Source organism: Procambarus clarkii, chromosome 15, assembly GCF_040958095.1.
Source record: "Procambarus clarkii isolate CNS0578487 chromosome 15, FALCON_Pclarkii_2.0, whole genome shotgun sequence".
NCBI classification, from domain to species: domain Eukaryota; kingdom Metazoa; phylum Arthropoda; class Malacostraca; order Decapoda; family Cambaridae; genus Procambarus; species Procambarus clarkii.
Genome location: NC_091164.1, coordinates 13,730,837 through 13,793,652, shown reverse-complemented (window position 1 = coordinate 13,793,652; position 62,816 = coordinate 13,730,837). Strand labels below are relative to the sequence as shown.

Sequence of the window (62,816 nt, the reverse complement as noted above, 5' to 3'; positions counted from 1 at the left end):
TATAAGCCAGTGTTTTGGGCATCCCTTAGTGTTTGTGTTGTGACTAGGGTACCACGTGGGGCTTAGCTCCCTCAGGCTGCTTCAAGCCTTTCATGTGTCTCTCTTTAAGTAGACGTACCTACCTTACCTTGAAGTTACCTTGAGGTGCTTCCGGGGCTTAGCGTCCCCGCTGCCCGGTCGTCGACCAGGCCTCCTGGTTGCTGGACTGATCAACCAGGCGGTTAGACGCGGCTGCTCGCAGCCTGACGTATGAGTCACAGTCTGGTTGATCAGAAATCCTTTGGAGGTGCTTATCCAGTTCTCTCTTGAACACTGTGAGGGGTCGGCCAATTATGCCCCTTATGTGTAGTGGAAGCGTGTTGAACAGTCTCGGGCCTCTGACGTTGATAGAGTTCTCTCTCAGAGTACTTGTTGCACCCCTGCTTTTCAACAGGGGTATTCTGCACATCCTGCCATGTCTTCTGGTCTCATGTGATGTTATTTCTGTGTACAGTTTTGGGACCAGCCCCTCAAATATTTTCCACGTATTAATTATTATGTATCTCTCCCGCCTGCGCTCAAGGGAGTACAGATTTAGGCTCTTTAGTCGGTCCCAGTAATTTAGATGTTTTACTGAGTGGATTCTAGCAGTAAAGGATCTCTGCACGCTCTTCATGTCAGCAATTTCTCCAGCTTTGAAAGGTGCTGTCATTGTGCAGCAGTACTCCACTCTAGAGAGCACAAGCGTTTTGAAAAGTATCATCATCGGTATAGCATCTCTAGTGTGAAAAGTTCTTGTTATCCAACCTGTCATTTTTCTTGCAGTTGTGACGGCTACTTTATTGTGTTCTTTAAAGGTAAGGTCTTCCGACATGAGTACACCCAGATCCTTTACATTGCCTTTTCGTTCTATGTTATGATTTGCCTGAGTTTTGTACGTGGTTTCCGTTTTTATATTTTAAATTTTTCCGTAGCGCATGAGCTGGAACTTATCCTCGTTAAACACCATATTATTTTCTGTAGCCCATAGAAGGACCTGATCCACATCTGATTAGAGGTTTGCCGTGTCCTCTATGTTGCCAACTCTCATGAAAATCCTAGTGTCATCTGCAAAGGATGATAAAGTGCTATAGGTTGTGTTCTTGCCTATGTCCGATATGAGGATGAGAAAAAGTACTGGAGCAAGCACAGTACCCTGGGGGGACTGAGCTCTTCACGGTTGATGGGGTGGATTTTATTTTGTTGACTATTACACATTGGGTTCTGTTAGTCAGGAAATTGTAGATCCATCTGCCTATTTTCCTGGTAATTCCTTTTGAACGCATTTTATGTGCAATAACACCATGGTCACATTTATCAAAAGCTTTTGCGAAATCTGTGTAAATTACATCAGCGTTTTGTTTGTCTTCCATAGCATCTAATGCCATATCATAGTGGTCCAGCAACTGCGACAGGCAAGAGCGCCCTGTTCTGAAACCATGTTGTCCGGGTTATGGAGATGCTGTGATTCCATGTATTTTGTGATCTTACTTCTTAGCACTCTCTCAAAAATTTTTATGATGGGCGATGTTAGTGCTATCGGTCTGTAATTTTTTGCCTCTGCCTTATTTCCTCCTTTATGGAGTGGAGGTATCTCTGCTGTTTTTAGTATGTCAGGGATAACGCCAGTATCTAGGCTTTGTCTCCACAGAATGTGAAGGGCCTGCGAGAGTGTTTTTTTTACTGTTCTTGATGAATATGGAGTTCCAAGAATCCGGGCCTGGTGCAGAGTGCATAGGCATATTGTTTATGGCTTCTTTAAAATCTAGTGGGGATAGGGCGACGTCTGATATATGATTTGATGTTGGTATCATACCCTTGAAAAACTCATTTGGGTTATCAATCTTTAGTGTGTTTAATGGCTCGCTGAAAACAGAGTCGTACTGCTTCCTCAGTAACTCGCTCATTTCTTTGTTGTCATTGGTGAAAGTTCCATCTCCCTTTCGCATGGGCCCGATACTGGATGTGGTTTTTGATCTTCATTTTGCCTAGGAGAAAAAATATTTCGAATTTCTCTCTATTTCACTGATGGCCTTTTGCTCTCTTTGCCTCTCCTGGGTTTTGTATGATTCTTGTAGCTTGAGTTCAATTTTTTCTATTTCTCTACCTAACCTTCTTCGCCGTTCTTGAGATAGGGTGCGACTCTCTAGTTGTTCCGCGATTCGTTTTCTTCGCCTATATAGGGAACGACGTTCCCGTTCCAATCTGCATCTCTTTCTCTTTTTTCTTAAGGGTGTGCGGTTTGAACATATTTCTATTGCTACTGAGCTTATTTTTTCCAGGCATTGGTTCAGGTTTGCATTTTCTAGCTGTTCTTCCCAGTTTATTTCTGTGAAGTCCTGGTTTATTTGCTCCCTGTTTATCTGTTTATTATTGAAGTTGAATTTGCTGAAATCTCCTCCACAGGGAATCTGGACTGGTTTTGAAGGTCCATTCCCCATGGTTGTCAGAACTTCAATTAAGTTGTGATCTGAGTAACAGGTATTTGTAATCATTATGTTCCCGATCAATTCATCATTATTAGTGAAAATGAGGTCCAGCGTGTTCTCCTTCCTAGTTGGTTCTACTATTTGCTGGTTTAAGGCAAACCTATCGCACATCCGCAGCAGGTCATTTGCATACAGTCTCCGTGGTGTAGTGGTAAGACACTCGTCTGGCGTTCCGCGAGCGCTATGTCATGGGTTCGTATCCTGGCCGGGGAGGATTTACTGGGCGCAATTCCTTAACTGTAGCCTCTGTTTAACGCAACAGTAAAATGTGTACTTGGATGAAAAAACGATTCTTCGCGGCAGGGGATCGTATTCCAGGGACCATAGGATTAAGGACCTGCCCGAAACGCTACGCGTACTAGTGGCTGTACAAGAATGTAACAACTCTTGTATATATCTCAAAAAAAAAAAAAAAAAAAAATGTGCCTGTTCATTTAGGCTACTTCCTGGTATTCTTTCTGATATTACTGAATTAGTCAGGTGCTTCCATTTCAGGTGTCGTAGGTTGAAGTCCCCAAACAGGATGATGTTCGGAGCTGGATTTGTGAGGTTTTCCAAGCAGTGTTCTATTTTCATTAGTTGGTCTTTAAACTGCTGAGGGTTTGCCTCCGGTGACTTATATACAAGGACAACAACTACATTTAGGATCTCTATTTTGACTATCAGCACTTCCACCATATCATTTGAGATGTTTAGCAGCTCAGTACAGATGAGTGTGTCTTTGATGTAGAGGCTGACCCCACCCTGAAGCCGGTGTTTCCTATCACATCTGAAAAGATTGTACTCTGAGATCCATATTTCACCATCAAGGTAGTCCTTTGTGTGAGTTTCCGTTAGGGCTGCAAACACTGCATTTGCCTCATGAAGGAGACCATCTGTAAAGTGAACTTTGTTGGATTTGCGTGTTTTTATACCCTGGATGTTGGCAAATATAAATGATGTTATCGTGTTAGTGGAAGTGCTGGATGTTTTACTTGGTGTTAATATCAGAGGCTCTGGTAAGGAGGCCACTGTGTTTGCGTCCTCTCTAGCATTTGACCGAGTTGGTGGTAGAGTCTGTTAATTTTTAGCCATTCTTCTCCTCCTCCTCTTGCTAAAAATATATCCCGGTCGATGGAGTAGTGGTTGTTTTCATAGTGGTAGTCTGTCGGTTTTATTCGCCTGGTACCTCTTATATGAAAAGCTGGACATTCAGCATTGAAGCACTCTTTCCTGTCCAAAGAGTTCTTGCAAATTTCTGGGTGAAAGAATTCACAGCTTTTGGTAGATTTACCTGTACTGAGGAGGTTTCTGCACTTTCTAGGGTGATCGTATTTACATGTTCCATTTGTTCTTCCCGATTTCCCATGCTTACAGGTAGCCCATTTGTAATACCAACAGATTTTGGGGCCTTGTTTTAAACCTTGGTAAAGTGTTGTTATTATAGTAATGTATATGGGGGTTGTTAAGAGGGTTTAATAAATAAGTTAGTTTTTGAGGAGTCTCCATTGATCCTGTTGCAGTGGTGTAGATGATTGTATACTAGACAGCAGATCTGTTTCTAAAACCTTGAAGCATTAACATGAAACTATGTTCCTTGGAGGCCGGGCCTATCTATTCCACTATTTTTGATACATCTTGATTTTAGCTATTGACCCTTCTCATTAATACTCAATACCCCCCATAGCAAGTAACAAAATTCATAACAGTCTTCAACATAAAGCCTCTCAGGAAGCCATAACTACGAATCTGCAAATCCTTCTGCATGTCTTCCAGACTCATCTTTGTCGTAACCAACACCATCTGTCACACCAACTGAGGAAACGCTCATCAGTTCAAATACAACACCCAGTGTGACTTCCACTCCTGCCAATTTAGACACCCTGAGAGACAAACACTCACCCAGAGCTCCACGTGACGACGTGGAGCTCCGACGTGTTCTATTAGTCGGTGTCTGCAGAGCAGAACCCCTGTGTGTGCTCGAATCCGTGGTGCATAAACAAGCTTTATCCTTCCCACCAGGGTCAGTAGTCGGGTTCTCAGGACTAAGACCCAACCGCATCAAACAAATGCTCGACCCTGCTCTGGGAGACATTGCACAAGGCCTCCTGGTGGAACTAAAACTATATTCTCCAACATGTCTAGCTGGCAACGTACCAGAGACCGTACGGCCTCTCTTTTTTTGGCGCTACCCTCTGTGCCTTGAAGAAAAAGGGTAGAGGAATCAGACCGATAGCTTTAGGCAATTCACTCAGGCGTGTCGTCACTAAGGCTGTTGCTAAAACAGTTAGCCAGGCAGCAGCAGACATACTGAAGCCAAAACAGCTTGGGCTTGACAGTTCCCAAGGGGTGTGAGGCAGCGGCTCATGCAGCTGAAGGCTACATTGCCAACAACACAGATGAAAAAAGCCCTGATAAAACTGGATTACAAAAATGTTTTTAATCTGGTAAAAAGGGATGCAGTACTCAGTGCGGTTCATCGCTTTTTTCCTTCCCTCTACCCGTTTGTAAACTCATGTTACTGCAAGAATCTAACTCTGTTATTCGGGAACATGAAATTTAATCACAAGGAGGTGTCCAACAGGGTGACCCCCTTGCTCCTTTTCTTTTCTGCCTAGTCATCAAGGAAGTCACCGATAACCTGTCCAGTGAGCTCAACATTTGGTTTTTGGACAATGGTACTCTAGCTGGCTCCCCAGACTCCCTCCTGGATGACACAAGAATAATTCAGGAGCCAGGAGCAACTCTAGGACTCATCCTGAACTCTTCCAAGTGCGAAATAACCTCCACCAACAAGCACATAGTAGAGCGAATAAAGGGTATTTTCTCTGATATTCATATAATGAACCTTGAGGACAGCACACTCCTAGGAGCTCCCCTTGGATGGAGTGCCATCGAAGAGGTCCTTGGTAAGAAGATCACTGACCTGAAGAGGATGAATGAGAGGATTGAAGACATCGATGCTCATGATGGAGATTTGATTTACCTCTTCACCAGATGCTTATCCCTTCCCAGGTTGACATACTTTCTTAGATGTTCGTCATCTTTCAATAATATTCAATTAAAAGAGTACGACAGCCTGCTGAAATCAGTGCTTGAAAAAGCCCTCAACATTTATCTCAGCGACTCACAGTGGAAAAAGGCCTTCCTTCCTGTCAGGCTTGGTGGCCTCGGCGTTTGCACAGCAACACAAATTGCTGTATCAGTATTCCTGTCCTCTTCAGTGGCATCTAACAACCTGTTGACGGAAATCCTACCCTAAGTACCTAGTTCAACAGTACATTATCCCAGCTTTACAGATTGCACCACGAAATGGGTTTTTCTTGCAGGACCAGCACCCCAACCATCACCATCTGGAGCCCATAAGCAATCCAGCTGGGATTGCCCCATTGCCCACCAAGAAGCTGCGACAACACCACATGGCACTGCCCGACCTAAAGCTGTAGCAGCTCTCCATGTCGGTGATTTCCTATTAGCAACCTCAATGTCCGCAACCGGCACACGTCTCACACCGCAGGCCCTCTGAATTGCTGTGGTTCTCCGCTTTGCTGCCCCAATCCACACCGAATATAGGTGTATTTGCAGAAAGGCAGTGGCCGACAGGTACGGACTTTCTCTGCCAAATGAGAGGATGATGGCATGCAAGACACGTCGAGGGTAACATTATTAAGAGATGTTACTACAGCCGGTTTTCCAGCAGAGAGAGAGCTCCGTTACCTAATACCAACAACTCTGATGAGCCTGTCGGCCGCCCAGACGGGATCACGGTGAACCCCTGGAAGAATGATAGACACTTGTGTCTCAACTTTAGCCAACACCAGATGTCTTCAGTGCTGCAAAGGCAGGAGATGGTGCAAATCATCGGGAAATAGCCAAGTCGTGTAAATACAGGGATCTTGATCACCACTTCAATTTTGTCCCTTATTGCCTAAGAGACACTTGGTGCATGGAACAAAACTGCTGCTAGTCTTTTAATGAGCTTGGTTACAAGCTAACTGAAACAACTAGAGACCCTTGAGCTGCCAGTTTCCTCTTTCAGCGACTTAGTGTCGCAATTCAGAGAGGATATACTCATTGCATTCATTGTTCCTGCCCGCCATCTGAGGAGCTGCAGGAACCCTACAACCTGTAACAAGTAGCCTTGTACCCTGCATTTAACCAATGTAACCAATGTTGTAACCATTTTTGTGTAATGAAATTTTAAAATTAAGTGATATATATATATATATATATATATATATATATATATATATATATATATATATATATATATATATATATATATATATATATATATATATATATATATGTATATATATATATGACAATGTCAGACCACGGAGGAAAATGAAACAGGAATTTCCTTAAGTACTTTCGTATATTAAATACATCTTCAGAAGGAATGAAGATGATTCCTTCATCTTCATTCCTTCTGAAGATGTATTTAATATACGAAAGTACTTAAGGAAATTCCTGTTTCATTTTCCTCCGTGGTCTGACATTGTCACATTCTTAATCACGTGTTTATTTTCGTGATATACACACACACACACATATATATATATATATATATATATATATATATATATATATATATATATATATATATATATATATATATATATATATATAGACATGTGTTGTACCTAGTAGCCAGAACGTCATACTCGGCCTACTATGCAAGGCCCGATTGGCCTAATAAGCCAAATTTTCATGAATTTATGTATTTTTCTCATTTTTTTCTTATGAAATGATAAATCTCTCCATTTCATTATTTATAAGTTAATTTGTTGAAATTTGAGTTAAAACTACGTAGATATATGACCGAACCTAACCAACCTAACCTATACTCACACAACTAAGTCAATAATTTATGTTCCTAATATAATATAATAAATATAATTAAAAAAACTAATTGGAAACAATTTATTGAAAATAAAGTAAATCACTCGGCCTATTAGGCAAATCGGGGATTGCATAGTAGGGCAAGAAGTGCGTTCTGGCTACTAGGTATGACATATATATATATATATATATATATATATATATATATATATATATATATATATATATATATATATATATATATATATATATATATATATATATATATAACTGAAAACTCACACCCCAGAAGTGACTCGAACCCATACTCCCAGAAGCAACGCAACTGGTATGTACAAGACGCCTTAATCCACTTGACCATCACGACCGGACATAATGAGGTGATAGCCGAGGCTATTTGAACCACCCCACCGCCGGCACTCGGATAGTTATCTTGGGCATAGCATTTTACCAAATCACCTCATTCTTTGGGGCACACGTGAGGAACACAAATGCGAACAAGCCTGAATGGTCCCCAGGACAATATGCAACTGAAAACTCACACCCCAGAAGTGACTCGAACCCATACTCCCAGAAGCAACGCAACTGGTATGTACAAGACGCCTTAATCCACTTGACCATCACGACCGGACATAATGAGGTGATAGCCGAGGCTATTTGAACCACCCCACCGCCGGCACTCGGATAGTTATCTTGGGCATAGCATTTTACCAAATCACCTCATTCTTTGGGGCACACGTGAGGAACACAAATGCGAACAAGCCTGAATGGTCCCCAGGACAATATGCAACTGAAAACTCACACCCCAGAAGTGACTCGAACCCATACTCCCAGAAGCAACGCAACTGGTATGTACAAGACGCCTTAATCCACTTGACCATCACGACCGGACATAATGAGGTGATAGCCGAGGCTATTTGAACCACCCCACCGCCGGCACTCGGATAGTTATCTTGGGCATAGCATTTTACCAAATCACCTCATTCTTTGGGGCACACGTGAGGAACACAAATGCGAACAAGCCTGAATGGTCCCCAGGACAATATGCAACTGAAAACTCACACCCCAGAAGTGACTCGAACCCATACTCCCAGAAGCAACGCAACTGGTATGTACAAGACGCCTTAATCCACTTGACCATCACGACCGGACATAATGAGGTGATAGCCGAGGCTATTTGAACCACCCCACCGCCGGCACTCGGATAGTTATCTTGGGCATAGCATTTTACCAAATCACCTCATTCTTTGGGGCACACGTGAGGAACACAAATGCGAACAAGCCTGAATGGTCCCCAGGACAATATGCAACTGAAAACTCACACCCCAGAAGTGACTCGAACCCATACTCCCAGAAGCAACGCAACTGGTATGTACAAGACGCCTTAATCCACTTGACCATCACGACCGGACATAATGAGGTGATAGCCGAGGCTATTTGAACCACCCCACCGCCGGCACTCGGATAGTTATCTTGGGCATAGCATTTTACCAAATCACCTCATTCTTTGGGGCACACGTGAGGAACACAAATGCGAACAAGCCTGAATGGTCCCCAGGACAATATGCAACTGAAAACTCACACCCCAGAAGTGACTCGAACCCATACTCCCAGAAGCAACGCAACTGGTATGTACAAGACGCCTTAATCCACTTGACCATCACGACCGGACATAATGAGGTGATAGCCGAGGTGAGGTGATTTGGTAAAATGCTATGCCCAAGATAACTATCCGAGTGCCGGCGGTGGGGTGGTTCAAATAGCCTCGGCTATCACCTCATTATGTCCGGTCGTGATGGTCAAGTGGATTAAGGCGTCTTGTACATACCAGTTGCGTTGCTTCTGGGAGTATGGGTTCGAGTCACTTCTGGGGTGTGAGTTTTCAGTTGCATATTGTCCTGGGGACCATTCAGGCTTGTTCGCATTTGTGTTCCTCACGTGTGCCCCAAAGAATGAGGTGATTTGGTAAAATGCTATGCCCAAGATAACTATCCGAGTGCCGGCGGTGGGGTGGTTCAAATAGCCTCGGCTATCACCTCATTATGTCCGGTCGTGATGGTCAAGTGGATTAAGGCGTCTTGTACATACCAGTTGCGTTGCTTCTGGGAGTATGGGTTCGAGTCACTTCTGGGGTGTGAGTTTTCAGTTGCATATTGTCCTGGGGACCATTCAGGCTTGTTCGCATTTGTGTTCCTCACGTGTGCCCCAAAGAATGAGGTGATTTGGTAAAATGCTATGCCCAAGATAACTATCCGAGTGCCGGCGGTGGGGTGGTTCAAATAGCCTCGGCTATCACCTCATTATGTCCGGTCGTGATGGTCAAGTGGATTAAGGCGTCTTGTACATACCAGTTGCGTTGCTTCTGGGAGTATGGGTTCGAGTCACTTCTGGGGTGTGAGTTTTCAGTTGCATATTGTCCTGGGGACCATTCAGGCTTGTTCGCATTTGTGTTCCTCACGTGTGCCCCAAAGAATGAGGTGATTTGGTAAAATGCTATGCCCAAGATAACTATCCGAGTGCCGGCGGTGGGGTGGTTCAAATAGCCTCGGCTATCACCTCATTATGTCCGGTCGTGATGGTCAAGTGGATTAAGGCGTCTTGTACATACCAGTTGCGTTGCTTCTGGGAGTATGGGTTCGAGTCACTTCTGGGGTGTGAGTTTTCAGTTGCATATTGTCCTGGGGACCATTCAGGCTTGTTCGCATTTGTGTTCCTCACGTGTGCCCCAAAGAATGAGGTGATTTGGTAAAATGCTATGCCCAAGATAACTATCCGAGTGCCGGCGGTGGGGTGGTTCAAATAGCCTCGGCTATCACCTCATTATGTCCGGTCGTGATGGTCAAGTGGATTAAGGCGTCTTGTACATACCAGTTGCGTTGCTTCTGGGAGTATGGGTTCGAGTCACTTCTGGGGTGTGAGTTTTCAGTTGCATATTGTCCTGGGGACCATTCAGGCTTGTTCGCATTTGTGTTCCTCACGTGTGCCCCAAAGAATGAGGTGATTTGGTAAAATGCTATGCCCAAGATAACTATCCGAGTGCCGGCGGTGGGGTGGTTCAAATAGCCTCGGCTATCACCTCATTATGTCCGGTCGTGATGGTCAAGTGGATTAAGGCGTCTTGTACATACCAGTTGCGTTGCTTCTGGGAGTATGGGTTCGAGTCACTTCTGGGGTGTGAGTTTTCAGTTGCATATTGTCCTGGGGACCATTCAGGCTTGTTCGCATTTGTGTTCCTCACGTGTGCCCCAAAGAATGAGGTGATTTGGTAAAATGCTATGCCCAAGATAACTATCCGAGTGCCGGCGGTGGGGTGGTTCAAATAGCCTCGGCTATCACCTCATTATGTCCGGTCGTGATGGTCAAGTGGATTAAGGCGTCTTGTACATACCAGTTGCGTTGCTTCTGGGAGTATGGGTTCGAGTCACTTCTGGGGTGTGAGTTTTCAGTTGCATATTGTCCTGGGGACCATTCAGGCTTGTTCGCATTTGTGTTCCTCACGTGTGCCCCAAAGAATGAGGTGATTTGGTAAAATGCTATGCCCAAGATAACTATCCGAGTGCCGGCGGTGGGGTGGTTCAAATAGCCTCGGCTATCACCTCATTATGTCCGGTCGTGATGGTCAAGTGGATTAAGGCGTCTTGTACATACCAGTTGCGTTGCTTCTGGGAGTATGGGTTCGAGTCACTTCTGGGGTGTGAGTTTTCAGTTGCATATTGTCCTGGGGACCATTCAGGCTTGTTCGCATTTGTGTTCCTCACGTGTGCCCCAAAGAATGAGGTGATTTGGTAAAATGCTATGCCCAAGATAACTATCCGAGTGCCGGCGGTGGGGTGGTTCAAATAGCCTCGGCTATCACCTCATTATGTCCGGTCGTGATGGTCAAGTGGATTAAGGCGTCTTGTACATACCAGTTGCGTTGCTTCTGGGAGTATGGGTTCGAGTCACTTCTGGGGTGTGAGTTTTCAGTTGCATATTGTCCTGGGGACCATTCAGGCTTGTTCGCATATATATATATATATATATATATATATATATATATATATATATATATATATATATATATATATATATATATATATATATATATATATATATATATGAAATATATATATATATATATATATATATATATATATATATATATATATATATATATATATATATAACTGAAAACTCACACCCCAGAAGTGACTCGAACCCATACTCCCAGAAGCAACGCAACTGGTATGTACAAGACGCCTTAATCCACTTGACCATCACGACCGGACAAAATGAGGTGATAGCTGAAGCTATTTGAACCACCCCACCGCCGGCACTCGGATGGTAATCTTGGGCATAGCATTTTACCAAATCACCTCATTCTTTGGGGCACACGTGAGGAACACAAATGGGAACAAGCCTGAATGGTCCCCAGGACAATATGCAACTGAAAACTCACACCCCAGAAGTGACTCGAACCCATACTCCCAGAAGCAACGCAACTGGTATGTACAAGACGCCTTAATCCACTTGACCATCACGACCGGACAAAATGAGGTGATAGCTGAAGCTATTTGAACCACCCCACCGCCGGCACTCGGATGGTAATCTTGGGCATAGCATTTTACCAAATCACCTCATTCTTTGGGGCACACGTGAGGAACACAAATGCGAACAAGCCTGAATGGTGGGGTGGTTCAAATAGCTTCAGCTATCACCTCATTTTGTCCGGTCGTGATGGTCAAGTGGATTAAGGCGTCTTGTACATACCAGTTGCGTTGCTTCTGGGAGTATGGGTTCGAGTCACTTCTGGGGTGTGAGTTTTCAGTTGCATATTGTCCTGGGGACCATTCAGGCTTGTTCGCATTTGTGTTCCTCACGTGTGCCCCAAAGAATGAGGTGATTTGGTAAAATGCTATGCCCAAGATTACCATCCGAGTGCCGGCGGTGGGGTGGTTCAAATAGCTTCAGCTATCACCTCATTTTGTCCGGTCGTGATGGTCAAGTGGATTAAGGCGTCTTGTACATACCAGTTGCGTTGCTTCTGGGAGTATGGGTTCGAGTCACTTCTGGGGTGTGAGTTTTCAGTTGCATATTGTCCTGGGGACCATTCAGGCTTGTTCGCATTTGTGTTCCTCACGTGTGCCCCAAAGAATGAGGTGATTTGGTAAAATGCTATGCCCAAGATTACCATCCGAGTGCCGGCGGTGGGGTGGTTCAAATAGCTTCAGCTATCACCTCATTTTGTCCGGTCGTGATGGTCAAGTGGATTAAGGCGTCTTGTACATACCAGTTGCGTTGCTTCTGGGAGTATGGGTTCGAGTCACTTCTGGGGTGTGAGTTTTCAGTTGCATATTGTCCTGGGGACCATTCAGGCTTGTTCGCATTTGTGTTCCTCACGTGTGCCCCAAAGAATGAGGTGATTTGGTAAAATGCTATGCCCAAGATTACCATCCGAGTGCCGGCGGTGGGGTGGTTCAAATAGCTTCAGCTATCACCTCATTTTGTCCGGTCGTGATGGTCAAGTGGATTAAGGCGTCTTGTACATACCAGTTGCGTTGCTTCTGGGAGTATGGGTTCGAGTCACTTCTGGGGTGTGAGTTTTCAGTTGCATATTGTCCTGGGGACCATTCAGGCTTGTTCGCATATATATATATATATATATATATATATATATATATATATATATATATATATATATATATATATATATATATATATATATATATATATATATATATATATATATATATATATATATATATATATATATATATGTCGTACCTAGTAGCCAGAACGCACTTCTCTGCCTACTATGCAAGGCCTGATTTGCTAATAAGCCAAGTTTTCATGAATTAATTGTTTTTCGACTACCTAACCTACCTAACCTAACCTAACCTAACTTTTTCGGCTACCTAACCTAACCTAACCTATAAAGATAGGTTAGGTTAGGTTAGGTAGGGTTGGATAGGTTTCGTCATATATCTACGTTAATTTTAACTCCAATAAAAAAAAATTGACCTCATACATAATGAAATGGGTGGCTTTATCATTTCATAAGAAAAAAATTAGAGAAAATATATTAATTCAGGAAAACTTAGCTTATTAGGCAAATCGGGCCTTGCATAGTAGGCCGAGAAGTGCGTTCTGGCTACTAGGTACGATATATATATATATATATATATATATATATATATATATGTCGTACCTAGTAGCCAGAACTCACTTCTCAGCCTACTATTCAAGGCCCGATTTGCCTAATAAGCCAAGTTTTCCTAAATTAATATATTTACTATAATTTTTTTCTTATGAAATGATAAAGCAACCCTTTTCTCTATGTATGAGGTCAATTTTTTTTATTGGAGTTAAAATTAACGTAGATATATGACCGAACCTAACCAACCCTACCTAACCTAACCTAACCTATATTTATAGGTAAGGTTAGGTTAGGTAGCCAAAAAAAGCTAGGTTAGGTTAGGTTAGGTAGGTTAGGTAGACGAAAAAACATTAATTCATGAAAACTTGGCTTATTAGGCAAATCGGGCCTTGAATAGTAGGCTGAGAAGTGCGTTCTGGCTATTAGGTACGACATATATATATATATATATATATATATATATATATATATATATATATATATATATATATATATATATATATATATATATATATATACAGGGCGCAAAGCATGGGTAGGTAGATATGGAGGAGAAGCTGTTACCCATGCAGCAGGTCTCCCCCCCTCTCCACGTTGCTGAAATTATCCAATAGAAAAGCAAATGCCAATACACATAGTTCCAGCAACGTCGCAGGAGCTGCCAGAACGAAGTCGACATCAACAACGAACTGCCTTAGGGACTCCAACTCCGGATTTTTCGTCGAGGTTGACTCCTGAAGCCTTTCCCAAAAAAGGAGTATGGCCGCAAGGCAGCGGAGGTTTAAAATCAGGGTTTTCCTTCCCCTAGATGGCCTGCCTTCCTTCGAGTCCGATCTAGCCGGAGCAGCTGGTTTTAAGGCGCCAGAGGTACGCCCTCGCCCCTGCTCCTGTCGGTTAAAGCAGTTCCGCCGGACTTAAAAACTAAGCCACCCGTGCAGGTCAGGAGTTGGACTTGATTATTGGAGACGCATGCCGTATAGGAGCATTTTATAGGTCACCTATAAAATGCACCCTCCACACCTATATAGGTTATAGGTGCGGAGTCTTGAAGTGGGTAGAATATAGTTGTGCACAACTATATTCTACCCACTTCAAGACTCCGCACTAATATAGAAGCATCAAGAAATATGGGCCAATAGGCCCTTTGCAGTTACTTCCATTCTTCCCTTTAACTTACAAAATATTATACCCATTGTTTCGTGTTCTGTCTTGTGTTGAAAGTTTGTTTCCACCTCATCCAAAACTGTTGTAACATATCACCTCATCCCACATATCATATCAGCAGGTATAAAATCGAAGATGTTTAAGCTCTGTTCGAGTGTCACATCTGTGAAACTGAAGCAGAGGCGCCACTGTTGCACTATTTACTGGAATGTGAAGCTACTGAAACCCTGCGCATCAAACTCAACATTAATCCAACGACAGCAGCTGCATTAGATGCACATTCCACCGCGACTACAATGATTAGAAAAGCCGTTGAGGAACGGGACTCATTAGTGAGCATTCTGCATCTACATCCGCCACCAAGATAATGTTAATAAAACAAGATTAAAACCAGTGCACTAAAACAGAAGCGATAAATAAGCAGGGAAAAAGGAGAAATTCCCTCCTCCATTTTAAACTTAGACCCAAATATCACAGGAAAAAGGTTATCATGTATAACCAAACTCAATTACGGGCTCACCATAGCCCGTGCTACTTGGACACTTCGTCCTGAGAAGCTAAATCTTTAACAACAACAACAGCAAGCTCTGTTCAGTTATAAGTTGTGTGTGAGTAAACTAAAGTCTTTGAAAATGTAATAAGTTTTACGAAACGCGCTCAAGTGTCGCGTCAGACAAGAAATAAAAATGAATTTTGGAGAATTGATTTTTCAGTTACCATCAACAGTGAAGAAAAATATAAGAAAAATTTAGAAAATTCGTGTTAGAATTATTAATCTTACTTTTTCGGTCATATTTAATAATATATGTCTACAGGAAAGACTGCTACCAAAATACACTAATATTAATATATGTGTGTATATATATATATATATATATATATATATATATATATATATATATATATATATATATATATATATATATATATATATATAAGACACAACTCTCCTAAACACGAGAGTGAAGTATACAACTTTAGAACACTTTCCCACCAGGAGACTCGAACCCTAGCCAGCACAGAAGCCTTCTAGCAACTGGCATAACAGGTACGCCTTAACCCGCTCCACCACCTGCTCAGACCCTTAAAAGAGATGGTAATTTCGGAGTATTTATATACCCCAAAGATCACCACCTCCCAAGAGCACTAGAGCAAGTGAGGGGTCATTTATACGTTTATTTCATCAAGTCCCTGTTAATATGGGAAGACACAGTGTATATGCTTAAGGCACAACTCTCCTAAACACGAGAGTGAAGTATACAACTTTAGAACACTTTCCCACCAGGAGACTCGAACCCTAGCCAGCACAGAAGCCTTCCAGCAACTGGCATAACAGGTACGCCTTAACCCGCTACAGCCGAATTAAAAGCAAAGGTCAACAAACTGATCGAAACTGTGAGCGCCAAGAAATCCGTACTCCACCTGCCAAAGATCATTGGGGAATATAAACCTGGATATGCGTATGGAAATGTCAAGACGCACAAGCCTGGAAACCCACTTCGGCCAATCATTAGCCAGATACCCACACCCACGTACAGACTGGCGAAGCGACTCAACGGCCTGCTGACTCCTTATGTTCCTTGCGCCTTCAGCCTGAAGTCTCCAAAGGAATTTGTTGACTTACTGCGGGGCACACAGGCCACAGGGATAAGAGCCTCGTTGGATGTAGAATCGCTGTTTACCAACGTACCTGTGGACGAGACAATCGGAATGATAGCCGACAGAGTGTATCGTGATCCAGCCTGTACTCCTCTTGACATACCAGAAAATATTCTGAGGAAACTACTCCAAGCTTGTACTAAAGAGGCACCCTTCTTGAGCCCGGATGGGCACATGTATAAGCAAGTAGATGGGGTCGCCATGGGTTCTCCCCTAGGTGTCCTGTTTGCAAACTTCTACATGGGTACCATCGAGCAAAAAGTCTTAGTCGACATGAACTTGAAACCGGCCATATACTGCAGGTATGTTGACGACATTTTTACACAGGTACCTGATGTCAGACATCTGCAGGAGCTGAGGGAGGCATTTGAGCAGAGTTCCGTGCTGCGTTTCACTTACGAGATGGAAAAGGATGGGAAGCTGCCCTTTCTAGACGTAACAGTCATGGAAAAGGGCGGAGGTTTCCACACTGCAGTCTACACTAAGGAAACAAACATAGGAATGTGCCTAAATGCCAACAGCGACTGCCCAGACAGGTACAAGAGGAGTGTTGTTAACGCATATGTCGACCGTGCTCTCAGCCACAGCTCAGAATGGAAGCAAGTCGACGAAGAACTCTGTAGGGTAAGGCAGGTCCTAGTCAATAACGGCTTCTCCAATGGTTTCGTCGAAGACATAAGAAGGAAAGTGAAAAGCCATGCAACCTCTGAAGAGACAACTAACACAACACCTATACCCCCTACTAGACTATTTTACAGGAACTTCTTTTCCACAGCTCATAAAACGGAGGAAAGGGTCCTGAAAGATATTGTTAATAGAAACGTTATCCCTACAGACAAAAAACAGAGGATACAACTGACGATTTACTATAAAACCAGAAAAACGGCCAGCCTACTCATGAGAAACTCTCCAGACACAAAACAGAACGCTTTAAAAGAGACTAACGTCGTCTATGCCTTCAAATGCCCACTTGGGAACTGTAAGCTCCAAAAAACCCAGTATATAGGCAAGACAACAACATCTCTTTCTAGGCGTTTAACGATGCATAAGCAACAGGGCTCCATTAAGGAACATATAATCTCTTCCCACAACCAAACCATCGCCAGAGAAATCCTAGTAAACAACACAGAAATCATCGATAGATACAGCGATAGCAGGCGGCTTGACGTTTGCGAGGCACTACACATCAAGAAGTCAACACCAGCAATCAACAGCCAATTATTGCACAACTATATTCTACCCACCTCAAGACTCCGCTCCAATATAGAAGCATCAAGAAATATGGACCAATAGGCTTTCTACAAACACTTCTATTCAATATCCATTGTTTCGTGTTCTGTCTTGTGTTGATGAAATTAATACCCTATTAATACTCTTGTTCTGTCTTGTGTTGATGAAATTAATACCCTATTAATACCACATCTTGTTCTGTCTTGTGTTAATGCCACATCACCCCTTCCACCTCACTCAAATGTAGATATAATATCGGAGATGCGTAAGTTCTATTCAGTTGTGTATTTGTGAACTAAAGTCTTTGAAAATGTAATAAGTTTTACGAAAGGCGCTCGTGTCGCGTCAGACTAGAAATAAAAATGAATTTTGGAGAATTGATTTTTGATTTACCTCCAACAGTGAAACGAAATGTACGAAAGATTGAGAAAATTCGTGTTAGAATAATTAATCTTACTTTTTCAGTCATATTTAATAATATATATATATATATATATATATATATATATATATATATATATATATATATATATATATATATATATATGTATGACAATGTCAGACCACGGAGGAAAAATGAAACAGGAAATTTCCTTAAGTACTTTCGTATATTAAATACATCTTCAGAAGGTCATTTTACAGATCGAGTGATGGGTATAAATAGGCAGGAAGGAGTGGTGAAGTAAGGTGAGGTACAATACTTGGACAACGCAGAAGGCCCATTGGCCCATCTGATGCACCCAATTGGCACATCCGATGTAGCACAATGGCCCATCTGATACAGCAGACATACAAGCATAATATATAGGTAATTATAACATAAAGAAGTAAATATATACAATAAATTAGTGAGACAAATGTTTTTCAATGATTCTACTTAAATCGCCCTTTAGCTGATCTATTAGAAATGGATCTAAGTTATATAGACCACTGCTAATATTCAAATTACTTTCTTTGGTGATCTGTATCAAAGCAGATACATATATATGTATATATATATATAACTGAAAACTCACACCCCAGAAGTGACTCGAACCCATACTCCCAGAAGCAACGCAACTGGTATGTACAAGACGCCTTAATCCACTTGACCATCACGACCGGTCATAATGAGGTGATAGCCGAGGCTATTTGAACCACCCCACCGCCGGCACTCGGATAGTAATCTTGGGCATAGCATTTTACCAAATCACCTCATTCTTTGGGGCACACGTGAGGAACACAAATGCGAACAAGCCTGAATGGTGCCCAGGACAATATGCAACTGAAAACTCACACCCCAGAAGTGACTCGAACCCATGCACGTGTGCCCCAAAGAATGAGGTGATTTGGTAAAATGCTATGCCCAAGATTACTATCCGAGTGCCGGCGGTGGGGTGGTTCAAATAGCCTCGGCTATCACCTCATTATGTCCGGTCGTGATGGTCAAGTGGATTAAGGCGTCTTGTACATACCAGTTGCGTTGCTTCTGGGAGTATGGGTTCGAGTCACTTCTGGGGTGTGAGTTTTCAGTTGCATATTGTCCTGGGGACCATTCAGGCTTGTTCGCATATATATATATATATATATATATATATATATATATATATGAATGAAAACTCACACCCCAGAAGTGACTCGAACCCATACTCCCAGAAGCAACGCAACTGGTAACTACAGGGCGCCTTAATCCGCTTGACCATCACGGCCGTCAAAAGGAAGTGATAGCCGAGGCTATTTGAGCCACTTCCCCGACGGCAACTCGGATGGTAATCTTGGGCATAGCATTTCACCAAATCACCTCATTCTTTGGGGCACACGTGAGGAACACAACCCCAAAGAATGAGGTGATTTGGTGAAATGCTATGCCCAAGATTACCATCCGAGTTGCCGTCGGGGAAGTGGCTCAAATAGCCTCGGCTATCACTTCCTTTTGACGGCCGTGATGGTCAAGCGGATTAAGGCGCCCTGTAGTTACCAGTTGCGTTGCTTCTGGGAGTATGGGTTCGAGTCACTTCTGGGGTGTGAGTTTTCATTCGCATATAGTCCTGGGGACCATTCAGGCTTGTTCGCATATATATATATATATATATATATATATATATATATATATATATATATATATATATATATATATATATATATATATATATATATATATATATATATATATATATATATATATATATATATATGAATGAAAACTCACACCCCAGAAGTGACTCGAACACCCCAGAAGTGACTTTTCATTCGCATATAGTCCTGGGGACCATTCAGGCTTGTTCGCATATATATATATATATATATATATATATATATATATATCGGAGTCCCTAAGACAGTTTGCAGCTGTTTACAGCTACATTCTGGCTTCTCCTGCGACAACACTGGTTCTAAGCATATCGGTGCCTGCCCTTCCTTTGGATCACATTGGTGGCGTGGAGAGGGTGGATAAGCTGCATGGGCAACAACCGGTTCTCTATAATTACTGCCCAGAGCTGTGCTCTGGAGAGGACACTCCAGCATGGCCTAGGCGATGGCTCAAAAAGGGAAGCGACAGTTACTGGTGATAAGCCTACCACTCAATTGGCGTAGAGTGAGGCGCCAAGGGTTGCTACTGTTGGTAGGAGAAATCATCCGGTTTCATAAGACAGCTACCGCCCGCCTCAAACTGAGCAGCCTCCAGCCAATAAGGTGTTGTCCTGCCACACTCCGCCTGCTCCACTGGGTGCGTGGGACTTAGGCCACAATCCAATAAGCGGATCGTCAACCATGCACTAGGCAAAAGAAAACAAACAGAGCCACCCAGCTCTCAAACTGGGCACATGGAATGTAAGGACCATGACACCAGGTCTCTCAGCAGATCTACTGGAAGTGAACGACGCCCGCAAGACAGCTGTAATCAATAAGGAACTATACAGGCTTCAGATTGACATAGTCGCCCTGCAGAAGACACGTCTGCCCACGACCGACAGCATGCGGGAGAAGGACTTTACCTTCTTCTGGCAGGGCAAACCACCAGAACAGGTAAGGGAGCATGGCGTTGGCTTTGCCATAAGGAACAGGTTGTTAGGGTCTATAGTGCCACCCACGGAGGGTTCTGGAAGGATCATCAAACTTCAGCTTCATACAGCAGCAGGAATGGTCAGCTTCATCAACGCCTATGCACCAACACTGACCTCCTCTATGGAAGCGAAGGATGAGTTTTATGATGACCTCTGCCTAACTCTCAGAGGTATACCTCAACAAGCGCCAGTTTTCCTTCTAGGAGACTTTAATGCAAGAGTTGGTTGAGTTGGTTCTGATCACAGCTCTTGTCCTTCCTGCCTGGGCCAGTTTAGATTTGGGAAGATGAATGAGAGTGGGCAGCGCCTCCTGGAGTTCTGCTGTCGTCATGATCTCTACATCACCAGTTCCTTCTTCGACACCAAGCCCAGTATAAGGTTTTCTGGAGACATCCCAGGTCTAAGCATTGGCACCAACTCGACCTGGTGCTTATGGGGCGTCGCAATCTGAGAAACGTCAAACTGACCAGCAGCTTCCAGAACGCAGATTGTGACACCGACCACCCTCTCGTCGTTTGCAGAGTAAAGTTTCAGCCCCGCAAAATCCACAGAGCAAAGAAAGAGGGAAAGGCCACGCATTAACGTAAACAAGACCCACGACCTTAACAAGGTCGTGGGTCTTGTTTATCCAAGGATCCAAGGCCTGCTGGATCTGCACGGAAAGCTTGGAGACGAAACATGGTGAAATTAGCAAATAAAGGTACAACGAATATACTGTTGTGATATGGTGAATGTCAGAAACAGGACAACGTGGCAACTGGTACCTATCCTGTGGAATCGTTAACAATTAATGTTAATTTCAAGATGGTAAATGATTAATAAATCAAGATCGCAGGAAATCTTGTACCCGGTACTCAATGTAAGAGGATAAGGGCAAGAAAATCCTACTAAATAAGCGAAACTGAGTTTCTAAAACAAATGAAACATTTAATTGCCTCAAAAGTGAATTAGGTAGTCCAAGAATGTAGGTAGGGAGCCGGTCGGCCGAGCGGACAGCACGCTGGACTTGTGATCCTGTGGTCCTGGGTTCGATCCCAGGCGCCGGCGAGAAACATTGGGCAGAGTTTCTTTCACCCTATGCCCCTGTTACCTAGCAGTAAAATAGGTACCTGGGTGTTAGTCAGCTGTCACGGGATGCTTCCTGGGGGTGGAGGCCTGGTCGAGGACCGGGCCGCGGGGACACTAAATAGTCCCAAAATCATCTCAAGATAACCTCAGGAAGGTGGAGGAATTCACTGCTGCGCTGGTAAATGCCCTTCCTGTACCCCACTACGATAGCGCAAGTAAGAGGTGGTCACATCTCAGGGGTACTATTTTCAACACTGCCATGTCCATCTTCGGTAAGAGGAAGAACAAGTCAGCAGATTGGTTCAAGGCTAGTGCAGAGGAACTGTTACCCCTCATAGAGGAAAAAGAGACGAGCTTTCTCATCGTCCAAGAACCTGCCCTCAGAAAGGAACCTACACGCCCTCCGTACTGCCCGCAGTAGAGTTAAAAAAACTGCGAGGCGCTGTGCTAACGATTACTGCCTCCGACTCTGTTCCAGCATCCAGACTGCGGCCACTGTCAGCAACATAAGAGGCATGTATGAAGGGATCAAACAGGCAAAAGGCCATACACAAAACAAGATGGCTCCTCTTAAGTCAGCCACTGAAGAGATCATTAAAGACCGTGATCAACAGATGAATTGCTGGTTGGAACATTACTCCGAACTCTTCTCAATAGAGAACTGTGTCAGCATAGAAGCCTTGGATGCAATCGAGTCCCTGCCCATCATGGAAGAGCTTGACCTTGAACCGACTGTGGAAGAACTTGAGAAAGCACTGGACTTACTTTCCTCAGGGAAGGCCCCAGGAGACGATGGAATTCCGCCTGAAGTTCACAAGTACGCTCGTGGATCACTTAAAACTGAGCTTCATGAACTTCTGTGTCAGTGCTGGAGGTAGGATTCGATGCCACAAGACATGAGAGATGCAAACATCATCACTCTACAAAAATAAAGGTGACAACCTATCGTGGCATCTCTCCTCAGCGTCGTCGGCAAACTCTTCGCCAGGGTCGTCTTGGATAGGCTTTTAGATTCTTGCTGAAAGAGTTTACCTTGAGTCACAGTGCGGTTTTCGAGCAGAGAGGCTGACCACTGACATGGTGTTCTTCCTGAGACAGCTTCAAGAAAAGTGCCGGGAGCAGAGAAAAGTCTTGTACATCGCCTTCATTGACCTTACAAAGGCCTTCGACCTCGTGAGCAGGGACGGACTCTTCAAGATATTGGCCAAAATTGGCTGCCCATCCACCCTACTCAGCATGATACAATCGTTCCACAAGAACATGAAGGGAACAGTCGTGTACGACGGCTCAACTTCAGAACCATTCAACATCAACAGTGGTGTTAAACAGGGGCGCGTTCTGGCTCCAACCCCGTTCGGCATCTTCTTCGCAATCCTCGTCAAGCATGCCTTTGGAACAATCACAGAGGGCATCTATCTCCGTACAAGATCTTATGGAAAGCTCTATAATCTATCCAGACTCCGAGCAAAGACGAAGGTACTGATGCGAATCCTCAGGGAGTTCCTCTTCGCCGACGACGCAGCAATCACCACACACACACAGCAGAAAGCCTGCAGCAGCAACTCAACCGCTTTTTCCGCGGCCTGTTCCGCATTCAGCCTGACAATCAGCCTGAAGAAAACACAGGTAATAGGACAAGACGTCAATGAGCTACCCTGTACAAATATAGCAGAATATGTGCTGGAGGCAGTTCACGAGTTTGTGTACCTGGCCTCCATAATCTCAGACATCCTTTCCCTGGACACTGAGCTTAACAGGCGTATCGGGAAGACCGCAACAACACTGGCCAGGCTCACAAAGCACGTTAGGGAAAGTGCCAAACTGACAGTGCACACCAAAGCACAAGTCTACATGGCATGTGTGGTGAGTACACTTCTCTATGGCTCGGAATCCTGGACCCTGCACTCTCACCAAGAGAGGCTGCTCAATACCTTTCACATGCGGAACCTGAGACGCATCCTTGATATCACATGGAAAGACCACGTCACCAACAACACAGTACTCGAGAGGACAGGAGTCCCTTCAATGTTCACTCTCCTGAAGCAGAGACACATGCGATGGCTGGCACATGTCATACGCATGTTTGATAGCCGCATACCGAAGGACCTCTTGTATGGAGAACTGGCATCAGGAAGGAGATCCACCAGAAGGCTGTGTTTCAAAGACGCCTGTAAACGCGACCTCAAGCAGGTGAACATCGACATCAACACTTAGGAGGCAGCAGCTGCGAACAGATCTCCCTGGAGATGCACTGTGCAGAAAGGACTCCAGCAATTTGAGTATAAACTGAAGAGGCAGACGGAGGAAAATAGACTTCAGAGGAGGTCTAGACCACTGTCAGACGCACCCACTTCGGCGTGACATACTATACAGATGTCACACTGGGAAAAACATGCTTTTTGAAAAATTGTGTTTTCCTTGTGAGGGAAATCTTCGAAACCGATTTACCGATTGCTTTGAAACTTCGACACAACATTTCTTTCTAATAAGCGCGGGTCTTTGTATACCTACTATATACAAGCCCCACCTCTGACAGGAAAAATCATATTTTTTAACAGAGCAATCTGTTGGACGTAAGAGCAACACACGCTGTATTCTTCGAAAGTTCTTAACCAATTGCATTGACAATTTTGACACAACGTTCCATTCAAATACGAGTGTTATTATACACCTACCATATAGATACCACACCTGTGACAGTTAAAATCATGCTTTCTATGAGCAACAGCGCCATCTGGTTACCTTACCTTGAGGTTACCTTGAGGTGCTTCCGGGGCTTAGCGTCCCCGCGGCCCGGTCGTCGACCAAGCCTCCTGGTTGCTGGACTGATCAACCAGGCTGTTAGACGCGGTTGCTGGACTGATCAACCAGGCTGTTAGACGCGGTTGCTGGACTGATCAACCAGGCTGTTAGACGCGGCTGCTTGCAGCCTGACGTACGAGTCACAGCCTGGTTGATCAGGTATCCTTTGGAGGTGCTTATCCAGTTCTCTCTTGAACACTGTGAGGGGTCGGCCAGTTATGCCCCTTATGTGTAGTGGAAGCGTGTTGAACAGTCTCGAGCCTCTGATGTTGATAGAGTTCTCTCTCAGAGTACCTGTTGCACCTCTGCTTTTCAACGGGGGGTATTCTGCACATCCTGCCATGTCTTCTGGTCTCATGTGATGTTATTTCTGTGTGCAGGACCAGCCCCTCAATTATTTTCCACGTGTAAATTATTATGTATCTCTCCCGCCTGCGCTCAAGGGAGTACAGATTTAGGCTCTTTAGTCGGTCCCAGTAATTTAGATGTTTTACTGAGTGGATTCTAGCAGTAAAGGATCTCGCACGCTCTCCAAGTCAGCAATTTCTACAGCTTTGAAAGTGTCTGTCATTGTGCAGCAGTACTCCACTCTAGAGAGCACAAGCGTTTTGAAAAGTATCATCATCGGTATAGCATCTCTAGTGTGAAAAGTTCTTGTTATCCAACCTGTCATTTTTCTTGCAGTTGTGACGGCTACTTTATTGTGTTCTTTAAAGGTAAGGTCTTCCGACATGAGTACACCCAGATCCTTTGCATTGCCTTTTCGTTCTATGTTATGATTTGCCTGAGTTTTGTACGTGGTTTCCGTTTTTATATTTTAAATTTTTCCGTAGCGCATGAGCTGGAACTTATCCTCGTTAAACACCATATTTTTTCTGTAGCCCATAGAAAGACCTGATCCACATCTGATTAGAGGTTTGCCGTGTCCCCTATGTTGCCAACTCTCATGAAAATCCTAGTGTCATCTGCAAACGATGATTCAGTGCTATAGGTTGTGTTCTTGTCTATGTCCGATATGAGGATGAGAAAAAGTACTGGAGCAAGCACAGTATCCTGGGGGACTGAGCTCTTCACAGTTGATGGGCTGGATTTTATTTTGTTGACTATTACACATTGGGTTTTGTTAGTCAGGAAATTGTAGATCCATCTGCCTATTTTCCCGGTAATTCCTTTTGAACGCATTTTATGTGCAATAACACCATGGTCATATTTATCAAAAGCTTTTTCGAAATCTGTGTAAATTACATCAGCGTTTTGTTTGTCTTCCATAGCATCTAATGCCATATCATAGTGGTTCAGCAACTGCAACAGGCAAGAGCGCCCTGTTCTGAAACCATGTTGTCCGGGGTTATGGAGATGCTGTGATTCCATGTATTTTGTGATCTTACTTCTTAGTACTCTCTCAAAATTTTTTATGATGTGCGATGTTAGTGCTATCAGTCTGTAATTTTTGCCTCTGCCTTATTTCCTCCTTTATGGAGTGGTGCTATCTCTGCTGTTTTTAGTATGTCAGGGATAACGCCAGTATCTAGGCTTTGTCTCCACAGAATGTGAAGGGCCTGCGATAGTGTTTTTTTACAGTTCTTGATGAATATGGAGTTCCAAGAATCCGGGCCTGGTGCAGAGTGCATAGGCATACTGTTTATGGCTTCTTCAAAATCTAGTGGGGTTAGGGCGACGTCTGATATATGATTTGATGTTGGTATCATATCAATGAAAAATTCATTTGGGTTATCAATCTTTAGTGCGTTTAATGGCTCGCTGAAAACAGAGTCGTACTGCTTCCTCAGTAACTCGCTCATTTCTTTGTTGTCATCGGTGAAAGTTCCATCTCCCTTTCGCAGGGGCCCGATACTAGATGTGGTTTTTGATCTTGATTTTGCATAGGAGAAAAAATATTTCGGATTTCTCTCTATTTCACTGATGGCCTTTTGCTCTCTTTGCCTCTCCTGGGTTTTGTATGATTCTTGTAGCTTGAGTTCAATTGTTTCTATTTCTCTATCTAACCTTCTTCGCCGTTCTTGAGATAGGGTGCGACTCTCAAGTTGTTCCGCGATTCGTTTTCTTTGCCTATATAGAGAACGACGTTCCCGTTCCAATCTGCATCTCTTTCTCTTTTTTCTTAGGGGTATGCGGTTTGAACATATTTCTAGTGCTACTGAGCTTATTTTTTCCAGGCACTGGTTCAGGTTTGCATTTTCTAGCTGTTCTTCCCCGTTTATTTCTGTGAAGTCCTGGTTTATTTGCTCCCAGTTTATCTGTTTATTATTGAAGTTGAATTTGCTGAAATCTCCTCCACAGGGAATCTGGACTGGTTTTGAAAGTCCATTCCCCATGGTTGTCAGAACTTCAATTAAGTTGTGATCTGAGTAACAGGTATATGTAATCATTATGTTCCCGATCAATTCATCATTATTAGTGAAAATGAGGTCCAGCGTGTTCTCCTTCCTAGTTGGCTCTACTATTTGCTGGTTTAAGGCAAACCTATCGCACATCCGTAGCAGGTCATTTGCATGTGCCTGTTCATTTAGGCTACTTCCTGGTATTCTTTCTGATATTACTGTATTAGCCAGGTGCTTCCATTTCAGATGCCGTAGGTTGAAGTCCCCAAGCAGGATGATGTTCGGAGCTGGATTTGTGAGGTTTTTCAAGCAGTGTTCTATTTTAATTAGTTGGTCTTTAAACTGCTGAGGGTTTGCCTCTGGTGACTTATATACAAGGACAACAACTACATTTAGGATCTCTATTTTGACTATCAGCACTTCCACCATATCATTTGAGGTGTTTAGCAGCTCAGTACAGATGAGTGTGTCTTTGATGTAGAGGCTGACCCCACCCTGAAGCCGGTGTTTCCTATCACATCTGAAAAGATTGTACTCTGAGATCCATATTTCACCATCAAGGTAGTCCTTTGTGTGAGTTTCCGTTAGGGCTGCAAAGACTGCATTTGCCTCATGAAGGAGACCATCTGTAAAGTGAACTTTGTTGGATTTGCGTGTTTTTATACCCTGGATGTTGGCAAATATAAATGATGTTATCGTGTTAGTGGAAGTGCTGGATGTTTTACTTGGTGTTAATATCAGAGGCTCTGGTAAGGAGGCCACTGTGTTTGCGTCCTCTCTAGCATTTGACCGAGTTGGTGGTAGAGTCTGGTCATTTTTAGCCATTCTTCTCCTCCTCCTCTTGCTAAAAGTTATCCCGGTCGATGGAGTAGTGGCTGTTTTCATAGTGGTAGTCTGTCGGTTTTATTTGCCTGGTACCTCTTATATGAAAAGCTGGACATTCAGCATTGAAGCACTCTTTCCTGTCCAAAGAGTTCTTGCAAATTTCTGGGTGAAAGAATTCACAGCTTTTGGTACATTTACCTGTATTGAGGAGGTTTCTGCACTTTCTAGGGTGATCGTATTTACATGTTCCATTTGTTCTTCCCGATTCCCCATGCTTACAGGTAGCCCATTTGTAATACCAGCAGATTTTGGGGCCTTGTTTTGTTTGTTTCCTATTGCCAGGGACCGCACTCTGCTGCGGCGTCCCCGACACTGTGCTCTGCTCCGGGGTCTGTGACACCGCACTCTGCTCCGGCGCCGTTGACACCGCCCTCTGCTCAGGGTTCCCCGACTCCGTGCTCCGCTCAGGGGTTCCTGACTCCGCCCTCTGTTCAGGCGTCCCAGACTCTGTGCCTTGCTCAGGCATCCCCGACTCCGCGCCCTGCTCAGGCGTCCCCGACTCCGCGCCCTGCTCAGGCGTCCTCGACTCCGCGCCCTGCTCAGGCATCCCCGACTCCACGCCCTGCTCAGGCATCCCCGACTCCGCGCCCTGCTCAGGCATCCCCGACTCCGCGCCCTGCTCAGGCGTCGCTGCCACCGAGCTCTGTGCCACATCTGGTTGTACCTTGGTGTCATGTACAGTTTGTTTGAAGACATTAGAAATTGCTATGCAGGCATTAATTAGTAACTCTGTTTTCGGCGGGAGTTTTATCCAGGATTTCCATCATCTTCAAAAAAGTTACATCATCCTTTTTGCAGAGCCAGTACACAGAGTGGTCACTGGGACCATTTCTCCTTGAATTGTTAATCATGTTGGCACATTTTGTGTGTATGGCTGCTGAACAGAGTTGGCATTGAAAGCTCTGTTGGTAATTTACCTTCATATTGCATTCTATGCACGTTTTTATCAAAGCCATTTTTTGAACACTTCTGTTCTGTGGTGATGGTCTTACCAGGTCTTACAAGGTGGGGTGTTGACCGGTGGGGAAGTTGACTGTGGGTGCTGGCCGTGGGTGTTGATCGTGGATGTTTACCAACTTGAGACAGGCCCGGAGGGGCAGTATGGACGGCCAGTGTTGCTACCACGTGTCGAACTCTTAATAATTTGTTTTGTTCACGTGTTAGATTTCATAACTTGCATTTTCCCACTAGTTATCTTACAGTGGAGGCGTCTAGTTTCTGTCTATCTGTTGCACTAATAGCAATACACACTATACTAAATATGTTATGATCCATTTCAATGATTCTGATTGCTTTGATAAATTTAATTTTCATAGAATTCCATTTATTTTCCTTTCGATTTAATTATTGAGTGTGATATTGCATTGGAATTAAGCTGTGTTCTTTACCATACCGTTCCTTTCTTAAGTATAAGTATAGATGCCACACCTGTGACAGGTAAAAACATTCTTTTTTTAAGAAACAGCGTCATCTGTTGCGCGTAAGGGCAACACACGCTATACTAAATATGTTATGATACTATTTCAATGTTTTTGATTGCATTAAGAAATGGAATTTCCATAGATTTTGATTTATTTTGATTGAGATTTTATTTGTGTGTGTGACATTGAGTTGGAATTGAGCTGCGTTCTTTACCATTCTTTTAATTTTGTGACTATAATTATAGATGCCACACCTGTGCCAGGTAAGAAACATGCTTTTTTGCAAAACAGCACCATCTGATGCTCATAAGAGCAACACACGCTATACTAAATATAAAACGATTCCATTTCAATGTTTCTGATTTCATTGAAAATTGAATTTTCAAAGATTTTGATTTATTTTCATTTTGATTTAATTTCTTTGTGTGACATTGCGTTGGAATTGAGCTGTATTGTTAACCATATTGTTCATTTCATGAATGTAATTATAGATGGCACACCTGTGATAGGTAAAAACATTTTTTTAAACAGCGCCATTTATATGTATATAGTGCTGTTGCACATATGAGCAACACACGCTACACAAAATATAATATGATTCCATTTTCAATGTTTCTGATATCATTGAAAAATTTATTTTTCATGGATTTCAATTTATTTTCATTTTAATTTAATTAATTTGTGTGACATTGCTTTGGAATTGATCTGAGTTGTTTACCATATCGTTCATTCCATGAGTTTAGTTAATTTTTGGATTTTTTCTTTTTTTCATCTTGTTTTTTTAACTGTTTTTCTTATATAGTTCAGTGATGGGAATATCATATCATTTGATGTTCCTAATTTTCTGAGGGGAACATCAGAACATTTGGGAATGCATCATATGAGGTAGGGGGAATCGTGGGGAGGAAGAGAGGAAGGGAGTGGGGGATGGTGGGGAGAACGAGGGGGCAGAGGAGGGGGTAATAGTGGGAAGGACTAGGGGACGGGGGAGTTGGGGATGGTAAGGACGAGGGGACAGGGGAATGGAGATTAGTGGGGAGGACAAGGGGACAGGGGAGTGGGGGAGATGTTGGGGAGGACGAGGTGACTGGGGACGTGGGAATGGTTAGGAGGACGAGGGAACGGGTTGGTGGAAGATGATAGGGTGGACGAGAGGATGGTGGAGTGGGGGAATGGTTAGAAGGACGAGGGGACGGGGAAGCGAAGAATGGTTGGGGGGACGGTGGGACGAGAGAGGGGGGAATAGTGAGGAGGAGTAGGAGACAGGGGAAGGTTGTTGCGGCTCAGCAACGTACATACGTTTCAGAGCCACAGCAACGCGTGGTCGGATAAAGCTAGTATACACATCTGTATAAATAAAAATGTAAATGTTCATTTGTTCAAAATTACTAATCTCCGAAAGTTCTTCACTGATTGCTTTGGAATTTTCACAAAACTTTCCATTCCCATCCGAGCGGGTTTTTATATATATATTATGTAGATGTCACGTGTGTGACGTGAAAAAACATGCTAAAAAAAAAACTGTGTTTTTCATGTGAGGGAAATCTACAAAACCTCTTTACTGATGGCATTGAAAATTTGACACAATGTTGCACTCGGATTGGTATGTGTTTTTATATATCTTCTATATACATGTCTCACCTGTGACAGGAAGAGCATGTTTTTTTTTTTTTAAACAGCGCCATTTGTTGGACGTAAGAGCAACACATGCTGTAATCTCCAAAAGTTCTTCACACGATTGCTTTGAAATTTTGACACAACTTTCCAATGAAATACGCACATGTTTTTATATACCTACTGTATAGATGCCACACCTGTGACAGATAAAAATATATATTTTTTTTAAACAGCACCATCTGTTGCACGTAATAGCAACACACACTATACTAAATAAGTTATGATTCCATTTCAGTGTTTCCGATTTCATTGACAAATGAAATTTTCATAGACATCGATTTTTTTTTGTGTGACATTGCATTGGAATTGAGCTGCGTTGTGTATAATACTTTTCATTACGTGAATATAATTATAGATGCCATACCTGAGACAGGTGAAAACATATTTTTTTCTGAAAAACAGTACCATCTATTGCACGTAAGAGCAACACACTCTATACTAAATATGTTACGATTCCGTTTCAATGTTTCTGATTTCATTGAAAAATTTAATTTTCATAGATTTCAATTAATTTTCATTTTGATTTAATTATTTTGTGTGACATTGGGTTGGAATTGATCTGTGGTGTTACCATAGAGTTTATTTTGTGAGTATATTTAATTTTGTTTATTATTTCATTGTTTTTCATTTCGTTTTTTAACTGTTCTTATATATTTCAGTGATGGGAACATCAGATCATTTGATGTTCCCCATTTTCTGATGGGAACATCAGATCATTTGGAAATACATCAGATGAGAGAGTGGGGAAGAAGAGAGGAAAAGAGTGGGGGATGGTGGAGGTGACGAGAGGAAGAGAGTGGGGGATGGCGTGGGTGACGAGAGGACAGAGGAGGTAATGGTGGGAAGGACTAGAGGACAGTGGAGTTGGGGATGGTGGGGACGAGGGGACAGAGGAATGGAGAATAGTGGAGAGTAAAAGGGGTCAGGGGAGTGAGGGATGTTGGGGAGGACAATGAGATGGGGAAAGAGGGGGGAATGGTTGGGAGGACGAGGGGACGGGTTAGTGGGAGATGATGGGGTGGACGAGAGGATGGTGGAGTGGGGAGAATGGTTAGGAGGACGAGGGAACGGGGAAGTGAGGAATGGTTGGGGGGACGAGGGAAGGGGGAATGGTGAGGAGGACTGGGAGACAGGGGAAGGTTGCTGTGGCTCAGCAACGCACATGCGTTTCGGAGCCACAGCAATGCGTGGTCGGATACAGCTAGTATACACATGTATATAAATAAAAATGTAAATGTTCGTTTATTCAAAATCGCTCATCTCTGAAAGTTCTTCACTGATTGCTTTGAAATTTTAACAACGGTCCATTCAAATACGCACATGCTTTTACTATACCATTCATTTCGTAAGTATAAGAACAGATGCCACACCTGTGATACGTAAAAAACATTATTTTTTAAGAAACTGCACCATCTGTTGCACATAAGAGCAACACACGGTATACTAAATATGTTATGATTCAAATTCAATGTTTCCGATTGCATTGATAAATGTATTATAATAGATTTCGATTCATTTTATTTTTTATTTAATTATTTTGTGTGACATTTTGTTGGAATTGAGCTGTGATGTTTACCATACCGTTTATTTCGTAAGTATAAGTATAGATGCTACACCTGTGACAGGTAAAACTTTTCTTGAAAAACAACACCATCTTTTGCATGTAAGAGGAACACACATGCTGTACTAAATACGTTACAATTCCATTTCAATGTTTCTGATTGCATTGATAAATTTAATTTTCATAGATTTTGATTTATTTTAATTTTGATTTAATTATTTTGTCTGAATTGCATTGGAATTGAGCTGTGTTGTTTACCATACCGTTCATTTTGTGATTATAGTTTATATTTTTATTTTTTCATATATTCATTTAATATTTTAACTGTTTTTCTTATATTTCACTGATGGGAACATCAGATTGCTTGATATTTCCAATTTTCTGATGGGAACAACAGACCATTTGGGAATGCATCGGATGAGGGAGTGGGGAAAGTGGGGAGAACAAGGGGACCAGGGAGGGGGGTAATGGTGGGGAAGGAGAAGGGGAACGGGGGAGTTTGAGACGGTGGGGACGAGGGGATGGGGGGATGGAGAATGGTGGGGAGGACAAAGGGATGGGGAAGGTTGCTGAGGCATGTTGCCCTCCAACTGTGTCCACTCCACCACCCACAACTCTCCACCCGTGTCCACTCCACCACCCCCTTCCCCTCCTCCACCCACTACCCTCCAACACCCACTTCCCTCCACCCATGTCCCCTCCGACACCCATTACTCTCCTCCACCCAATATCATCCAGCCCTACCATATCACCTCTCAAACCTCTCCCCCCCCCCCCTATGTCCCTTTTAGACCTCTTCTAAAGCACCCTTCCCCCATTCACTCCCCTCTTCCCTCCCTTACCCACCTCCATCTCACTTCTTTCTTCCCCACTCCCCAGTCTTCTTCCTCTCACCACCACTTCTTCTTCCACCTTGCTCCTCCACATGTCATGCCACCACTACCTCCTCCACTTGTCATGCCACCACTACCTCCTCCACTTGTCATGCCGCCACTACCTCCTCCACTTGTCATGCCACCACTACCTCCTCCACATGTCATGCCACCACTACCTCCTCCACATGTCATGCCACCACTACCTCCTCCACATGTCATGCCACCACTACCTCCTCCACTTGTCATGCCACCACTACCTCCTCCACATGTCATGCCACCACTACCTCCTCCACATGTCATGCCACCACTACCTCCTCCACTTGTCATGCCACCACTACCTCCTCCACTTGTCATGCCACCACTACCTCCTCCACATGTCATGCCGCCACTACCTCCTCCACTTGTCATGCCACCACTACCTCCTCCACTTTTCTCATCTCCTTTCCCCCTCCTCAAGCTCCTTCCTCATGCACGATCCCCCTCCACCTTCCAGCACTCCACCATGCTCCACTTCCCCTTCCACCTGCTCCACCACACGTCTCACTATCACACTCCCCTCCTTCATCTCCTACTACTCTCCCCCTCACACTCCCCCCCACCCTTCCTTCACCTTCTCAAATCCTTTCGTTCTGTTTAGGTTCCTCACCTAACCTAGCAACTGCAACCTAACTTACCCTAACTTTGTGTTAATCAAATTAACATTGCATAAAGTAGAGTAGCTTTTATGTATCTAATTACAAGTTACCTGTATCTCTTCCATAAGATCTATTCCACGAGGCTTCTCCTCCTGGAACCACATTGAAACATATTGCTTATTACTGCATTGATCACCATACATTATTATAAACGAAGAGATATTCCTGCTGACGAAGGAAGAGGAGGAGAAGGAGAAGGAGAGGGAGGCAAAGGAGAAGAAGGATTATTTTGTACCACAGACGTGGCCACGCATTTACAATGCTAACCACCAAATATACATTTTATACTATCCTCCCTGGACAGGGTGAGAGATCTGTTAAACATATAGTCCAGGGATTTATTGAACAATCAACCACAGAAGGTGATTGTAGTGCTTTTAAAATGCTAATCTAACCTTCGGACATAAATACATATATACACAGAGTTACATTTACCCTACATAATGTGTGGGAAAACTCTCGGCATATAATCTACGTGGCTTGTTTGCAAAGACCCTGTCCTTCTAAAATGTCAGGTGCGGCAAAGCAAAAATTATCCTCTAGTTGATGAGGTTGAGGTCGTACACGTGAATCTGGAATAAGCTCATATCAAGTTCCCAGATGACAGGATTACTAATGTATCATTAAGACACCTCGCACCCATGGCTACAGATGGCTGAGAGAGTTTGGACTCCAATCTCAACATTGAACAGCAACACCCAATGATTGGGAAAGCTGGGGGTAAACCCCAACCCGCCTCATCCTGAACCACCTCATCCTGAACTACTTCGTCCCAAACCACCTAATTGGGAACCTTTCTCTGAAGTAACACTCCCTCGAGAAGATGGCATGCAGGAACCGACTGAAACCCCAGTCTTCAACTTTGCAGGAGTCCCTTCGACGATTTGGAAGGACGCGCAGTGTCTCTACACATCTTTGGGACTATGTTACTTAAATGCTAGACGGGGTGAATGTAGTAAAAGTGTTATATATATTGTATCGGGAGTGGAGCTATTATTGTACCAGATGGATGCTCGCTTGACTGTTTTTGTTTGGGTCGTCAGTTCAGCTATGTCGTGTTTGTGTACAGGTTGGTGGAATGTTAACTTCTAGCTTAATTTCTATTTGTCCTAGCTTTACTCATGTGCAGTTTGCTTATTGTTATTGTGAATAGACAGTGCTTAAACTGTATATTATATGGCTTGTGTTATTGCAGGATGTAACTGTACTGTAATTATTTGATCAATAAAGTCACAAGTCTGGCAATAATTTTATTTACCTCAATAATAAAGTAAATGATTGATCTAAAATGTTAGAGAAGTGGACTGTAAAAACTTCTAAATGATAATTTGGATTATTTTCCCTGCACATCTTTTGGGGGTAGAATCAATAATGCTGAGAATACCTATTGCCTATAAATGTTAAATCATTTGATAATAAATTTCATTAATAAATTCTAATCATAGAGTTAATACACTACTACAATGTTATAACTAGAAACAAAGTTTTAGCTGTTAAGCAGTTCAGGTAGCATGCGCCAGACAGCTTCCCATAACCAGTTTAATCCTGTTTGATAGTGTTGACTTGGCAGACACGTGATTCACTGGAAGAGGTGATCCCCTTCGTAGACAAACTCTACTCTGTGAAATTAATAGTATGTAATTTCTATATACACAAATATTTCTACAAATACACATTGGAAAGGAAATTGACTGATGAGAGGGAAACACTTATTGGTGGTTTTTGATCATCTCGCTGCTTAACGATAGGATACCCTAGCACACAAATCTATGGCTATAAAATGTGACATCGGGTACTTAGCCAACCGGACGAGGTGTCCACAATGATGGATGAAGTAGTCTGCAAAGTCTGGGACCCAATAATGCTCGGATGATCTGAATAACAGACGAAGAAAAGGTTCACCTTCAGAACACAGATCAAAATGGCTTCTCTCTCGCCAAGTCTCCAGGAAGTGTGTAGGCGACGCGCGAGCCTCCTGGATCCCTCACTGTGCATATAAATGTGCTGTGCTCGGCATATAAATCATGTTATTTTATTCTGGTTTACGATCTGATTAAAGCCTTTCCGACATTATCTAACATCATACTAACGCACTCCATAATAACTCTACTCCATAATAACGTGGAGTTAGATAAAAATACATGTATACATAGGTGAAATTCAGTTCGTGACTTTTATCTAACTCGATCATCTGACCGCAGCTGTGGAAAATTCTACCGATAAATGGATATATTATTTTTTGCTAAATTTAATTAAATCAATTTGCAATCTAAATTACCAAGTAAATCTAACAAGGTTACACTGGGTTTAATTCGGTTTACATAAATAGTTAATTCTCATTGAAACTGGACAGCTGAATTAACAGCAGCATTAATGTTAGTGAGAATTAAGTTGGACTACGCTACTTGTTAGTAGGGTTAGTAAATTTTATTTCCTAGCACAATAAATTTGTTTAATAGTACTAGGGGTTAGTATTTGGTAGTTAGTATATATATATATATACCCTGTGTGTGCTCGAATCCATGGTGCACAAAGCAGCTTTATCCTTCCCACCAGGATCAGCAGGTGGGTTCACAGGACTACGACCCAATCACATCAAACAAATGCTCAACCCTGCACTGGGAGACATTGCACAGGGCCTCCTGGTGGAACTAACTAGATTCGCCAACACATGTCTAGCTGGCAACATACCAGAGACCATACGGCCTCTCTTTTTTGGCGCTACCCTCTGTGCCCTGAGGAAAAAAGATGGAGGAATCAGACCGATAGCTGTCGGCAATTCACTCCGGCGTCTCGTCGCTAAGGCTGTTGCTAGAGCAGTTAGTCAGGCAGCAGCCGACATGCTGAAGCCAAAACAGCTTGGGTTTGGCATTACCCAAGGGTGTGAGGCAGCGGCTCATGCAGCTAGAGCCTACATTGCCAACATTACGAATGAAAAAGCCCTGATAAAGCTGGACTTCAAAAATGCTTTCAATCTGGTTAGAAGGGATGCAGTACTCAGTGCAGTTCATCGCCTTTTTCCTTCCCTCTACCAGTTTGTAAACTCATGCTACAGCAAGAATCTAACTCTGCTTTTTGGGGAACATGAAATTGAATCACAAGAAGGTGTCCAACAAGGTGACCCCCTTGCTCCTTTTCTGTTCTGCCTAGTTATCAAGGAAGTCACCGATAACCTGTCCAGTGAGCTCAACATTTGGTTTTTGGATGATGGTACTCTAGCCGGCTCCCCAGCCTCACTCTTGGACGACATAAGAATAATCCAGGAGCAAGGAGCAAGCCTAGGCCTTACCCTGAACCCTTCCAAGTGCGAAATAACCTCCACCAACCAGCACATAATAGAGCAAATAAAGGTTGTTTTGCCTGACATTCATACAACCAACCCTGAGGACAGCACACTCCTAGGTGCTCCTCTTGGAAGGAATGCCATCGACGGGGTCCTTGGTAAGAAGATCACTGACCTGAAGAGGATGAACGAGAGGATTGAAGACATCGATGCTCATGATGCACTTTACCTCATCACCAGATGCTTGTCCCTTCCCAGGCTGACCTACTTTCTAAGATGTTCGCCATCTTTCAACAATATTAAATTAGAAGAGTATGACAGCTTGCTGAAATCAACACTAGAAAAAGCCCTCAATCTTTCCCTCAGCAACTCACAGTGGAAACAGGCCTCCCTTCCTGTCAGACTCGGGGGCCTTGGCGTGCGCACAGCAACACAAATTGCTGTACCAGCATTCCTGTCCTCTTCAGTGGGGTCTGACAACCTGGTGAAGGAAATCCTACCTGAGCACCTAGTTCAACAGGCAGGGGTGCATGATCCCAGCTTCACAGACTGCACAACCAAATGGGTCTCTCTCGCAGGACCAGCACCCCAACCACCGCCTTCTGAAGCCCATAAGCAATCCAGCTGGGATCGCCCCATTGCCGACCAAGAAGCTGCAACTTTGCTAGAAGCTGCGACGACACCACATGACACTGCCCGACTTAGAGCTGTAGCAGCTCCCCATGCAGGTGATTTCCTATTAGCAACCCCAATGTCAGCAACCGGCACCCGTCTCACACCGCAGGCCCTCCGAATTGCCGTGGCTCTCCGCCTAGCTGCCCCAATCCACACCGAATACAGGTGTATTTGCGGTGAGGCAGAGGCCGACGGATACGGACGGCATGGCCTTCTTTGCCAAAGGACGGGAGGATGGCATGCAAGACACGGCGAGGTTAATGACATTATTAAGAGGAGCCTTACCACAGCCGGTTGTCCAGCAGAGAGAGAGCCCCGTTACCTAATGTCCCGCAACTCTGATGAGCCTGTCGGTCGCCCAGACGGAATTACGGTGAACCCCTGGAAGAATGGTAGACAGTTGGTGTGGGACTACACTTGCGTTTCAACTTTGGCCAGTACCTATGTTGACTTCAGTGCTACACAAGCAGGAGGAGCTGCCAATCACCGGGAAGCGGCCAAGTCACGTAAATACAGAGACCTTGAGCACCACTACAATTTTGTCCCCATTGCCTCAGAGACACTTGGTGCCTGGGGTAAAAGTGCTGCTAGCTTTTTAAAGGAGTTGGGGTCTAAGCTAATCGAAACAACTAGAGACCCCAGAGCTGCCAGTTTTCTTTTTCAGCGCCTTAGTGTGGCAATCCAGAGAGGAAATGCTCACTGCATCCATGGTTCCTGCCCGCCATCTGAGGAGCTGGAGGAGCTATTCAACTTGTGACAAGCAGCCTTGTACCCTGTATGTAATCAATATTGTAACTTTTTTTGTGTAATGACATTTTCAAATAAAGTTAGATAAATATACACACTTAACAAAAGAATAGGGGTGGTAGGAGAAGAAAATATCAAAGTGTTCAGTGAGGATCCACAAGGTCTTCTCTGAGTACTCTTTATTTTCTTCTCCGAGGCTATGGGTCCCTACATTTGCACCAGAGGTGGTACCCCTTATATATATATATATATATATATATATATATATATATATATATATATATATATATATATATATATATATATATATATATATATATATTTTACACTAGACAGAGAAAAGCAATATCCTTTCCCACCCTCGGCCAAATACGAGGATAAATATCTGAAGAGAATTGTGCAAAAATTGCTGAGGCAATAAACTCCTATATATATATATATATATATATATATATATATATATATATATATATATATATATATATATATATATATATATATATATATATATATATATATATATATGTATATATATATATATATATATATATATATATATATATATATATATATATATATATATATATATATATATAACTGAATAGAACTTACGCATCTCCGATTTTATATCTACATTTGAGTGAGGTGGATGGGGTGAGGTGGCATTAATAGGGTATTAATTTCATCAACACAGGACAGAACAAGAGGTGGCATTAATAGGGTATTAATTTCATCAACACAAGACAGAACACGAAACAATGGGTATTGAATAGAAGTGTTTGTAGAAAGCCTATTGGTCCATATTTCTTGATGCTTCTATATTGGAGCGGAGTCTTGAGGTGGGTAGAATATAGTTGTGCATTAATTGGCCGTTGATTGCTGGTGTTGACTTCTTGATGTGTAGTGCCTCGCAAACGTCAAGCCCCCTGCTATCGCTGTATCTATCGATGATTTCTGTGTTGCTTACTAGGATTTCTCTGGCGATGGTTTGGTTGTGGGAAGAGATTATATGTTCCTTAATGGAGCCCTGTTGCTTATGCATCGTTAAACGCCTAGAAAGAGATGTTGTTGTCTTGCCTATATTCTGGGTTTTTTGGAGCTTACAGTCCCCTTGGGGACTGTAAGCTCCAAAAAACCCAGTATATAGGCAAGACAACAACATCTCTTTCTAGGCGCTAACGATGCGAGGCACTACACATCAAGAAGTCAACACCAGCAATCAACAGCCAATTATTGCACAACTATATTCTACCCACCTCAAGACTCCGCTCCAATATAGAAGCATCAAGAAATATGGACCAATAGGCTTTCTACAAACACTTCTATATATATATATATATATATATATATATATATATATATATATATATATATATATATATATATATATATATATATATTTATATATATATATATATATATATATATATATATATATATAAATATATAAATATATATATATATATATATATATATATATATATATATATATATATATATATATATATATATATATTAGTATATTTTGGTAGCAGTCTTTCCTGTAGACATATATTATTAAATATGACCGAAAAAGTAAGATTAATAATTCTAACACGAATTTTCTCGATCTTTCGTACGTTTCTTTTCACTGTTGGTGGTAATTCAAAAATCAATTCTCCAAAATTCATTTTTATTTCTAGTCTGACGCAACACTTGAGCGCGTTTCGTAAAACTTATTACATTTTCAAAGACTTTTGTTTACACATACACAACTGAATAGAACTTACACATCTTCGATTAATCGAAGTCGATTAATTTTTCCAGGCTTGGTTTCTTGTTTCCAGGCTTGTGTGTCTTGACATTTCCATACGCATATCCAGGTTTATATTCCGTGCTCTCAGCCACAGCTCAGAATGGAAGCAAGTCGACGAAGAACTCTGTAGGGTAAGGCAGGTCCTAGTCAACAACGGCTTCTCCAATGGTTTCGTCGAAGACATCATAAGAAGGAAAGTGAAACGCCATGCAACCTCTGAAGAGACAACCAACACAACACCTATACCCCCCTATTAGACTATTTTACAGGAACTTCTTTTCCACAGCTCATAAAACGGAGGAAAGGGTCCTGAAAGATATTGTTAATAGAAACGTTATCCCTACAGACAAAAATCAGAGGATACTACTGACGATTTACTATAAAACCAGAAAAACGGCCAGCCTACTCATGAGAAACTCTCCGGAAAACGCGGAAATAAACGCTGCTGTAACTTGGACCATTGGTATAATCCTGAACCTAGAACAGAAACCACAATACCTCCAATAAAATTTTATTACAAATCAACCATGCACAGTGAACATATAAAAGAGGAAAGAATAATGAAAGAAATAATTCGTAAAGGAGTAAAAAGCATTACTCCTAACTAAAACATAAACCTGATAATATTCTACAAAACCAAGAAAACTTCCGAACTCCTTATCAAAAACAGCACGAAGCCGACGGAGAACTCTCTACAGCAGTCAAGCGTTGTATACATGTACACTTGCCCCCATGAAGGATGTAACCTTCAATCTAAGTACATAGGTATGACGTCGACCAAGCTGCCGAGGCGTTTGACATGTCATCTTCAATCCGGTGCCCCCAGGAATCACATGAGACAAGCCCATGACATCACCCTAACAAGAGAAATGTTGAACAAAAATACCTGTATAATAGACAAAACCCAAGATGCAAGAAGATTACAAATTCTCGAAGCAATTCACATAAAAATAGAACAACCTACTGTTACGAACCTTACCTCCTGTGGAGGTTGGTTTCGGTTGTAAAATGTTGGTGAACACAGGGAGAGTGTATATTATTATAAATCCCCAGCTGAGATCAGAGAGGCCGCAAGTCACCATTATTACTCCGCCCAGTAAAGTAGTGTCTTCTCAGCTGGAAATCATCAGAAATAAGGTGAACTTTAATAGCTTTACTATGTAAGGGAAAATGGACTCTAAAAAAGTATGCATGTGGGAATATAGTAAATAAAATCATTAATGTGTTTGATAGCATATGTAAAGAGTAGTGTATTAAGAGGCGATGAGGCAAGGGAGGTGGACGCCATCTTGACTGAAGAGGGAGGTGTATCGCTGCCGACCGTTCCTGCTATTTGAGGGGTTTTCTCCGGCCGTTAAGTCAGATAAGCCTATCCTTGTCTATATCCAGGGTTGCAAGATTGGGTAGAGTAATATTACAGAAGTTGGAGAGGTTTTATAAGAGTCCAGGTTACCTAGAGGCAAAAATATATGTGTCTTTGGATGATAGCGGTTTGTGGCTGGGTGCATGACACCAGGAATGGGACAGTGAGCCGTGGGGTGGTCAGAGCCACTTGAGTTTATAATACATAGTCATATTATGTTGTAAGGAAAACGCCTTGTTAAATGTAATCCTGTGTGACTTGTACGTATAAATTTGTGACTTTTGTACTAAGCTGTTTCCCTTACTTCTCATACTCCCTAGACAACATTGCAAGGACCACCACCACCAAATTCTCACTAGCTCTCTATGACAACAAAAACGTATCACTGCTGATAACATCAGTAAGACTAGGCCCGTGATACCTACTATGAACACTCAAATCACGGAACTATTTACTCTACCCGCCATGAGAGTAAGGTCAAGACCAGAACATAACGATGCCAACACAGAAGACACTGTTCAACATAACAGGCCAATTACACCTGATCAATCTTTGTACGTAGATAGGAGCTGCCTCGTATGGGCCAATAGGCCTTCCGCAGTTGCCTCTGTTCTTACGTTCTTATGTTTCACCCCCCCCCCATTTATCCCTTATGTATCACCCCCATGTTTTCACCTTTTTTGTCCTATCACCTGACCCAGTGCAGGTATAAAATCAACCAGTCCTGAAAATTCTTTTTCACTTGAGAATGAACCATGGAGGTTCGAAACGTTGTGCAAATTGTATAAGTAAGTGTAATACATTCTATAGTAATTCACTTCTTTTCTTCACCTTGAAATTACGAAAATGAGTTTTGGTTAACTCCTATTTCAGCTAAGCCCTGATGCTAAGAAAATAGTTAGAGGGATAGTTATGTATAGTTATATATATATTGTTACGGCCCTACTGGAATGCAACCGGGTTCTTTTCTGATGGTATTAGTTTTTTGGGTATCTGGCCCCAGGTTAGTAGAGGCTTTCAAGGGGTGAGCTCCGTAACGCAAGTAAAATCAATGGGGGAGGTACATTATACACACAAGTATACCAATTTCTTTATATATTCCTTTCCCTCCACCAAATATAAATAAAAGTCACACACGGGAATTATTTCTACACAATATATACAGCTTCATCTCCCTCTGAAGACGCTGAAGACACTTAGCGATGCTCACTCTGGGTAGCCTTTCCTGGTTTCCTCTTCCATGGCCCAGAACCCACGACGAGTCCACCCTGGCCACAGTCCAGCCAAATCACAATCCCACTGGGTGCCTCGTCGTGATGGCCTACAACCACAGTCCAACATATAGCTGGCAGGTACCGATCAGCCGCGCTGTTAGGCCACTCCACGACTAATACTAGGGTTGCGAGCCCTAGGCAGGAGCCTCGTGTGACTCACTGGTCACTCTCCTCGGTCGGCACCGCAGTGGGTAGTCTCTTCCACCAGCCAGCCCCGGATACGGCGATTCCTTAGGCAGGCAATTACACACTCAGCAGAGTTCGTCTGGGGGGTGGCTCACAGCTTCTGCAAAGCAGACTGGTGAAGAGACCTTGGCTGCCTTGGGTAGACTGATTCAACGTACCTCACAACCGTCCTAGGTTGACTCTGAAAGTAGACACGTCATCAGTACTGGGGACACTACATAGGACCACTTGGAAACCTCACTTACTAGCTTAGACCCAAACATCCACCTCTTTGCTTCATAGCGTTCACTGTCTAAGCGCCACCTCACCAGAGGTCAGCAGCGGCTACGTCACGAGCCGACTAGGACAGGCAGCCAACACTTATTGCCGGCATCTCCCGTCATCACTAGATGGCGTTGTCCATGTTGCGGGATTTTCGGGAGCGGACTCACAGATGGCGTGGACTTCACGACTTCGTGCTTGGGCGAGGAATTTTGGTTTGTAACACCTGCCCACCAAAAGAATTTGGTTTCGGTTTCTAAAAAACAAAGGAAACAAACCAAATTAATCAGTCGTTCAGATGCGTGACAATGCATCAGGTACAACGTTATCCACTCCTTTGATGTGCTCAATCTGGAGGGGATATTGTTGCAGATGTACACTCCATCTGGTGAGTCGAAGATTCTTCTGTTTAAACTGGGCGAGAAACTTTAGAGGGTTGTGGTCAGTTCGTACTAGGATAGGATGACTATTATTAGTTAGATACACTTCAAAGTGTTGGACTGAACTGATTAAAGCCAACGTCTCTTTCCCTGTGATGGAATAGTTTAGCTGACTGGGGGTAAACTTTTTAGAATGGTAGGCTACAGGATGTTCCACCCCTTTTTCCATCTGTCTGAGATAGTACGGACCCCAGGCCATAGTCGGAACCGTCGACTGTTAGGATAAATCTATCCTCAAAACTCGGGGACCTCAGGATTGGAGAAGAGATTAGAATCGGCTTGAGGCTCTCAAAGGCTTCCTGGCAATGTTCATCCCACGACAGTTTCACACCCTTCCTCAAAAGATTTGCCAGGGGACCGGCTATGGATGAAAAGTTACGGTAGAAACCAGCTATACCAAGGAAAAGCAAGATGTCCTTCCTGGTGGTTGGTGTTGGGTACTGGACTATTACCTCTACCTTGCTGGCCTTTGGCGCAATCCATCCTCCTCCTACCTTATGACCTAAAATAATGACAGAGGTTTTGGCAAACTCCGATTTGTGCAGGTTGACTACCAACCCTGACTGGAGCATGGCCTCGAAGAAGTCCTCTATGTGACGTAGACGGTCCTGCCAATTAACATCATATATTAATACATCATCGATGTAGACCAAGGTGTTTTCTACGTCACGCAACACAATACCCATCAACCTCTGGAAGGTGGACGCTGCGTTTTTCATCCCAAACGGCATCACCTGAAATTCAAACAGGCCGTCGGGAGTCAGGAACGCAGAGATGGGTTTGGCCCTCTCCGTGAGGGGAACTTGCCACTAGCCCTTAAATAGGTCAAATTTCGTCAGGTAGCTAGCTTTGCCTATGGCATCGAGACATTCCTCTACTCTAGGGAGAGGATAGGTATCAGCTACTGTGACCTTTATTATAGTCTTGTGGGTTGGTTGGTGTTGTCGTGTTGATCCTTCTCTATGGACAACCCAACCCACAACTCGGTAGAGTGCTTATACCTCACTAGGAGATCACCCTTGGCGCTTCTGGCTCTTGGAGAGGGGCTCAACGTCACACGTTTAGGGGATGCGGCTGCAACACTTAGCCTCGTTGTCACGTGCACACACCCACTCGAGCCGCTGTGACTCCCCACTCTCTCCTTAGGTAATATGATCTCCTCAATCCCCCTTTGACTTATTAGTATTACCTTCTACCCTGTCCACAGCAGTGGTTCTTGGTTCTTTCTCTCTCCTTCTGTACTATTTCATGGGAAGCCTCACTAGGACAAGGTCAAATACCAGCAAATTGGGATACATTTACTGGATAAAGCACAGACACGATACATACACACATATAATAATAATGAATCCTATACTCTATAATATTACAATCAGGTTGCTCTCTAACATCATCAGAACTCTATCATCAGCTTATCAAGTGGTATCCTATCTCCTGGTTCACCACCTGATACTATCAACCTCCTCAAGTTGATCAAGTCTACATACACTGTTGCACCATCAACATGAGAATATATATATGTATCTATAAATGTGTACAAAGAAAATCAGCATGTGAATGCAATAACATATATCAGTATAAATGTTCCTTGATACACCGCAATGATCAATCGATCACCCTATCAGTCCTAGAACACATACATCTGTAGGTAATCCAGCCTACGACTGTAACTCTAAACTTCAGTATAAAACACTCCTTGACATAAGAATGCCAACAATCACTCACCTCTCACTGCGTCTTGCACGCTAATGACAACCAAACACTATCAACTCCCTACAAGTAATCCACCAGAACTTCCCTTCCACCTCTGGAAGTTCACTACCCTGATATCTTTAGGTTCTTCTGGGCTTCACTACCAGGATCCTCTGCAGCTCCTCCAGGCTGCTATCATGAAGTTTCCTTGAGCAACTACGGTGCTTCACCCTTCTGCTAGGGTCCACAGCTCTCTTGGCTGCTACACCATGAAGTTTCCTCGAGCAACTATGGTGCTTCACCACCTCTACAGAAGCATGTGACACTCCTCTTCACTGCTTCTCCTCACAGCTCGAGGTCCTCTGCTCCACTACCTTGGAGTCTCATCAATTACTTCATCTATGCTGGCTTCGAAGTTCTCAGCAACTTCTTCCCCAAGGACAAGCCACAGATTGTCTGGTCGAGGGCGCTCCTCCCTCTGACGAAGCTTGGTCAGGGCGCTTCCACGGCCCACAATAATGCCTCTGGGCGGTTTAATACTCTCCTCGTCGCCCACGACTTGAGACCACACATCCCCAGCTCGGTTCCACAGCTGGTACGTCTGCACACTTCTCTTCTCTTCGAGATATATCACTAGAGGTTCCCTTCTGACGGGAGCTCAACGGAGCGCGGCTTTCCCCCTGCGATGTCTGGCACTCAAGTGAGGTCAAAGCCCCTCCAGAAGCGAGCCTCACGCCTCCAGCAAAATGTCCACATCTTCTAATCAGTCATTTATCTGTTTTCTTCTTCTCTGCCCATAATCTCAAATTGTTTATCATATCCAACCAGCTATTTTACATATGGGTTATCACCTCAATATTTGCTAGACCTTCTAATCAGGTCAGGCTTGATGAATAACTCAAGGAGGGAGACTCGTTTCTCCTGCAGGCTGAGATCATAACACCTTATTCACCTGGCGATAATCAATACAGAAACGGTATTTCTTACCAGGTTTGGGCACTAGTAGTATCGGGGATGACCATGGGCTCGTGCTTGGGGCTATCAGATGGTGTTTCAGCATGTACTCCACCTCATCTTCCACCACCTTCTTCTTTATGGGTTTGAGTCGGTAGGGATGTTGCTTTGTAGGCCGGACTCCTTCCTCCAGTACAACGTCATGCCGTAGGACAGATGTTAGTCCTGGAACATCTCTGAAGATTGTCTTGTATCTCCGGATCATTTTCAGCAATGATGGTTGATCTCCTCCGTTCACATGCGTCATTTGCCTGCAAATTACACAGAATCTCTCTGAATTAGTTAGTACATTCTCATCTTTAGTTGTCACCATGGTTATTGGGAGTGTATCTTGGCCCTCATATTTTTTAACTATGTTAACATGAACTAAAGTTTCCTTCTTTCTGCGGTCTGGAGTGTTGAGAAGGTAATTGTGACTAGTAACCTTTCTTAAGACCTGGTAAGGACCAACAAATTTAGCAGTCAAACTTCCGGTCACTGTGGGAGTACCTACCAAAACTAGATCCCCTACCAGGAAATCCCTTTGTTTGGTCCTCTTATCGTACCTGCTCTTGGTGGTCTTCTGAGTATTCTCTAAGGTTTTCTTTGCCATCTCCCAAGCAGAGAACAACCTGCCTTTATTTGTAGATAACCAGTCAACAACGTCTACGTTGGTCTCCTCGTCTAGCCAATGGTCTCGTGCCACTTCTCAGGGACCTCTCACAGAGTGGCCATAAATCATTTCGAATGAGGAGATTCCTTGCGATTCATTAGGTACTGATCTTACCGCAAATAGGAGGTAGGGTCCTTCAACCCACTTACTCTGCTTGTCATAGCAAAAATTCCTAATCATGCCTTTCAGCGTCTGGTGAAAACGCTCCAAAGCGCCTTGCGACTCGGGATGGTAGGCACTGGAGGTAATCTGTTTGATTCCCAGGTCGGCGATCTGTTGGCGAAACAAACGAGACAAAATTCGATCCCTGATCCGTCTGAATGGTCTTAGGGAGACCATATCACGAGACGAACCAGAGTAGATGTTTCACCAAGACCTTAGCTGTGATGGTCTTAAGGGGGATCGCTTCTGGGTACCTACTAACCCGATCTAATATAGTGAGCAAATACTGCACCCCTGAGGTAGAAGGCGGAAGCGGGCCTATGATATCCAGAATGAGGTGCTCGAAGGGCTCACCTATGGATGGGATAGAACATAAAGGAGCTTTGGGGACAGGCTGGTTTGCTTTCCCTGCCATCTGGCAAACGTGGCAGGCTTTGCAGAAGCGAAGTACGTCCTTCTTCATGTGTGGCCAGTAGAAACACTTAGCTAGTCGATGAAAGGTTTTCGAAACCCCACCATGTCCAGCAAATCTATCGGCATGAGCCGTTTCTAACAGCTTAGATTGGAACACGGCTGGGACGACTATCCGCTTACCTACCTCAGTTGACTGGGTAGGTAATCGGGTAGGTGTCCACCGCGACTGTGTCGCGTTGGACACCTGCAACACTGTACTTCATTCGACCAGACGTACAGATCACCTACTTTCGTAGAAGACTATGGTATTAGCCAACTTTTGTACTCGAGGGTCCTTCCTCTGCTCTTCTAGCAGACTGGCTCGAGTCCAGCATTCAGGAACTGGCATCGGGACGAGCGGGTCTGGTGAATGGCTACTCGTAACCTGTGGGATAGGAGGAGAGTCAAACAAAGTATTTAAATCTGATGGTACCTGGAATTGAGCCTGAGACCTTGTTTGCACTACCGCAAGTGGACTTGTCTCTTCACACACTGGATCTTCCATGACCAGGGGATGGTTAGGTAACAAACCTAGGGCTAAGTCATTGGCCAAAATAACGTCAATTCCTTCTATGGGAAGACTGTCCACCGCAGCTAACTTACACTCGCCTTCGAAGTGTTGGGACTCGAGATGCACCATTATCAAAGGGGCAACGTACAATGTTGAAGGAAAACCGCCGAGGATTACCTTCTGCATCCCATTTGCTGATACACCTTCGGGTAATGACTTTTCCAAAATCAGAGACTGGGCAGCGCCACTGTCTCTGAGTACTACCACGGGCTTACTCGAGTGGTCACTTGATACATACCCTTGTGAAGTATATGGGGCGAACAACTCTTTCCTCTTCTCTAGGGTGGCCATCGGTGGTACTATACTCCTTACCAGCATAACTTCCCTATGTGGATTGTTACCAGCACTGCTACGGCACCTAGCAGCCATGTGCCCTTTCTTTCCACAGGTCCAACACATTATGTCCCTTTTTGGACTAAACCTCCTAGGACTATCTGGGGTTGACTTGGCGGCACTACGAGGGGCGGTCTTCTCCTCTGGTTTATGTTTTGCCGAATATCTTGAGTAGGTCTTTGGGACATACCTAGCGGAAGGCCTATGCGTCAAGATGTATTCTTCAGCCATAGTGACTGCTGCCCTTAAGGTCTCCACCTGTTGTTCCTCTAAGTATGTCTTCAGATCCCCTGACAGGCAGTCTTTGAAGTCCTCTAACAGTATGAGCTGCTCGAGGTCTTTTGTCTTCACCTTCCGAGAAGCACACCACTCCTGAAAAAGTCGTTCCTTGATGGTCGCAAACTCTGTGAACGTGTGCTCCGAGGTCTTTTTCAGGTTCCTGAATTTCTGCCTATAAGCCTCAGGCACCAACTGGTAAGCCATGAGCACTACCTTCTTCACCTTGTCGTAATCACTGGAGTCATCAAGGGACAACGTGGAATAGGCGTTTTGGCCCTTCCCAGTCAAGACAGACTGTATCATGATGGCCCAATTCTCCTTTGGTCATTCCAAAGAGGCAGCAACCTTCTCGAAGGCGGCGAAGAACTTCGAAACTTCCTTTTCGTTGAATTTTGGGACCATCTTTATATTTCTTACCGGATCGAAACTACTCTTTTCCGTTGTTTTCCTCTGACCACGTAATCGTAGCACTTCTAACTCGTGTTGTCTTTCCTTCTCCTTTTCTTCCTTTTCTCGTTCTTCTCTTTCTCGCTCTTTCCTTTCTTCTCTTTCCTTCTCTCTTGTAATTCCAAACGTTTCATTTCCATTTCTTTTCTTTCATTTTCCGTTCTATTTCTAATTTTTTTTCTAACTGTCATTTTGACAGTTAGAAAACTTATATTCAGTTCACCCGCATCACTTTCACCGTCACTACCTTTATCTTCCTTTTCAGTGGCAACTACCACCTCACTTACCATTGTACTCTGTGCCACACTTTCCTGCTTCTCCCCGGCCTTCAAATGTTTGTGAACCTTTGACAAGATCTCAACACTGGAATCACTTTCACGTATTTTGATCTCCAGATAGGCACTCACTAGCACAAGTTCTTGCTTTCCCAGATATTTCAATCAAGCAAGACAGTCCTCGTTGTTCAGAAAGGTCTGAACATCGTCCAGATACTCAATGGTCACTTTCTCTGCCTTTTTCACTTAAGTGGTGCATGAACACTTTACACACTGCTTCACTTGAGCACTTAACACACCAAGCACTGTACTTCGCCAATACTGCACTTAATCACACTGCACTGAACAGGACATATAACGTCCTAATAATTACAAACAGGGGAATTATTCACAGGGGATTGCACTACGTCACCACCCCTGTTAAACATACTTGACAAGGGGTCGGATCCCGCTGGGGATGACAAATATGTTATGGCCCTACTGGGACGCAACCGGGTTCTCTTCTGACGGTATTAGTTTTTTTGGGTATCCGGCCCCAAGTTAGTAGAGGCTTTCAAGGGGTGACCCTGGAAACACATACCGAAACTGTCCCTATTTTCCGCTTGTTACAACTTGTAATAAAGTTGTTACATCTTGGCTTAACGTGTTTATGACGTATTAGAACGTTGTTACAACTTGCTATATTGGTTGTTATAACCAATATAGTTATAACCAACTTGTTCGAACGTTGTACCAACGTCGTAGTTTCGGTGTGTGTTTGGCGGGGAGCTCTGTAACGCAAGTAAAATCAACGGGGGAGGTACATTAAACACACAAGTATGCCAATTTCTATATATATTCCTTTCCCCTCCACCAAATATAAATAAAAGTCACACACGGGAATTATTTCTACACAATATATACAGCTTCGCCTCCCTCTGAAGACACTTAGCGACGCTCACTCTGGGTAGCCTTTCCTGGTTTCCTCTTCTGTGGCCCAGAACCCACGATGAATCCACCCTGGCCACCGGCCAGCCAAATCACAATCCCACTGGGTGCCTCGTCGTGATGGCCTACAACCACAGTCCAGCCTATAGCTGGCAGGTACCGATCAGCCGCGCTGTTAGGCCACTCCACGACTAATACTAGGGTTGCGAGCCCTAGGCAGGAGCCTCGCGTGACTCACTGGTTACTCTCCTCGGTCGGCACCACAGTGGGTAGTCTCTTCCACCAGCCAGCCCCGGATACGGCTATTCCCGTCGCTACCACTCCTCAGGCAGGCAATTACACACTCAGCAGAGTTTGTTCTGGGGTGGCTCACAGCTTCTACAAAGCAGACTGGTGAAGAGACCTTGGCTGCCTTGGGTAGACTGATTCAACGTTCCTCACAACCGTCCTAGGTTGACTCTGAAAGTAGACACGTCATCAGTACTGGGGACACTACATAGCACCACTAGGAAACCTCACTTACTAGGTTAGACCCAAACATCCACCTCTTTGCTCCATAGATGGCGTTCACTGTCTAAGCGCCACCTCACCAGAGGTCAGCAGCGGCTACATCACGAGCCGACTAGGACAGGCAGCCAACACTTATTGCTGGCATCTCCTGTCATCACTAGATGGCGTTGTCCATGTTGCGGGATTTTATATATATATATATATATATATATATATATATATATATATATATATATATATATATATATATATATATATACATACATATATATATATATATATATATATATATATATATATATATATATATACATACATATATATATATATATATATATATATATATATATATATATATATATATATATATATATATATATGTATGTATATATATATATATATATATATATATATATATATATATATATATATATGTATATATATATATATATATATATATATATATATGTATATATATATATATATATATATATATATATATATATATATATATATATATATATATATATATATATATATATATATACATATATTATTAAATATGACCGAAAAAGTAAGATTAATAATTCTTGAATTATTGTTCAACAATACCCATTGTTGAAAGTTCGTTTTTCACCTCATCCCCCTCACCCAAATGTAGATATAAACCTCGAAGATGTGTAAGCTCTATTCAGTTTCAGTTGTGTGTTTGTAAACTAAAGTCTTTGAAAATGTAATAAGTTTTACGAAACGTGCTCAAGTGTCGCGTCAGACTAGAAATAAAAATGAATTTTGGAGAATTGATCTTTGAATTACCATCAACAGTGAAAAGAAATGTAAGAAAGATAGAGAAAATTTGTGTTAGAATTATTAATCTTACTTTTTCGGTCATATTTAATAATATATGTATATATATATATATATATATATATATATATATATATATATATATATATATATATATATATGTATGTATATATATATATATATATATATATATATATATATATATATATATATATATATATATATATATATATATATATATATATATATGTATGTATATATATATATATATATATATATATATATATATATGTATATATATATATATATATATATATATATTATATATATATATATATATATATATATATATATATATATATATATATATATGTATATATATATATATATATATGTATATATATATATATATATATATATATATATATATATATATATATATATATATATATATATATATATATATATATATATATATATATATACATATATTATTAAATATGACCGAAAAAGTAAGATTAATAATTCTAACACAAATTTTCTCTATCTTTCTTACATTTCTTTTCACTGTTGATGGTAATTCAAAGATCAATTCTCCAAAATTCATTTTTATTTCTAGTCTGACGCGACACTTGAGCACGTTTCGTAAAACTTATTACATTTTCAAAGACTTTAGTTTACAAACACACAACTGAAACTGAATAGAGCTTACACATCTTCGAGGTTTATATCTACATTTGGGTGAGGGGGATGAGGTGAAAAACGAACTTTCAACAATGGGTATTCAATGGGTATTAAATTCCAACACAAGACAGAACACGAAACAATGGGGTATTGAATGGGTATTAAATTCAAACAAAGACAGAACACGAAACAATGGGTATTGAATGGAAGTAATTGTAGAAAGCCTATTGGTCCATATTTCTTGATGCTTCTATATTGGAGCGGAGTCTTGAAGTGGGTAGAATATAGTTGTGCATTAATTGGCTATTGATTGCTGGTGTTGACTTCTTGATGTGTAGTGCCTCGGAGACGTCCAACCGTCTGCTATCGCTGTACCTATCAATGATTTCTGTGTTGTTTGCTAGGATTTCTCTGGTGATGGTTTGTTTGTGGGAAGAGATTATATGTTCCTTAATGGAACCCTGTTGTTTATGCATCATTAAACGCCTGGAAAGAGATGTTGTTGTCTTGCCTGTATACTGGGTTTTTTGGAGCTTACAGTCCCCAAGTGGGCATTTGAAGGCATAGACGACGTTGGTCTCTTTTAAAGCGTTCTGCTTTGTGTCTGGAGAGTTTCTTATGAGTAGGCTGGCCGTTTTTCTGGTTTTATAGTAAATCGTCAGTTGTATCTTCTGATTTTTGTCTGTAGGGATAACGTTTCTACTGACAATATCTTTCAGGGCCCTTTCCTCCGTTTTATGGGCTGTGGAAAAGAAGTTCCTGTAAAATAGTCTAATAGGGGGTATAGGTGTTGTGTTAGTTGTCTCTTTAGAGGTTGGATGGCGTTTCACTTTCCTTCTTATGATGTCTTCCACGAAACCATTGGAGAAGCCGTTGTTGACTAGGACCTGCCTTACCCTACAGAGTTCTTCGTCGACTTGCTTCCATTCTGAGCTGTGGCTGAGGTCATGGTCGACATAAGCGTTAACAACACTCCTCTTGTATCTTGTACATATATATATATATATATATATATATATATATATATATATATATGTCGTACCTAGTAGCCAGAACGCACTTCTATGCCAACTATTCAAGGCCCGATTTGCCTAATAAGCCAAGTTTTCATGAATTAATTGTTTTTCGACTACCTAACCTACCTAACCTAACCTAACCTAACGTTTTCGGCTACCTAACCTAACCTAACCGATTAAGATAGGTTAGGTTAGGTTAGGTAGGGTAGGTTAGGTTCGGTCATATATCTACATTAATTTTAACTCCAATAAAACAAAATTGACGTCATACGTAATGAAATGGGTAGCTTTATAATTTCATAAGAAAAAAATTAGAGAAAATATACTAATTCATGAAAACTTGGCTTATTAGGCAAATCGGGCCTAGAATAGTAGGCATAGAAGTGCGTTCTGGCTACTAGGTACGACATATATATATATATATATATATATATATATATATATATATATATATATATATATATATATATATATATATGTCGTACCTAGTAGCCAGAACGCAGTTCTTGGCCTACTATGCAAGGCCCGATTTGCCCAATAAGCCAAGTTTTCCTGAATTAATATATTTTCTCTAATTTTTTTTCTTATGAAATGATAAGTCTACCCATTACATTATGTATGAGGTCAATTTTTTTTTATTGGAGTTAAAATTAACGTATATATATGACCGAACCTAACCAACCCTACCTAACCTATCTTTATAGGTAAGGTTAGGTTAGGTTAGGTTAGGTAGGTTAGGTAGTCGAAAAACAATAAATTCATGAAAACTTGGCTTATTAGGCAAATCGGGCCATGCATAGTAGGCTGAGAAGTGCGTTATGGCTACTAGGTACGACATATATATATATATATATATATATATATATATATATATATATATATATATATATATATATATATATATATATATATATATATATATATATATATATATAACTTTAGAACACTTTCCCACCAGGAGACTCGAACCCTAGCCAGCACAGAAGCCTTCCAGCAACTGGCATAACAGGTACGCCTTAACCCGCTCCACCACCCGCTCAGACCCTTAAAAGAGATGGTAATTTCGGAGTATTTAAATACCCCAAAGATCAACACCTCCCAAGAGCACCAGAGCAAGTGAGGGGTCATTTATACGTTAATTTCATCAAGTCCCTGTTAATATGGGAAGACACAGTGTCTCTGCTTAAGGCACAACTCTCCTAAACACGAGAGTTAAGTATACAACTTTAGAACACTTTCCCACCAGGAGACTCGAACCCTAGCCAGCACAGAAGCCTTCCAGCAACTGGCATAACAGGTACGCCTTAACCCGCTCCACCACCCGCTCAGACCCTTAAAAGAGATGGTAATTTCGGAGTATTTAAATACCCCAAAGATCAACACCTCCCAAGAGCACCAGAGCAAGGGAGGGGTCATTTATACGTTAATTTCATCAAGTCATTTAGAAGTTTGCAAACAGGACACCTAGGGGAGAACCCATGGCGACCCCATCTACTTGCTTATACATGTGCCCATCCGGGCTCAAGAAGGGTGCCTCTTTAGTACAAGCTTGGAGTAATTTTACTCCAAGCTTGTTTACCAACGTACCTGTGGACGAGACAATCGGAATGATAGCCGACAGAGTGTATCGTGATCCAGCCTGAACTCCTCTTGACATGCCAGAAAATATTCTGAGGAAACTACTCCAAGCTTGTACTAAAGAGGCACCCTTCTTGAGCCCGGATGGGCACATGTATAAGCAAGTAGATGGGGTCGCCATGGGTTCTCCCCTAGGTGTCCTGTTTGCAAACTTCTACATGGGTACCATCGAGCAAAAAGTCTTAGTCGACATGAACTTGAAACCGGCCATATACTGCAGGTATGTTGACATTTTTACACAGGTACCTGATGTCAGACATCTGCAGGAGCTGAAGGAGGCATTTGAGCAGAGTTCCGTGCTGCGTTTCACTTACGAGATGGAAAAGGATGGGAAGCTGCCCTTTCTAGATGTAACAGTCATGGAAAAGGGCGGAGGTTTCCACACTGCAGTCTACACTAAGGAAACAAACATAGGAATGTGCCTAAATGCCAACAGCGACTGCCCTGACAGGTACAAGAGGAGTGTTGTTAACGCATATGTCGACCGTGCTCTCAGCCACAGCTCAGAATGGAAGCAAGTCGACGAAGAACTCTGTAGGGTAAGGCAGGTCCTAGTCAATAACGGCTTCTCTAATGGTTTCATCGAAGACATCATAAGAAGGAAAGTGAAAAGCCATGCAACCTCTGAAGAGACAACTAACACAACACCTATACCACCTATTAGACTATTTTACAGGAACTTCTTTTCCACAGCTCATAAAACGGAGGAAAGGGTCCTGAAAGATATTGTTAATAGAAACGTTATCCCTACAGACCAAAATCAGAGGATACAACTGACGATTTACTATAAAACCAAAAAAACGGCCAGCCTTCTCATGAGAAAGTCTCCAGACACAAAACAGAACGCTTTAAAAGAGACTAACGTCGTCTATGACTTCAAATGCCCACTTGGGGACTGTAAGCTCCAAAAAACCCAGTATATAGGCAAGACAACAACATCTCTTTCTAGGCGTTTAACGATGCATAAGCAACAGGGCTCCATTAAGGAACATATAATCTCTTCCCACAACCAAACCATCGCCAGAGAAATCCTAGTAAACAACACAGAAATCATCGATAGATACAGCGATAGCAGGCGGCTTGACGTTTGCGAGGCACTACACATCAAGAAGTCAACACCAGCAATCAACAGCCAATTATTGCACAACTATATTCTACCCACCTCAAGACTCCGCTCCAATATAGAAGCATCAAGAAATATGGACCAATAGGCTTTCTACAAACTCTTCTATTCAATACCCATTGTTTGTGTTCTGTCTTGTGTTGATACTTTTAATACCCTATTAATATCCCCTCTTGTTCTGTCTTGTGTTAATGCCACATCACCCCTCCCACCTCACTCAAATGTAGATATAAATCGGAGATACGTAAGTTCTAATCAGTTGTGTATTTGTGAACTAAAGTCTTTGAAAATGTAATAAGTTTTACGAAACGCGCCCGTGTCGCGTCAGACTAGAAATAAAAATGAATTTTGGAGAATTGATTTTTGATTTACCTCCAACAGTGAAGCGTAATGTACGAAAGATTGAGAAAATTCGTGTTAGAATTATTAATCTTACTTTTTCGGTCATATTTAATAATATATGTCTACAGGAAAGACTGCTACCAAAATATACTAATATATATATATATATATATATATATATATATATATATATATATATATATATATATATATATATATATATATATATATATATACATATATATATATATATACATATATATATATATATATATATATATATATATATATATATATATATATATATATATATATATATATAAATATATATATATATTATTAAATATGACCGAAAAAGTAAGATTAATAATTTAAACACGAATTTTCTCGATCTATCTTATGTTACTTTTCACTGTTGATGGTAATTGAAAAATCAATTCTCCAAAATTCATTTTTATTTCTAGTCTGACGCGACACTTGAGTGCGTTTCGTAAAACTTATTACATTTTCAAAGACTTTAGTTTACTCACACACAACTATAACTGAATAGAGCTTAAACATCTTCGATTTTATACCTGCATTTGGGTGAGGTGATATGTTACAAATGTTTTGGATGAGGTGAAAACAAACTTTCAACACAAGACAGAACACGAAACAATGGATATAATATTTTGTTAGTTAAAGGGAAGAATGGAAGTAACTGCAGAGGGCCTATTGGCCCATATTTCTTGATGCTTCTATATTGGTGCGGAGTCTTGAAGTGGGTAGAATATAGTTGTGCATTAATACAGCCAATTAATGCACAACTATATTGCACCCACTTCATCAGCATGAGTTGTCATGCTGTGTTAGGGTGGGCCACTATGCTCTGTGGGCATCATACCAGCTTAGGGAAATGTTTTATGTTGTTTACAGTCAACTGTAGTATTAAGAATTATTCCGATTATTAGATGGTGAATTTAATGACATGTGGCAATGATATCCCCATTTTCTACTGATGAAAATTCCACTGTGCCTCATTTTCAAAAGTGATTAAAGCACTTTTTGTTGGATTATTTGTTATTACAAAACAGCAGAAATATTATCTGCATATAGTATTGAAAATTAATAAATGGTGTCAGTTTTTCCGACATAATTCCCCGAGGGCCAAGCACGGGTCGAAGTCCAATATTTAGAACAGACGAACACCAAAATTTCTCATCAGACTTATTAGATTAATTTTATGTTAGTATTTAGTAATCACACATTTGTGCGTCAGTTCGTAAAGGACGTATGTTCCGTACTAGAGTAGCAGAGGCTGAAAGTCTTAGGCGATTTCATTTCCCTGTAAACTCTTGGGAGGCTAAATTTCTAGTCTAATTACATTTTATTTAACCTAGAGGATTGAATGTGAACAATTACTAGTCAAGTATGATTCTGGGACTGCAGTGAGAACAGTGACATTAGTTGTATTGATTTGAAGCTTGTTCAGATGAATGGTCACTGATATATAAACATTGAAGCCCATGGAATGCATTTAATTTGAATAATAAATGAATCAAAATCAGTAGTAGGATTTATATAGTCAGTCATGCTCCATTGTGTTTTTTTTATGCTGGAGTTAATTGGCTGACAAATTGGGTTTAATTTAGTTAGTTGATTCAAAGGAGTGAATAGTCAATCAATTAATATCAAGTATGGTTCTGAGACTGTAGTGGGTTCAGTGACATTGGTCGCAGTGACTTGTTGCTGCTTTAGGCTACTGTTAACTGATTTGCCACTGAGGCCTCATGAACTTATCTTCAGCTTTAAATGATGACAACAAGATTGTTATAGTCAACTGTATTCTCCTAAGTATAATGCTACTGGAGTTGTATAATCAGCTGACAAATTTAGATTTATATTGGTATTGTTTGCCTGCAGGCATAGATCTCCTCAGGCTTAATTCTGAGCCGGTGAGTAATTTGCCTCCTGAAGAATTTAACATGTTTATGCCCTGATATTTAGTTGGGCTAGTGATGAATTGGTGGTAGTATTCTGCACCTACAAGGATTCCGAAGTCGGTGAGGTGATCAGGCTTGATTTTATCTGCCAGTTTCATTCCTACATTTCTCAGGAATTTGGCAGTAGCTCCCAGACCTTGCACATGTAGGTCGGCTGTTATTGCGTCCACCACAATGGCTTGTACTTGACAGACTTAGCTGTCTAATCGTACTGATGGCTGTATTACCTTGTAGACTTGAGGTCCTGTATCAGCTAGGAACCAAGAAATATTCAAGTTCACCTGATTTACACGCCTTAATTGAAGATCATCTGCCACCTTTTTAGTGACATGTTCTTTGGGACCCTTGGTCAAACAACCCACGAGTACGGGCCCTGGCCCTCTAATTCTGGATGGTAATTTGGGCAGTAGGCAAAGTCGCAGTATTTCTGGTCTTTGTCGATAGGACATTAATTTTCTGTCGTACCTTGCAGTATTGTATTGAGGTGGGAATGTTATCTTCCACTTTGGGCTTTGGAGACTTTATTTTGGTGTCTCCTCGCAATACTGCATGCTGCTGACGCTTGTTACACATATCACAGGTGTGTAATTGGATCTCAAAGTCGAGGCGTTTGTGTTTCCTGAGGCACCTCGTGCAATGTCGTAACCCTTTGAGTCTCTCGACTCGGGCGTCACAATCAGGAAAATTGGGGCTGTGGTACATTGAATGTTTTTATTGGCAGAACCAACATGTTCCATAGCCTACCGCACCCTCTGGAGTTACCGTCTTGGATGACACAGTAACTATAGGTTTGAAGAGTCCTACTGCATATGTACCCACTCTGCCTTGGTTCCACTTTGGTGTGAAAATATATTGTTTAAAGTTAGATTGAGTACTTGTTGTACTCTTTGTTTGATTATTATTACTTGGGTTCTCCACGGACTTCGCCGGTTTAGACTTGTCAGTTGAAGAACTCTTTGTTGGTACCATTGTCTCATGGGCTCTCATGGGTTCACCGTCATCCTTAACCCATCATTATTTCATCCAGGGGTTAGGATGTCTGTCAAATAATGAGAACAGATGGAGGCTAAAAATTTTGGGGGAATTTACTCTGAATCTCTAATTTTAACACGCATTCTGCCTTGGGAACCTCTGCCTTGGCAGCAAGAGCTTTGCCTAGAGACTCCACTTGGAGTCTAAATTCTTGAACAGCTTCAAGTGTTGTTTCTGGTGTTGGTATTGCTCTAAGTTTATAATAGAGGTTAGCTATAGCAATCTTTTTGTAACTATAGTTGACATCTAACAACTGTACGTCAGTATCGTAGTCGCCATCACTTGGAATCAGATGATCAATAACTGACATTGCTTCTCCCTTAAGAGTACATCACAAATAAATAAATTTATTTATTTTATTAGTGGAACTTTTAGGGTTCACTAATGAATCGAACGTGTTTTAGTTACATTAGTTTAGTTTCATCTTCTCTGCCATGAAACTGAGGTAAATCAATGTCAGGTAGACGAACTTCATTGTCGAGACAAGATGTATTTGCTCCACTTGTTGTTATAGCATTTTAAGAGACAGAGTTTCTATTTAATTGTTCTAAGAACTGTATTAATTTATCCAGGTGATCTTGGACATCCTCCTCATATTGTTCTGTTTCGGCATGGAAGAAGTCTAGTCTTCCTGGATCATCATTTTGTTGAATGATGTTTTGAAGATAATTATTCCCAGCCTCAGTAGTTCTTGCTTTTGTTTAGCCACCACCTTGTGGTTTACAAGTACTTTAGTTGCCACATTTGACTGGATCAATTGATCACACTTGTTCAGTTGTTTAGTCACATGTCCTTTGTGACTCAAATATGATCTGTGGAAAAGCACACTGTTACTAGACATTTCATGTTATACTGGTTGCTGCTTTCTGTTTTTCGGGCCCCTTAATTTCGTAATGAAAGAAACAGAGGGTATTATGCACTGATATTCTGGTGTATTATGATATTATATACTGATATTAGTATAATACTAATATATATATATTAGTATAATACTAATATATATATATATATATATATATATATTAGTATAATATATATATTATATTAGTATATAATATATATTAGCACTTTAGTGCGCACGGCACTTGCTGAAAATAAAGCTGGTTGTGCGCGGGGCGTTCTGGGCGCTCAAGCGTAAACACAAAAAGTGTATAATCTTTTCACGCTGCTAACATCAATTCTCGAGCTACGTTTTTCATTTTCGTATCAATGCGTTGGCAATAAAATTCTCTACAAGATCATATGCATAAAATGTCACACAAGCATTTGGTATCCCACCACGAAGTAAATAAACACGAAGATGACTCGCCGTGACACCCAAACAGGAAGTAAATGTTCATACTCTTTCGTTTGTTGCCAGCCTCACAGTCATCCTACAGCGCTCATTTTGATATCACTGAACTCGCAATAACATTCCCCACCCAGACATATTCCTATCAATGTCTAATTATGGTATCGGGTGACCCGCGCGAGTGTGGAAACTGGGCGAAGCGTTAGCCGTGATTTCAGCAGCGACGACACTGGTGTGATGCAGTGCTTTGAATGTTTATACTTATTTCACTGTCCTGACATTATTTCTGGAGCTACGTATTTCATTTTTACAGCAATGTGTTCGCAATAGAAAGTTCTATAAGAACATGGGTAGAGTTGGCCAACACAGCGTCAAATAAATTTGCGGCGAATAAAATCTTACGCGTGTTTGTATCCGTGAGCGTCAAAAGTTTTTACTTCGCTCATGTTTTTCAAGTTTATACTTGTTTCACACCGTTTTTTTCTTTTGTATAGTGTTCGGAATAAAATTCCCTACACAGACATATGCATATCAAATACAATTCCTTGGAATTCACAGCTGTAGAGATGACGGAAAACACACAACCGGAACCCGCTCTTGACACTAACTCACACCCGCAACACCCACAAAAAAAAGTTTCTCTTGTTTCGTGTATACTTACTTTAGTTTTCGTGCTACAGTTCTCATTTAGGTATCAAAATATTCCTAAGAAAATAGACTACAATACTGAAACAATCTAAGACAATTATGTGTACTTACCAAAGCAAAGACGATTGTAGTAAAATAAGTTGAGCATTTTATCTCCACTCCACCTCCTTCAGGTACTGATTCCTGAAGTTGCTCAACAGATGTTCCTAGGTGGAGTGAAGCTGGTGCGGGTGGTTATTTCTTGTCCACCTAATACACCCTTTTCCTGTGATAAGTGGTGTAACAAGGTATGACGCAAAGTGGAACATCGCATGTCTTGCACGCTATACCAGTTTCCTTCCTGATACCCGACTTTGCACACACTTCACACCTGCGACGTTTGGGGATTTTTACCAGCTCATGTTTCAATTTATAGTTCAGGCGAGTCTCTGCTATAACAATACGTCGCTGTTGTCTCTGGGTTGGCAATAAACTACTGTCTGAATCGTCGCTCTCACTATTGTTTTCAAACACTAATGTGGAATATGAATTATATCCATCATATTCAGCTTCAGCACTAGGTGTAGACGTGAAGAGAGGGCGCCTCACACCCGACGGGCCAGGTGTTGACGGGTCAGCAGCAGGATACACAGGACCAGTGTCATCATTTATGTCTGGAGCATGAACTAGATGTGGAGATGGTGTAGTTGTTGCAGGCCACTCTGCCTTGTCAAATTTCAATAAAGACCAAATAGCAACCTCATGGAACTGGAGCAGAGTTAGTTTCCTTCGATCATCTGTGTTGGCCTTGTACAATGCATAAGCGTTTTGCAATGCCATTTGCAAGAAATAAAATATTATTTTCTTGGTCCACTTGTGACATTTCCTGGCGAAATGGTAATACTTTACCATTTGATCAAAGTGGTCAACACCCTTCATGAACTTATTGTAGTCAACAATTGCCTGTGGTTTGTTCACCACAACCTGCTGTAGTCTTACTGTTCCATCTGCCCTGCGAACTCGTTTTCTTTTCTGAACTTTCTTT

At 42.1% G+C, this 62,816-nt stretch overlaps 2 protein-coding genes across 2 annotated transcripts; one reads left to right on the top strand and one right to left on the bottom strand.

Annotated features, from left to right (window-relative positions):
- The first annotated feature begins 20,340 nt into the window (after positions 1-20,340).
- LOC138364954 (craniofacial development protein 2-like) lies at positions 20,341-20,793 on the top strand. The gene has a single exon (XM_069325038.1). It carries the CDS (start codon positions 20,341-20,343, stop codon positions 20,791-20,793), a length of 453 nt encoding a protein of 150 aa, XP_069181139.1.
- A 12,417-nt stretch (positions 20,794-33,210) lies between these two features.
- On the bottom strand, positions 33,211-33,576 carry LOC123759167 (loricrin-like). The gene has a single exon (XM_045744042.2). The coding sequence runs from the start codon at positions 33,574-33,576 to the stop codon at positions 33,211-33,213; it is 366 nt and encodes a 121-aa protein (XP_045599998.2).
- Positions 33,577-62,816: the final 29,240 nt, after the last annotated feature.

Coding starts and splice junctions, on each gene's coding strand:
- LOC123759167 (XM_045744042.2), bottom strand. CDS start 33,576: ATGACATGTGGAGGAGGTAGTGGTGGCATGACAAGTGGAGGAGGTAGT.
- LOC138364954 (XM_069325038.1), top strand. CDS start 20,341: ATGACACCAGGTCTCTCAGCAGATCTACTGGAAGTGAACGACGCCCGC.